Source organism: Antechinus flavipes, chromosome 3 (assembly GCF_016432865.1).
Source record: "Antechinus flavipes isolate AdamAnt ecotype Samford, QLD, Australia chromosome 3, AdamAnt_v2, whole genome shotgun sequence".
In the NCBI taxonomy this organism is placed as follows: domain Eukaryota; kingdom Metazoa; phylum Chordata; class Mammalia; order Dasyuromorphia; family Dasyuridae; genus Antechinus; species Antechinus flavipes.
In genome coordinates, this window is record NC_067400.1 from 67,917,510 (window position 1) to 67,989,598 (window position 72,089).

At 35.5% G+C, this 72,089-nt stretch overlaps 1 pseudogene; it reads right to left on the reverse strand.

Annotated features, from left to right (window-relative positions):
* Positions 1-19,512: 19,512 nt before the first annotated feature.
* LOC127557023 (40S ribosomal protein S6-like) lies at positions 19,513-34,844 on the reverse strand (annotated as a pseudogene).
* Between the last annotated feature and the right edge of the window lie 37,245 nt (positions 34,845-72,089).

Genomic DNA, 72,089 nt, shown 5'->3' on the forward strand with positions numbered 1-72,089 from the left:
ATAATACCTTATTATATTTGTATATAATATACATAATCAGGGCTAGCCCAGGTATGCCCGGTTCTCTTAAAATTGTGATGTCTTTGGTTCAGAGAGGTGATTTGTGTTATTGTTGCCGTTCAGTTGTTTTTGAGTCATGTCTGCCTCTTCCTGATATCATTTGGGGATCTTCTTAGCAAAGATATTGGAGTTTATCATTTCATTCTCCAGCATTTTACAGAGGCAAACAGTTTTAAGTGACTTTTTCAGGATCACACAGATAATAAGTTTCTGAAGCCAGACTTGAATTTAGGAAGATAATTTTTTTAAATTTTATAATAACTTTTTATTGACAGAACCCATGCCAGGGTAATTTTTTTTACAACATTATCCCTTGCAATCTCTTCTGTTCTGATTTTCCCCCTCCCTCCCTCCACCCCCTCCCCTAGATGGCAAGCAGTCCTATATATGTTAGATATGTTGCAGTATATCCTAGATACAATATATGTTTGCAGAACCGAACAGTTCTCTTGTTGCACAGGGAGAACTGGATTCAGAAGGTAGAAATAACCCGGGAAGAAAAACAAAAATGCAAATAGTTTACATTCATTTCCCAGTGTTCTTTCTTTGGGTGTAGCTGCTTCTGTCCATCATTTATCAATTGAAACTGAGTTAGGTCTCTTTGTCAAAGAAATCCACAGGAAGATAATTCTTCCTGACTCTTGGCCCAACACCCTATCTACTGTGCCATCAAGGTGGGAAAATCCCAATAATGAAAATTACCTTAAAACTGAGTTGTCTGCCTTAGGAAGTAATGGATTTCTCCTCCATGCAAATCCTTAGATGGAGACCTGATCTCAGAAATGTTGGGAAAAGGAATACAGGTTGGATGATGCGACCTCTGAGATCACTTTTCTATTTTGAAAATCTGTAATTCTGTAATCTAAACTGAAAACTATACTTCCTACAGAGTCATTGAACTGAGTATTTTGCTATTGCTCATACACAAGACTCCATATCCTTTCTCTATGCCTTTATACTAACTGTTGCCTCTTTTCTCATCTCCCTCTCTCAAAATTGCTTCAAATGCTACCTTCTACGCAAGGTCTTTTCCAATGCCCACTCTCACCCACTAGCTTTTGGTGACCTCTCATAACATCACTTTTTATCTATTTTTGTATATTCCTTATATGCATGTATTATCTCTGTCTGTAAATTATCTACACATATACATACACACATAAATACAAACATATATTTGTATATGTAACTACATATATACAATATACATATACATATATGTAACATACGTATATATGTAAGCTTCCTTGAGAGCAAGACTTTTGTGTTTGTGTTCTTAGTGTTTAATATGTTGCCTAACATATAATAAGTATTAATATAATATAATAATATAATATATATTATAATAATATAATAGCTCATGCTGCAATAGGGTAGTAAAAATTGCTCATTCTGCCCAATTAAGCTCATTGTGCATTCATTAAACACATATTTTGTACCAGGCATGGGGCTAGGCATTGTTCATGATGGAAGAGAGTAATCTCTTCCCAAACAACTCCCCAACCATAATGGCTGATCCCTGGACAAAAGAAGAAATCACCAGTTTAAAGCAAAAAAAAGAGAAGGGGAACATGGGAGCAGAAAAGTAAAGCAGTGGTTAAACAAATTAAATATATATGCCTGAAATGCATGAATGATGACTTCACCAGCCCAGGTGCACGCAGAGATTCCACTCCAGAGACAATATCAGCATATTCCTTCCACAGGTGTGTTTAGAGTGGAATTCTAAGGATGCTTAGTAATGCCTTCTGGGAGGCTTAGACTAGATGATGCTAGAAAAATCTAGTCCCAAACATCTTAAATTAAACCAGAAAATGATTTGAAGGAAGACAGAGTATGAAGATGAGATTTTTTTTAGTGACCCCAAATTTTACCTGAAGGTTAATTTGACAATCCCTTTTTATGATGATTTGTCAAACTCATGGAAATGGTAACAATTCTTCTTTTCCTCCTCTGGGATAATCAAAGAAGTCCATTTTGGGAGGAAAATGTTAAGATAAGAAGCAAATTGTCCAGTCAAGTCTATTTTCTCCTCAAGTAATTATTCTGTACTTCACACTCATTAATGTACCAAACACATCATTGTAGTCTTTTGTCGGAAAGGCAGAATTCAACGGGAAAACTTCTTTACAATTATAGCCATCCCAAAGTGTAATGAGTTGCTTCCCAACGTTATAAATTCTCCAAGCCTAAGAGGTGTCAAGCAGAGGCTAAATGGCCATTTGTCAGGGGTATGCCTGGTTAGGCAGAGATTATACTAGACGACCTTGAGATCCCTTCCAATGTGGTGTCTCTAAGTGGAAACAATTTGTGTTAATTTTGGAAAAGAAAGGGATAAAGTTCTTCACTCACCTGAATTCTAGAACTCTTCTCATTTGCTATTTTATGAACATTAAATTATAGAATTATAGATTTAGAGCTAGATAAGACTTTATAGGCAACTCCCTCATTTGTCAGATAGGGAAAGTAAGAGTTCCAAGAAGGACAAGTGACTTGCCTAAGATTACACAGAAAGCAAAAAATTTTACTTCAAACCATTGCTCTTCCCATTGAAGCTCCATATTTCAGTGACTCCCACAGAATGCAAAGACAGTGTGAGACAGGGATGGAGAGCATTTGCTCCTGGCATGTTCACTGGGAGTGTGTGAGATCTCCCCTAGTTTTAGAATACCAAATCCTGACTGTTCCAGACTCCTACCACTGGATTATCAGAATCTCTGGTTGGGCTCTTTTTGTTGTTGTTAAGTTGTTTTACTTAAACGTGACCCCATTTGGAGTTTTCTTGGCAAAGACACTACAGTGATTTGCTATTTCCTTCTCCAGTTCATTTCTCAGATAAGTTGGGTGGATTCAGGTGCCCTGAAACAGCCATGACAATTAAAGTCCCACTTCTCCCATAGTTTCCAGGCTGAACCTGGGGATAGAAATCAGCTGTCTGATTGCCTGGAATGCTCTCCACCATGCTTCCATTGATTAGTTCCTTCCATGGGACCTTCACTTTACAAATGGGCTCAGGCCAGCCAGGTTTCCTTCTCTTCCTAGTTGTGTTTCTGATTCTCAGGTCTTCACTATCATGATGCCTTCTTTCCTCTCTCTTCCTCTACTCTTTTCAGCTTTCTTTTTCCCCTATGAAGTTCCTTGAGGTCAAAGAGCCTTTCTGTTTGCTTTCATTTGTATCACCATTATTTAGCATAGTGAATGGCATGTAATAAGCACTTAATAAACACTTCTTGTCTATTGCCTGCCTGGTCTCTAAAGCTTTGGATCAGGGTCTGAGGCAGGATGCTGTGGGACAACGAAAAAAGTTTGATGTCTTCAACCTCTGTTAAATAGCACAGCAAATAAACCCCTGCCAGACACTGAGATAAATGTTTTACAAAAGTCTCATTTGATCTTAGCAAGACCCCTAGGAGGTAAAGTGCCATGTTCTCCATTTTACAACTGAGGCAAACAAGAGGTTTAAATGATTTGCCTGAAGTCACTCAGCTAGTAAGTATCTGAAGCCCTGAGCTCCTCAGCTAGTAAGTATCTAATGTCCTTAAGTAACACTAAGTATCTGAAGCTCTGAAGTCTTACAGCTACTAAGTATTTGAACTCAGATCTTTTTAACCTCAAAGCCAAATTTCTATCCATTGTATTTACTTAGTTGCTTCTAAGTGCCATACTCTCATGATAATTTGATTTCACTCTCCCTTTTTTATTTTTTCTTATAACATTATTTTGCCCTATCTTCAAATGCTATCTGTCCTATTTTTGTTTTTGTTTTTTTAAATAAGGCAAGTTGAAAAGAATTTTAAAAAGTCTACAAAACCCTCAATTGTGTAGTCAGGTCTGTGAATTATTGAATGAATTAAACAGAATCAGAAAAATAATCAAAAAAGAAAGCTACAGTTTTATTTTCATGAAATCAGTGAAGATCATAACTTACTTTACATGAAGATTACTTGAATGTGGGTTTGGGATATACATTTATAAGATCATAGGATTTAAAACTGGAAGCATTATTTTATAGAGGGCTGGCTTATTAACTAAAATCCCATTGCCTACAGAAAGTCTTTCCCAACTCTTAATTTTAGTGCCTTCTCTGTTTAAATTATTTCCTGTTTATCTTATATATAGCTTATGTGCACATTTTTGTTTGTATGTAGATCCCTCCCCAGTGACCCCCAATTAGATTGTGAACTCTTAGAGGGTGAAGATGTCTTATGTCTCTTTTTATATCCCCATAGTGACTGGCACATAGTAAGCATTTAATAAATGTTGGTTGATTGTTTGACATAGTAGGCAATTAAGAAATGTTTATTATCTGACTGACTGACAGAAGGTTTGGAAACTAAGATTCAAAGGGGTTGTGTTAAGCCCAAAGTCACAAAAATTAAAAAAAAAATAGCAGAGCCAACCTTCAAAGTTAAGTCTACTGTTTTAGGAGATTGGGAAGATGTGAGCACATTAGAACTTAGTGGTCTAGAACCTTCAAATTTTATTTGGTATTTCCAGAATTCACTTTTATCCTTTGGCCTATGGTAGTATTTATTTATTTATTCATATATTCGTTCATTTATTTATTTAATTTTATACAATAGCTTTTTATTTTTAAAATACATGCAAAGATAGTTTTCAATGTTCAATCTTGCAAAACTTTGTATTCCAAATTTTTCTCATTCCCTTCCTCTCTCCTTCCTCCCCTAGACAGCAAGTAATCCAATATATGTTAAACATGTACAATTATTCTATACATATTTCCACATCTATCATGCTACACAACAAAATTCAGATCAAAAAGGAAAAAAAAATGAGAAAGAAAACAAAAAGCAAGCAAACAGAAACAAAAAAGGTGGGGGAAAAAACTATGTTGTGATCCATATTCAGTCCCCATAATTCTCTTTTTGAATGTAGATAACTCTTTCCATCACATGTCTATTGGAAATGGCCTCACTGTTGAAACGAGCCATGCTCTATGATAGAATTTATAAATGTAGATGATATTAGATAAAGGAAGGCCCGTCTATAAGTGAGTAACATAAAGTATTTAACTCAGAGCACCACAATCAGTTAAAACTGACTTTATGGTTTCACAATTGCTTTAGTTTTGGGGGGATAGTAAACTGCCTATATCTTTACAGGCCTGTTAGGGACAGCTACTGCCCTGTAGCCAACTATTTATGTCGTCCCAGAAACATAGGCCCAACATCAATGTCAAGAAAATAAAACTTGGAAACAATATGTTTGACATATAGTAAATACAGCTGCATCCCACAAATGCCTATGACAGGGCCTATAGGTACAAAGGAATCCCCTCTTTACATTTTACACAAATAAATAATATGGGACTGGAAGCTTATCCATGACTAGCTCAACACAAAACACCTGTCTCAACACAATGGTGAATATATATTGCTCCATTTAAATTTATAATGACTGTACACAAATCCCTCGTCTCTCCTACTAGATTATAAACCTCTGGTTGGGAATTGTGTTCAAACCAATATTTGTACATGTTGAAATATTCCCAATGCATTCATTCATTCAGTGCCTAAGTATGATGATAATAAGAAAGAAGTCTGATGTAATCCAGTGAGAAGACTCATCTCCTTAGCAATTTCCTTTGTATTTACTGTCCATTGGAAGTTCTGGACTTTCATGATGAGGTATAACTTACTTTATCACCAAATCAATATCCACATGCCAAGGGAAGCAAAAATCAGGGGAATGAAAAATGTGTACATTTGTATAAGTCATATTAAAAGAGCTAGGTGATACAGTGGATAGAGCACTGACCCTGCAATCAGGAGATTCTGAGTTTGAATTTGATCTCAGATACTTGACACTTACTAGCTGTGTGACCTGGGCAAGTTACTTAACCCCAATTGCCTTACCAAAATAAAAAAAGAAAAAGAAAAAAAGGAAAAAAAAACCTCCTTCTTCATTGTGCCATCCAGTATACTGCAAAACAGGATGCTTTCCCCTTTAGTTACTCTCTCCACTCCCCACTCCCTACCCTCACATCACAGTTCTACAACTTGCATCCCAAACTTGCAAACCTAAAAGTAAAGCCTCAGTGGGTCAAAGCATCAAATTTAAGGTGAAGAGACAAGTATTATCCAGAGCCAGAAGAAATTTAGGTACATGCATAGGGAGTAATGCTCCTTCCTGCACATTTTTTGTTGCACATGAATTTTAATCATTTCCAATTCTTCATGACCCCAGTTAGGGTTTGACTGGAGTGGTTTGCCAATTACTTCTCTAACTCATTTTACAGATGAGGCAAACAAAGATTTTCCCGGGATCACATAGGTAGTAAGTGTCTGAGACTGGATTTGAATCCAAGGCTTCCTTATTCCAGTTCTGGAGTTCTATTCACTGAGCTACCTAGCTGCCCTCCTTCCTTCCAACAGTTTTTGTTTATTTATTTTTATATGTGTTGTATCTTTAAGAAAATTATTTTTTCTTCATATATATATATATATACATATAATTTCATATATAGTTGTTTGCATTTATGTTATATCCTAAAGACAGGGTAAGACTCTTGAGAGACTGTTTCATTTTTGTCTTTCTCAGTTGACTGAAGTAGAGAAGACTGAGCTGGTCCCATTAATATGTGATCATGACAAAGCTGGCTGCAATAATATGCGCATGAAAAGAAATCTTAGATTTCTGATTGTCTTGATTAGCGTTTCCCATTGTTATCAACTGCAAAAAAACAAAAACAGAAGTGTAACAACTCTATCCTTGAAGAGCTTACATTCCTTTGGGTATAACATGTACACACATGAGTGTATATAAAGCATATGCAAAGTAGTTTTAAGAGGGAAAAACAGTAATAACTGCGAAGATCTGAAGATCTTGAGTAATAGGGGATACCTGAACTTGGCTTTGAAGGAAACCAGGGATTCTATAAAATGACAATGATGAGGGAGATAATACCAGATATAAGGCACCAGAGGCAGAAGGTAGAATGTTGTGTATGGGAAATATATTCTTTTGATGCAGAAGAATATAATGGGATTAGCTATAAAGGAGGGACAGAAAAAAAGGAAAAGACCTAAGAGGATTAAAAGAAAATAGGATAAGATGAATGTGCAAGACAAATCATATACAGTTAGCAACACATAGGAAAGCACCTAGCAAACATATCTCTGCATGTAAAGAGAAAACAAAGATGACCTGTCTTCTTTCTTTGACAATATAATGTGACAAAATAATGTGTTGTATTTCCTAGGAGCAGAATGAGGTTCAAAACTAATTTTCACTTTGTGTTCACAGGACTACAGTAGCAAAGCTTCAGAAGCGAACAGCTTCCATTGTGGGCATCTTCCAATATCAGAGAGCAGCAGGGGAGTGAAGAGAAGCAATGGATAGTGGGAAGCAGTGAAGAAATCATGACATGGGATATTTATTATCAGAATGCACAATACAATTACTTCCAAGATGTGAGATATGCTTGGCAGAATTTGCAGGAAATTGGGCTCATGGATTATACATGTAGAGTGAGAAAGGACTTTACATGGGCATATTATTGTAACCAGCCTTGCCTTGTCACATATTACTGGGACCGGCTCAGTCTTCTCTACTTCAGACAACTGATAAAGACAAAAATAAAATAGTCCCTCAAAGGTCTTACATTGTTATTAGAACATAAATGCAGACAAAAATGTATGAAGTTATATGCAAAATAATATTTTTGAGGATGCATCATATATAAAGGTAAATAAACAAAACCTCCAGGATCATCCAGTACAATTGTCTTTTTTTACAGGTGAAGAAACTGAGACTCGGAGAGGTTATGTGATTTGACAAAGATTACAGTTACAAACATTAAAAATAACATTTGAACTCATGTCCTCTAACCATAAAACCAATGTTTTTTTTTTCTCCTGAACCTTCTAATCCTGTATTTTTGTGTGACAAAATGGGATAGTTCCCCATCCTAACTTAAAGGAGCTCAGATTAATGCAACTCTGCTTCATCAGAGATGCAGTATGATGTAGTACAAAATGCCTTAGAAAAGGAGTAAGAGGATATGGGTTCAAATTCCAACCACAGTGCTTATTTTCAGGGCTCTAGAATATTCTGGAGTTCTTTGGGAAAGAAAAAACAGCCATCCAGAATCTTTCTGGAGCCTCAAGATTATCCTGGATGTTCTGGAGAAAAGAACCTGGCCTGTGTGGGGTAAAGGAAGATGTATACAAACAGAAATGGAATATCTGTATGAAGTGTCTGGGAATCACGAGTTAATATAGTTTCCTGCCAATAGGGAATTCCATTGTGGGAGTTTAGACTGAATAGAGAAGGAATTTGGGCAGGATTTAGCAAGTGTGTATGAGGGAGTGAGTGGAGGCATGGAATTGAGTGATAAAAGAGGCAGAGTGGAGACCTTGCTACTCAGGTCTGAGTAAGGGCTATATACACACACACACATACACACATGTCATATATGTATGCACATATACATCACAGAACACAGCTATGTATATTATGTGTGCACATGTGTATGCACATGTGCCTACATGCATATGCATATATATACATATACATACATATATATATATATATATATACACACATATATATATATATATATATATATATATCACAAACACATCTAAAACTGCATGCTTTGTAGATAAATCATGGACAATCTCATGTTTACCCAGTTAGTTTGATTCACTTTTCAAGGGCCAATCAATGCTTTAGGTGACAGGTGATCTCATTTTCATTAGCAACTTAATATAAGGGTCCTTCCTTCCAGTATCAGACCCTTAGGTTACAACAAATTCTTTAGATCATAGATCTAGAGATAGAGGAAATCTTGAACATGAATCATTTTATCCAACCTTCTCACTTTTTCAGAGAAGGAAACTGAGGCAATAAGTGTGTGATTTACCTAAGATCGCAAAATGGCAGCCTAGCCAAGATTTGAACTCTACCCAGGGAATTCCTTCCACCATTCTGAACTGCCTTTGAGTATCAATCCTTTGTTCTAGTCAACCAACCTCCTCCCTGTAACATCAGGCTGACCTGACTTTGTCTTCATCTGCAAAATACCAGCACTAATATTTGTACTACCTCGAGCTCCACATGAAAAAAGCATTTTGTGAATTTTAGAACACTTTAGAAATGAGCTGTTACGATGTATTATCTTGCCTTTTTTTTATCTGGAGAAGCAAGATCCTTTTCTGGAAACCCCCTTGCTAGTTTCTCATTGAAAATGCTGTCCATGCACCTACCAGCAAAACTGGCCTTGCTCCAACTTAATTCAACAAACATTTATTTAACACCTGCTGTAAATAAGAAGGCATTTTGCATATAAACATAAAAGTCTCTGTCTTGAAAATCATCTAACTTAATCTTCTCATTTTACAGCAAGGGAAACGGAGGAACAGAGAGATTATTATTTACCAGCCTACCATTTATAATGTCCAAGCTCTGTAGTACAATACACTGTTAATCCTTGGAAGCTTGATTTCTTCCTAACACCTCTCTCTGGGCTTATGCTTGTCATAATTGCTTTTGAATTATTGTCTTGGGAATTTTGTCTATGCAGCTGTCTCTATTCCTGGTCATCAGCTCCTTTAGCAGGAGGTCTCCATATCGCCTGAGTTTTATTTCTCCTTTCCTTTTCCCTTTGTCCTTTTTTAATCTTTATTTCTTCGCAATTCTCCCTGGAGGACACATCATCCCATCTGGTCTAGTTCAGAAATACTGGCTCTGGGAGGATAAATTCACATTAGCATGATCCTGAATCCTCTCTCAGTAATTCTTACTGCCTTTTCTAACATTCAAACTATTAAAAATCTCATATTAACATTTTAATACAGAAATCTCACCCATGGATCTCCCCTCAGCTCCAAAATCATGTTTAGGGAATATTACTATAGTAAAATTTAAAAATCAAAGGTAAAATATCCAAGGTTTCTCCCCGGAAAACAAATGCCTTTTATTAAGGAAAAGAGGGAACTATAGAGATTATTGGACTAAAATTAATAGGTATTTGTCTGTGCCTTGTGGCAAGAAACCTTTTAATTCTACATTACAGAAATCTATTGACATGTAGCCAGACCTGATATAATACAGCCCAGTGGGGAAATATCACATTTCTGTGGATATAGCAATTGAGAAAACTTCAGGCTCACCATCCATAACATTTTCATTGCATAACAATTTTGGGAGATCACATCATGCCCTATATTTAGAAGGTATCCCATAGTAACCATGAGAAGTGGCTTTGCTCACAGAGCTGAGCATATAAAATTAATTTTGACTTATCAGAAGACTGGGAGAGGAAAGGTCAGCAAAAGGCAACATATCTCCTTTGCCTTATTAAGTTCAACACCCAGAAAGTCCCAGGAACCCCTGCAGAGCAAGAAACAGTGTTTTTCCATTACATGTCCATGGATCTAAATGATTCTTTGTTTTCTTTTCCTTTTTTACAAAGACTTGTAGACTCTCAGCAGGAAGCATGTCCCTCTCACATCCAGGAGAACAGGATTTAGTGGAGAGCATGCTTATGAGGATGTGGAGAGCTCAGACGTCATTTTATGTTCTGTCTTCCTGTGATTCCCAATGACCAAGAGTAGGCTAAATGCAGACTCTGGCTCACTTTCATTACATACACATATTTACACACACACACACACACACACACACACACATACACACATATATAATTACCTATACGATATATGTATACATATAGAGAGAGACACACAGAGAAAGGAGCAGACACACAGAAAGAGAGAGACAGAGGCACAGCCATACAGAAGAAATGAGATGAAATAGGTGAAATATCTGGTAAAGAATTCTTGGAAGATGATTTTTAAAGATTTTAAACCCTTTGAAGGAAAAAAAAATTGGACTAAGTACCATTGAGCCAGAGTCAGCAGCAGACAGAATTAGTCAGAGTACCTGTGAAGGCAAGATAAGCATTTTGACTGAATGTGATAATTTTACTTCATCAATCAACAAGTGTTTATTAACTTACTGTGTGCCAGAAACTATGCTAGGTGTTGGAGATACAAGAACAAGAAGGGAACCAAACCTAATTGCAATGAGCTTCTATTCTAAAATATGCTGGTTCCTGACTATTGAGCCATTAAGTGGAAGGACTGAAACATTATACAGACAGGGGAAACAGGGTCAAGTGGAGAAATAGACACCAGTAATCATAGGAGTCCTCATGCTCCTCCTCTCCATCTCTTGATCTGTCTCTGTATTTTTCTCCCATCTTTCTTCATATCATGTTGATGCAGATTCCCCCCCCCCCACACACACACACATACACACTCTGTCATGTTTATAGTGTCTTTGTTTTTCACAGAACAGATTTGTAAATCAACAAGCATTTATTAAGCAATTTCTAGTATTTGGCACTGTGCTAAAGCTAGCAATATAAATATATTCAGAAAGAAAGAACCTCCCTCTCCTCAAGGAGCTTATATTCTAAAGGAGGCAAGTTTGTTGGGAGGAGAGAGGAAAGTACCTAACACAAAAAAGCCAGAGGCAGGAATATAATCTGGAGAGGTATGAAGACATGTTTGGCTTTGGACACCTTCCTTAAAAAGAAAGTTGAGAGAGAGAGAGGGAAAGAGAGGAGGGAGGGAGGGAGAAGGAGGAAGGAAGTAGAGACAGAGATAAATAGATGGAAAGAGACAGAGAGAGAGGGAAGGAGACAGCGGGAGGAAGGAGAGAGGGAGAGAGAGAGGAGAGAGGGAGAGAGAGAGAGGGAGAGAGAGAGAGGGAGAGAGAGAGAGAGAGAGAGAGAGAGAGAGAGAGAGAGAGAAGGAAGGAAGGAAGGAAGGAAGGAAGGAAGGAAGGAAGGAAGGAAGGAAGGAAGGAAGGAAGGAAGGAAGGAGGAAAAAAGCTGGGAGAGAGATAGGGGAAGAGGGAAGGAGAGAAATGGACAGAAGTTAAGTCTACTGAAATTCAATTCAAATCAATAAACTTTTTTGAAAGAGCCTATTAAATTTCAAGCACTATTTAGGCACTAGGGATACAGAGACAACTCAAAACAGACTATGCCCTCAGGAAGTTTACATTCTACTAGAGAGATGTCATAGATACATATGTAAATAAATTGTGAATAATGAAAGTAATTTCAAAAAGTTAGGAATCAGTGAAAGGCCTTTGAAGCAGATGGCACCTGAGTTTTGTTCAGGAAGCCAGCAAGCAATTCTAAGAAGGAGTTGGGAGAGAGGGAATTCAATACATGGAGGAACCATGGGGACAAAGGCTTGGAGTCTAGAGATGGAATATCCAATATGGTAACAGTAAGCTCAGCAACATCTCTGTCAATAATAAGGCTTCATTTTCCAGCTAATTCCTGTAATATTCTTTTTTACTCATATGATCTGAGAGGTTTGTTTTGATATCCATGTTTATATTTTCTGAGGACTAAATCACAGGCAAATGCTTGAAGGGACTTCATTAATATTCATGGAAGCTCTACAACAAACTCAGTACTGGAAGTAGCCCAGTGAATTACCTTTTATTAGCAGTGTGGCCAGATGAAGAAAATGGGCAGCAAGCTTTGCATTTGCAGCTGGTCTCCCTGCATCTTTTCTAGGTGCCCTCTCTGAGTCCTTCCATTGTCAGATAGGACATTTGCTACAGGACCACTTGGAGAAGAAGTTTCCATCATAAACCTAATTAACATCTTCCAGAGATACCATTTGGCAGACTCATAAATCAGAGGCGTGTTAACAAGATTAATTCCTTTCCCTCTCCTTCATTTAACATGTTGATTTCCTTTTGATATCTGGAGCCAAAGAAACAAACAAATAAAAAATGTTGAGGAAAATAGTTAATGCCAAGCCTAAAATGTAGTTTATACATCCCAAGTCAGCAAGCCAGCTGTTCCAAGTACAAACCCAAAGCAAAATAAATAAACATTACAATACAAAACAAAACAAAACTTGGATTTTTTTAAGGAGAGGTAGTTTTGGAGTATTAAAAATCAGACCATCAGCTTCTCAATTACAGACACATGAGTCACTGTAGAGATATAAGAAAGTAGATTTAATTCACCTGAAAAATACCAAAATCTGTCTAGTTATGTGTGGTCCAGACTACAAAGTGACTAATTTAAGGGGCCCCCAAAGAATGGGAGGAAGTAATCATGTTTCCCATAAGGTCCTGTCCCAGATTATATGATCAGGGAGAATTTGAATTAAATCAGGGAATTTTAACTAATAATTCATGAACTTAAAAAAAATCTATTTTCAATTGTTTTCATTATAATTGGTTTTCTTTTTGGTCCTTTGTATTTTATTTCATGCATTAAAAAATGTGATTCTGAGAAGGACTCCACGGACTTCACCCAGCTGACTTCCAAAAGCTGCACACACACACACACACACACACACATACACACACTGTTACCACACACTGAGAGAGAGAGAGAGAGAGAGAGAGAGAAGAGAGAGAGAGAGAGACAGACAGAGACAGAGACAAGATTAAGAACCCCTGCCTCAAAGGATAAGGACCCTGTTTCCTTATCTTCTCCCTCCTTTTTTCTTAGTCAGAAAGGCCAAAGTAGCCACTTGGGCCAATCTTACCCAATGTGTGAGTTGCAAGCTGTATTCTACTAAGGTCAAATCTGGTCAGGGTGGAGTGATTATAGCACTGCTCCCAACTGATGAAACAACAGGAGCTTCAAAGCAGCTTGGCTCTGCTGGCTTTCTCAAATAAATCCACACCCACTAGAAAATGCTTCTTAAAACTATCCCCACTGATAAGAAAAAAAAAAAAGAAAGAAAAGAGGGATTGGGAGTGGGAATGAATAGTTAACAAGAATCTTTCACATGGGCCAAAAATGGCTCAAACCAGCATCCCCAAGGCTTGGAAGAAAGATGGACTTCGAGGCAAGCTGATGAGTGTCTTTTTATTAAGCTGTAGCCACAACAAGGCTGCTCTCTGTCAGCTGCCTTTTCACAGCCATCCTTCCAAGGCCTAATATTTCTAAGGACAGGAATCTCCCATTCTTTAAAGAAGATTTGATTTCAGGAAGATTTAACTACATCTGCCAAATAAACCATCCTGACAGGTCAGTTAAAACATAAAGCATTTAATTATATTCATTAGATAAGAACGGGTACCTGAAATTTGAAATTGAACTTTGAAAGAGCAATCATTACCCTGAAGTTGTTCACATTTAAGGCAGCATTTATTTTCACTGGGATTTATATTCACTGGGAATACATTTAAATTTAGTCAGGGAGACATTGTGCTAAGCAGTTGTTGGAGAGGAAAGGGATGGATGATGGGAAGAGCACAAGAAAGAAAGCCTTCCTTTCATAAGTAAATGCCAAGGAGAGACTGAAGAGAACAGTGTATGGTAACAAGGAAAAAACAGGGCTCAAATAAAGCATCAGCAGCTGCATATGCAAGACACAAAATATTTAATTTTCAACTACTTCACTTTGGGCGGTCACCAATCTTACATTCTTTCTGGACTGCTAAACTGAAGGTCTAATGGTGACCACTTGAATAGAGAATATAAAGTTTCTATAAGTATACATGTATAATATATGTAGCATATATGTATTTATTTATTCATTCAATAAGTATTTCTTAATAATTACAGTAGCAACATCTGTATAGTACTTTAGAGTTTGCAAAGCACTTTAAATATGTTATTTTAATTGATCTTCACAACAACCCTGGGGGGTTAAGTTCTTATTATTCTCATTCCACAGATGAGGAAATTAAGTCTCAGACTGAGTTGTCCAGAGTTATACAAATGTGAAAATATAAAACCTATATAAGGCTCATGAATACTCATTTTGGTTAGGTGGTGGAAGGTGGAAGGCATCAGTCCCTGGAGGAATCAAGATGGTCCTTGTATAAGAGGTGGCTAATAGGTATCATAGACATGATTATGGGGAAAGGATAGATGCCAAGCATGAGGGAAATCCTGTGCAAAGAGATGGGAGATGGGGAGATGGAAAGTCATGTTTGGAAGAAGAGCAAATAGCCCAAACTAGCTGGTTGGAAAGCACAATATATGAAGGCAAGTAATGGGCAGTGAACTTAGAAAGGGAAATTGCAACTAGATTCTGAAAAACTGTCAATGTCAGAGAGGAGGTTATATTTTTCTTTATCAACTCTCTTCCTCTCCTTTCTTCTCTTCAACTTCTCTCTGTCTCTCTGCTTATCTTTTACTCTCCTGTCTGTCTCTCTGTCTCCTTATCTCTCTCAGTCTCTGAATCTCTGTGTGTCTGTCTGTCTCTCTATCTGCCTCTGTCTTATCTAAATCTGTTTCTATCTCTATCTCTGTCTCTCTCCATGTATCTCTCTGTTTCTCTTTCTCTTACTTTCTTGTCTCTGTCTATCTATGTATCTGTCTCTGTATCTCTCTCTGTTTCTCCACTTATCTTTTATTCTCCTATCTTTCTATTTCTCTGTCTCTGTATCTATTTCTGTCTGTGTCTCTCTCTACTTATCGTTTATTCTCCTGTCTCTGTCTCTCCCCGTCTTTCTTTGTCTCTCTGTGTATCTGTGTCTGTGTCTGTGTCTCCCCCCCTTTTTTTCTCTCTGTCTCTCTCTCTCTGTGTTTCTCTCTCTCTCTTTCTCTCAGTCTCTATCTCTCTCTTTTTCTCTCTATCTCTCTCTGTGTTTGTGTTTCTGTTTCTGTCTATCTCTCCCTTCCCTTCTCTTTTTTCTGTCTCTCTGTCTCTGTCTCTGTCTCTGTCTCTCTCCACACACTTCTCTCTTACTCTCATGTCTCTGTCTCTGTTTCCTTATCTCTCTCTGTATCTCTCTCTTTTCCCTTTCCTTTATTTCCTTCCCTCTATTTCCCTCTTCTCTTTCCTTCTTCCTCTATTGCTCTTTTTTCCTCTTTTAAGCTCTCTGGTTTGGTTTTTTTCTGTCCCTGTCTTATTATCTGATGTTATTGTTGTTTGTCCTTCATTTTCAGAGGACTGATGGCATCATGGGATGATGTCTTGATGATGTCTTGACTACTGCATGAATTGGATTTAAATGAGCTGGAGCTACACAAAAAGATTAGCCTCACTCTCTCTTCCAAAGTCATCAAAGTCTAGTGGTAAGACAAAAGTCAAGAAGACTGGCAATGGCCCAGGATGTAGTGAATGATCCTGGCATCTTTGCTGTCTGACCCAGCTCCAACACTCTAACTTGTCTGCTTCAGCTGCTTCATTGTCTTTGGAACAAATTGTCTTCATTGGCCCTTTCTACTTGGGGAAGTCTTCACATGCTTGGGTCAAACACCCCTCCTAACTCACTGATAAGTTTAAGGATCATCATTACTCTTAGCCTGATTGCTGAGACAGTTTACTAGGGCATGGCCACTGCACATATTATAGCTTCTTGAAGCCACAAGTGAGAATTGAGTCCCAGATATCCATCTACCTAAGATGGATAAGCAGACCAGAAAGGGGCTTGGCAAACCCTTATAATGGAAGTACTAGTTCTCCTTGAAAACTCCATATACCTCATCTGATATGTAGATTCTATTAGATAAAGGTGTATTTATCTGTCCATCCATCCATCCATCTATCCTTCTATCTATCCTTCCTTTATTCTATCTATCTATCTATCTATCTATCTATCTATCTATCTATCCTTCCTCCCTTCCATCTATCCATCCATCCATCCATTCACTTATCTATCTATCTATCTATCTATCTATCTACAAATCTACCCCTATCTACCTACCTACCTACCTATCTACTTATCTATCTCTACCTTTTTTTCTCTCTATCTACCCTATGTCTATCTACCTGTCCAGGCCCATGATTTTATCAACGTTGAAAACTCTACTGAAGGAACCTCTTCCACTTATGCAGATCAAAATTGTCTAAACTTTGTAGCATTGCATGAGTAACTGGAACATTAAATGACTTTTCTAGAGCTGTTACAGAGCGAGAAATAGAAAGAGACACAGAGAGAGAGAGAGAGAGACAAAGAGAGACAGAGAGAGACAGAGAGACAGGGTGGGGAGGGCAATTTGATACAATATCATTGACTCCTGGGTTTGGAGTCAATAAAACCTAGGTTCAAATTATACCTCTAATATTTACTAGCTGTGTAACTCTAGGCACTCAACATTTTTTTTTTTTTTTTTTGCTGAGGCAATTGGGTCACACAGCCAGAAAGTATTAAATATCTGAAGCCAGATTTGAACTTGTGTCCTTCTGACTTCAGGACTGATATTCTATCCTCTATACCAACTTGATAACACTAGGCACTCAACATTAGCCCATCTCTGCTAACTCTCTAAACTTTATCTACTACTTATCTAGTCACGGAACAGTAGCAATTTGTATTGATGAAGGAAATTTTCCCACAGGGAATTTCCCATGTCACATTCTTCACACAAACAAACACACATGGGAGCACATCCATTTCATCTACAATGATATTTATTATTTACTGAAATATTTTTGTAGGTATTTTATAGGTGGTTACTTGCATATGGGTAAAATATATTTTTTAATCTACGTTGGTGGAATCTCAGTCATGTTGTTATCCCTGGCGAACTCTTTTGGTGCACAAAGCAGCACACCCCAACCCATTGTTGTTTTCAACAAATTCCAAGGCATGATAACCAGAGGCAGAGGCCAATTTCAGATTTCCACATGCAAAAGTTTTTCTTTGTCTTTGATCTGGAAGATAGACTTCAGCAAACATCTTAATGCATTTTTATAATTTTTTCTCATTTATTAGGAATGTTCTATATTGAGATGTAAGAAGAAAATAAAGGCAAAGAAAAATATGCTGAAAATGAAGTTCTTGGTCTTTTCTTCTTGGGACTTTGTTTTAACCAACCATTATCTACCAGACCTGTAGTCTTTGCTACTGCCCATTCCAGAACTATATTTGAAATTTTCAATGACTTGTCTGAAGAAAAGTATATGACATGATGGATACTTGATCTCCATGTATAAGTACCAATGCCCCTATTTTAGAAGTAATTTTCAGATCATTTGTTAAAATCAAGTATTAAGATCCCTAGCACTATGTTAAGTACAAAATGTGAGAGAGTATCAGTGAAAGAAAGAGAGAGCTAGAGAAAGTGGGGAGGGTAGCAGGCCTTAGTTTCATGATAAATATCCCAACTAGGACTTTCAAATAAAAGAGAAAATTATTGGGTTAATACATTCTTGAAAAACTATGATTAAGAATTAAGTCAGGGGCAGCTAGATGGCACAATGGATAGAGCACCAGCTCTGAAGTCAGGAGGACCTGAGTTCAAATCCAGCTTCAGATACTTAACACTTCGTAGCTGCGTGACCCTGGACAAGTCATTTAACTCCAATTGCCTCAGCAAAAAAAAAAAAAAAAAAAAGACAGTATTATTTTCCCACTTTCCTCCATACAGAACACAGTTTTCTTAGAGAATATTTGGATTTAAGAGAAAACCCAATGGAAGAGTATTCAAAGTAACTTACTAACTAAACTCTCAACTAATGGGATCATAGAGCTGGAAGGAACCATAAAGATCATCTAATTCATTCCCTTCATTTTATAGCTCATGAAAATGAGGCCTCTAGAAATAAAGTGATTTTTAACAAAGTTGCTCTGTCTCCTGAGACTTCCAATTCTGTTCATATTCCCTTTTACCATATTGCAATGTGAACAAGTCAGTATTTTAGTTCTTCCTCATTCTTCCCTTTAATGTTGTAATGAAAAAGAGAGAAAAACAGAGACAGAGACAGAGAGAGGAGAGACACTCAGAGAGACAGAAACAGAGACAGAGATACACAGTAAGAAAAATGGACAGGCTCAAAGATAAATTTAAATTTTTAAAAAACTGGAATTAAGGATAAGTAAAAATTGTAAAAGATCAGAGGTTTAGACTTGGCAGTTACCTCAGAGATTATCTAGTTTAGCCCTCTCACTCAGTGGCTATGTGATAACAAACAAGTCATGTAACCTCTTTGAGCCTCAGTTTCCCTAACTGTAAAAAAGGTAGTTGAACTTAATGATCTTTAAGGTCATTTCCAGCCCTAAATCTATGATCCTACATAGACATACAGGCAATCCATTGTTTTCTGCCACTTTTTTGCATGTGTGGTAAAAAGAGCTGATATTTTTGTATGCTTTTATATTTTTCCCTGCTTTAATTATTTTGTATTCCTCAAACCAAAACAACTGTTTTACCTCCCTTGTGAACCTCTTCTTTATATAGTTTGGTCTAAACCTGCTGCTTTCTCCAATATGTTCTCTTTGATATTATTTCTAGCTCTTCTTCAAGGATATCTAAGACTGTGAAGTTGTTTGCTACCAAAAAACCCAATCTTTTCCATCTAGTCTTTTCATTGTCTTTCTTCCAGTTTCAACTTTTAATGCTCTTAAAATGACACTTTGCATTTCAGTTTTTTGTCAAACCATCTTTAAACTTCTGCATTCTGCTGAAGCTTTCTTTAATAAGGATTTTTTTTCCCCACTTGACAAAAGTTATTTATTTCTAACACATTTTCAAAAATTTTATTTTTGACTGGACTCAGATTTCTAAGTGGAAGCTCTCAGGGAAGAAAATCAGTGTCTCTTAATGATCTATTCCTGTTATTTTTCTTTGGCCTCCTTCATTCTTTTGGCCAAAAGCTTGGTGTATTCAGCTGTTTGTTCCTTGTTCTTCTGGGTATGTTGCTTCTTCAAAGCAATACATCCATCTTGTGCTGCAAAACACGGGTAGTCATCAGACACCAAGTTTTAGGAACCTTGCTCCTGAGTTTCTTACCTCTTTCGTTGAGGTGTTTCCTCCCAACATACTGCCAGACTTCATCTTCTGTGGACAAGTTGAAAAGTTTGTGTATTTTGCTAGCTCTTTTGGGCCCCAAGTGATGAGGTACAGTTGCATTAGTCAGTCCTGGAATATCTTTCTCACTTTTCTTCACAATTAACCAAATTGAGGACATTTAGATTGGCATCCACAATATAGCCCCTAACAGATTTATGTTTTCTTCTAGGACAATAGGAAGAATGGTCCTTACTGAGCAACAATAGAACAGGTCTGTGAGCCAAAACACCTTTGATTTGTGGAGAAGCTTTATTTGTTATTCCCACCACTGACACAGTCCACATAACCCTTTCATTCTTCATCCAGAGTATCAGCAGAAATTTCGGTGACCATTCATTTCTCATAAAAAGTCTGTAGCTTTCTCCTATCATTGACTTTGTTGAGTTTCTGATAGCCAGTGACTGGGAAAGAATGTTGAGTTTCATTTTTGCATGGCCACCTGCTCCAGATCTGCCATGGGAAAGAACAATAAGGAAATTTTTAAGCTCACAATCTCTGCCATTCTTCTTTCTAAGATTTTACTAATGCTTGGCACATAATAAACTCTATATAAATATAAGCTATTATTACCATATACCAGTTTTGCTCTTGAATGTACTCTTTTTTAAATTTGAAAAATTATGAAATATTTAAGAATTGAGGCATTTTTAGTCAGTTAGCCTGTCAATAATTATTTAAGCATCTACTATGTATCAGGCATGGTACTAAGCATTAGGATATAAAGAAAGACAAATGACAGACCCTAGTTTCATGAAACTCACAATCTATTGAAGGAAGACCACATATAAAAGGAAATGGAAAATGAAGGGAAAGGAGAGAGGATTCTTCATATAAGGGCATGATGAAGTCCTGCAGCTGGGTGGGAAATGATGAAGTGAACTGTTCTGAGTACCCTCCTTAAATGGAATTCTTAGGTTTTCTCATTAGGAAGTGTTTACATTGATGAAACTTCTGTATGATATTATTATAAACAATATTAATGTTATTGTATCAAATTTGTCTGTCACTTTGACAGGCATTAATAACTTATTTATTCTTATTTCAAAAGTCCCTTTAATGGTTCAAACACTTTTTGCTGAAACAAAAATCTAATACTAATATTCTTCTGGTAATTTTGTATGGGTGTGAGATATAGAACATTACAATTTTCCAAAAAAATGGAAAATGAGTATTGCTCAGAGTTGACTGAAGGTTGTATGGTGGGTGGGTATAGGGTGAAACACATTAAAAACAGGAATTACAAAGGAGAAGGAAATTAAAGTATGTCAACAGACTAAATGAATAAAAGAACATGAGCTGGTCATGTAAAGAGAGTGAGGGATGATCAGTGGACAAACTGTGCTCTGTTAAGTATCCTCTCCATATCAAGAGACACAGAGAAAGGCACCAAGCAACTATGTTGAATATGGGGAACTGGTAGACAAATATCAACAATGCTTGCACAAGATAGACACTTGTGAATGGCTGTGGTTTGTCCTGTTGAAGGGAATTAATTAGACTCCAAACCCATTTGATAATCAAATATACCTAGTTGCATTTTCAATTCTTTTGAATTTTGATGATACTGATTTGAAAGTAATTATGAGAATTAGAAAATGTGAAAAGTAACAATGTACATACAGATTTGACTATATGACTGTAGTATGTTGATAATTGGCTGTGTCACATTGAATTCTTCTTATTTTGATAGCATTTTATTTTTCCAAACACATGCAAAGATAGTTTTCAACATTCACTTTTGTAAAACCTTGTGTTCCATTTTTTTTTTCTCCTTCTCCTTCCCCTACTCTCTCCCCAAGACAGCAAGCGATCTGATATAGGTTAAACATGTGCATTTCTTCTAAATGCATTTTCTTATTTGTCATTCTGTGCAAAAAAAAAGTCAGATCAAAAGGGAAAAAAGCACAAGAAGGAAAAAAAACCAATCAAACAAAAACAGCCAAAAAAAAAAAAAAAAACCACCTTTGATCCACATTCAGTCTCTATAGTACTTTCTTCTGATGTGGATGGCTCTCTCTATCACAAATATATTGGAATTGCCTTGAATCACTTTATTGTTGAAATATTAAGTCCATCACAATCCATCATCACATACTCTTCTTGTTACTGTGCACAAGTACTATGTCCTTAGTTCTGCTCATTTCACTTAGCATCAATTCAATCACACTGAATTCTTAATGATCTGGCTCTACCTCAAAGTTTTAGCAACTTTCAAGTAGCAGGTAGGGCACTATGAAATTGTTCTAGTGTATTCTTTGTGTAGTGAATAAGAGCTTTGATAGTTTTAAGAAAGGCAGCACATATAGTAGAATAATCCTGGAACTTGGACTTGGAAGAGAGCAAAGTTTGAATTCTACCTCCAAAATTTTTATTTATGTGACTATGGGAAAATGATTTAATCTCTCTGAGTTTTAGTTTCCTCATCTGTAAAATGAAGATGATAATAATAGCAATTACTGCAAAGGATTTTTACAAGGTTCAAATGAGATAATGTATGTAAAGCCCTTTGCAAATCTCCATCCCTATATTCCCAAGTGTTATATAAATGGCAGCTGTTATTTCTGTGTAGCTTCTGAAAATAACCCTTGAGTAGGTCATTTGAATTTCAGGCTAGGAAGCTGGAAGCATTGTTCAATTTAATTCAATTTCAGTAGGATAGACATTTCTTTTTTTTTTTTTTAGGATAGACGTTTCTTAAGTTATTTTGTGTTAGTCACTGAACAAGGTGCTAGAGATTGGGAAGAACAAACAATCAAATTTGGTTAGAGAATATTGTTTGAAAGGGAATGTCATGACAAAAATTAGAAGATTCTGGAGAGTCTTAACAAAATATTTGTGTATTTTATCTTTTAATTCTTAAGGAAAATGATGTGATTAAGCTTCTGCCTTCAGAAGATTTCTTTCTTTTGAAGGTTGGGTTGGAAATGGGAGAAGCAAGAAGCAGAGATAAAAGTTAGAAGACTATTGTAATTGTCAATACAAAAAGTGATGAATATATGGATTGGGTGGTGACAGAGGAGGTAAATAGAAAAAAAATATGAAAATAGAGTCAATTTGGCAACTAATTGGATGCAGAGTGAGGAATAGAGAAGATTATAAGCTTTAGTGTCCAGATAACAAAAAAATAATAGTACTAATAACAAAACTAGGGGGAGTCAAAAAAAAAGGATCAAGTTTTATGGAGAAGATAATGAGTTCAACTTGTGGCATATCAAGTTCTCTGAGACTGTTGGTAGTGCATTGAGATGGAGATATAAATTAAGGGGCTGTTTCCCCAGACTTTTGTTATCCAAAGCTCTAGTCTGTAAAGTTGAGAAACCCAAGTATTAATTTGTAAATACAAGTGAAATCATCCTCCGCTGCTTTTCAGAATATCCCAGTGGTCTACTACTCCCCAATTGAAGTACATATATAACTCATAGCTCACATGTCTTCAGTTTGTTGTAGTAATGTGCCATCTACCTGGAACTCTGTTATTTGGAAACTACCTATTTTTAACAGTTTAGAAACAGGAAATAAGCAAAAGTAGCCCCTGGGTAGCAACTAAAATAGGTGTTACAATCTATTCACATTACTCTCAAGAGAGCTCTTATTCTTATTCTATGGATGTTTATTGTATGTACTTTATACAATTCTAACATACTTTTATAATCATTTTCTATGTCCTCACTCAGAAACTATTGTCTCACTTTTTTAATATTGTTCTAACATACTTGCTATTTAGTTTCTAATTCCATAGCAAATTAGAAAAAGTAAATTAGACAGTGAGAGATTGATGTAGTCCTGACACATTGACAGAAATGAGTAATATAGTTGATTTTCTACAACACTTTTAATATTCACAAAGAACATCTCATCTGATTTATTCCACAGAGCATTTCTGTGAAGCAGATGTTACAGATCCTATTGTCTTTGTTTTATAGCTGAGGCATAGAAAATTAAGTAATTGACCTGTATCCACACAATTAATAACTATCAAAGGCAGGTTCTAAACACAAGACTCTCTTCTCTTTAATCCAAGGTTCTTTTTATCTCATTGTGTTGTCTTCAAAGCAGAAGCAGTTAACAACTGGACGGCAAGGGAGGACACAAATATTTTTCCTGCTTGGTTCTGAAAGGCAAAAACCAGGACTGGGTAGGTGGAAGCTTCAAGGAGGCGAGATCAGACTGAAGGTAAGGAAACTTCCTAACAACTATAAATATAAATCAAAAGTGAGATTGGCTATTTGGGCATATAATGAGTCATTCCTCCTTCCAATCCCCCAACTCCCTCCACACCATTGTATGTTTTCAAGCAGGGTTTGTTTGACTAACTACTTGTTGGATATAGAGAGGATTCGTCTTCATATGTAGATTAATCTAGATCCCAACTTCTTAAACTGTGGTTTGCAGCCCCACATGGGGTCTCACAATTGTGAATGTGAGGGTTGTGAAATTGTGATTTATTATCAGTAAATATTTGATTTGTGTATCTATTTTATATACCTATATACCTGGGATCATGTAAAAAAAATTCAGGCAAAAAGGGGTCAAAGTGGAAAAAGTTGAAGAAGCTAGATAACTGCTAAGGTCTGTTCCTGTCTTAAAACACTATGAGAGGGAATAGGTAGATGGCACAGTAAATAGAGCACCAGCCCTGAAGTCAGGATTACTTATATATAGTTCTATATATAGTCCTATATATATGACGGAGTTCAAATCCAACTTAGACACTTAACATTTCATAGCTGTGTAACCCCATACAAGTCACTTAACCTCAATTGTCTCATACTAATTTTTTTAAAAAGAGAAATGCTATAAGAGAGGCATAAAAACTTAAGAAGCACAATATCTTGGGACCTTTTGGTAAGAGGTGTAAAGATAAATAGTCTCAAAGAATATCACTGCACTGTATAATATGATAGGAAAGTCAAAAATCATCGTCTGATATTTTCTATTGAAGAGATCAAGATGGTACTTTTGAAAATGATTTAATCCAAAAAAATTAAAACAAAAGGAAAAAAAATAGTGCATTTAAAGAAGCAAATCTACAGCATTCTTGGAAACTTAGTTTTTCAGGTTGTTGCATTCCTTGATAATTTTAGATAGGCAAAATTTCTTGCTTTTTATGCATGGTAATAATAAACAACCTATTAAATAATACATTTCTGGGGTAAAAGAGAGAATTCACAATCCAATGTGCTTGACAAAACCAAGTGAATTATGTTCCAGGAGAACAAATTTCCATAAATATCCACAAGTGTGACAGGCTGACCTTGTACAGCACGTCTCTGAAAAATCTACTGTCAATATTCAGGGTTAGGTTCAGGAAGATGAAGAAAGCGACTTTATTAATATTGATTTAAACTTGACTTCCAAAATTTTTGAAATGTCTTTATTTTTCAAAATAATTTATTATTTTTTGTTTGCAACATTCTTTTCTAAGTTTCAAATTCTCTTTCTCTCCCAACTTTCCCTCACCCATTAGGAAGGTAAGCAAAGTAATATCATTTATACATGTGAAATCTTGTAAAACATTTCTTTATTAGCCATATCACAAAGAAACAACAAAATTAAAAGCCAAAAAAACCCAAACAAACAAACTTTAATTTGTACTCAGAGTTCAAGTCTCTCTTTGGAGATGGATAACATTTTTTCATAATGAGACCTTTTGAATTGTTTTGGATTACTGTATCAATCAGAATAGCCAGTTCTTTTACAATCAATCATTATTACAACACTGTTCTTACTATACACAATGATTTCCTTGTTCTTCTCACTTCATTTTGTATCAGTTCATATAATCTTGCTATATTTTTCTGAAACCACCTCCTTGTCATTTCTCATAACACAATAGTGCTCAATCACAATCATTTGTCACAACGTGTTTGCTCATTTCCCAATTAATGGGTATCTCCTCAATTTCCAACTATTTTCTACCACAAAAAGAGTTGTTATAAATATTTTGTAGATATAAATACTTTTTTTTATCTCTTTGGGGTACAGACCTGGTAGTGCTATTGCTGGATCAAAGAATATAGGCAGTTTTATAGCCTTTTGAATTTAGGTCCAAATTGTTCTCCAGAATGATTTAGCTCATAATTCCACTGACAGTTTATCAGTATACCTATTTTCTCTGACCCCCTCCAAAGTTTGTCACTTTTGATAAGGTGTTTTAATTGCATTTCTCTAATCAAAGTGGAATTATTATGTTACTATAATTTTGACGTTTTCTAAAAGCTGCCTATTCATAAATTTAACTTTTTTTTTTCAGTAGGAGAATAGATCTTATCTTTATAAATTTGACCCAATTCCCTATATTTTTGAGATAAAGACCTATTTTTTTCTTTGCTTTGTCTAAGATCATATTTACTACCCCTGCTTTTTTTATTTCAGCTGAAGGAAAATAGATTCTTCTCCAGACCTTTATAAAAATTGTGTATGGTTTTCAGTTTCATGTTTGTCTCTTTTAAATAACATATTGTTGGAGAGTAGTTTCTAAGCCATTCCATTCTTCTTCCATTTTATGGAATTTATGGAATTCCCAAGCCATTAATTTTCTTTTAGTGATTTTCTTGCATTACTCTAATTTCTTTTTCCAATTTTTATCTCTTTCTTTAAAAATGCTTCATAGAATCCCTATTGGGCTTGAGTCCAATTAGCATTTTTTTTGAGGATTTGGTTGTAGATATTTTCATATTCTCATTTAACTTTATGTGTCAGTCTTCCTTGCTACTGTAGTAACTTTTTATGGTGAAGTTGTTGCTATTATAATTTTGCTGTTTGCTCACTTTTCCAGCTTATTTCTTGACTTTGAACTTCATGTTTAAATTGGACTTTGCCCCCCTGAGAATTGGGGAGGCACTATCCCAAGTTTTAGACTTTTTAATTTTACTGTTTTCAGAGCTAGTTCTGGGGTCTGCAAGTTTTCTGTGCTTCAAAGGTGGCATGACTCCAGAAGATCTATGGTCATTGTCCTCCTGTTCTGAACTCTGGTCTTTACCCAGGAAAGACCCTTCTTTCCTTATAAACACAAGTGCTAGTGTTCCTCTCTGCCTTGGAAATGTAACCTTAGTCCCTGCTTCCTTGTGACTGATCCCAAACATTCCTCTCCATCCTGGAACTACAACCAGAAATGCTTATGAGCATAGAGTTTGCAATTAGCACCAGTTTTACTCAGTGCAGCAAAAGTACTTATACTTTCCTTATGACCAGTTATGTAATCTGGACAGCTCCCCCCCACATTTCAATGTCACAGACCTTGCTTGTCAATGACCTTGTTGTATCATATTAGAAAAACATCCCACCCTTTTGTTAGTTATGCTGCTTAAAAATTTGATGTGAGGAGTTATTTTAGAGTTGTTTAGAGGGGAATGGAATGGTTTGCTGCTTATGCTCTACTGTTTTTGCAAGGATCTAAAAAATCATTTAATCAGAAATAATAGGTAGCATTTATAAAGAGCTCCAAGCATCTACTTATGTTATCTTCTTTTATCCTTAGAGTAATCCAGTTATAAAATAGAAAAGAGCACTAGTAGTTGTGCTATAGGAGAGGAGGGCCCTTCTTAATTAATAACAAACATGCTCTATTTTAAAGATTATTTTCATTTTTACAGATCAGGAAACAGACTTGTAGAGACTGCCTAAGGTCACACAGATATTAAGAAATGTAATCTTCATTCAGACCCAAGTCTAATGACTTCAAATCCAGTTCTTTTTTTTTTTTTGTACCAGGCCTATATAATCTCTATTCTTTTTTAAATCTTTCTTTTCATTTCTTTTACACCATAGCATCAAGCAGTTGGGCATTATGTTGTTTAAATCGATATATGCACTCAGGCACATACAGAATATGTAAGATTTAGCTTCTAGGACTCTGAATTGAAAGAAACCCAAGACATCCATCTCACATTAGTCTACACATACTCATGGGTACTCATGGAACACTAAGCAAATCTGAAGCTTTATGTGCCCTTTAAAAGATAAAATCTTTAGAGAGAAGCTTGCCAGGGTCTCCATTAATTCTCTTGCAAATGGTTTGTGCATCATCAAATAACAATAATAAATATCTCCTAGTCACACTAAACTATCAGTTTGCAATTGATTCTGTGCATTACTCCACAATAAAGTATCCTGAATGACAATGTAGATTAATAGACAAAGACAATAGCAATAAATTTGAATCACATTTTCAATCTCCCAAAAGCCTCCAGGCCACAAAAGGGATCCAAGTACACACGGTTCAAGTACACACAGAAAGATTAAATACCAGGAATTTTTTTTTTTTGAGATATGGCCAGGTCTGAATAAAGCTTAAATTTCAGTAACAATACATACCTTATCCTGAAATATGATGTCAGGACAAAGTAACAGGTCCCTTTTTCACACTTTTGAATGAGTTTTTAAGGAAATCAAAGAAAAAAATAAGCCAGTCAACAATTCCAGAAACAGATATGCCAATTAAATTTTAAAGAGCAGAGAAAGTCCCTTTCCCTAAATGTACACTTTTTTCAGAGTAATTTAAATTGGGCTTTGGCACATGGTCAGCTGAATGATAGAGTAATTATAGCTGAAATATTTTTAGTATATTGGAACTCCTCTCAAAGAAATCAATCAAAGTTTTGGGAAAGCTCTGTAGAAGGGTTTTTTGAGTTTTTCCACGTCAAAGACTGGTTTAATATTAGTTTTAGTTCTAGGTCACTGCTGGTATAAAGAATTCCTGAGAGTAGTTAGGGTAAGATTACTGGAATATCCATCCACTCTGGAGAAAACATAGATGTGCAATGAAGTAAATAATCCTCCTATGCTAGGAAAAACTATAATATTCATGACATATTACAATCTTCTGGAGTCATCAGGCACCAAGATTCCAATTCTCTTCCCCTTCTCACCATCCTTTCTTGTTTGAGATTCATGGAAATATTCCCAGAAATGTCTACTGGGGGTCAAGGAAATGGGTTGTTTCTGCCTGCATCCTTCTTACATTTTCCTTCCTATGCCGGCTTTTAGGATTATCACAAATAGTCTGTATGACATTTCCAATTGGGTACACAAGAACTCAGGAGGTAGGTAGTCAATCATTTATCTCCCAGAAATCCAAATAAATTGAACTGAGGCAACTAAAAGAGCTGATGGTCTAGTAAACTATTCAGGAATATGTGGGAAAACTCTCCTTCATTACATGAGAAGGACTTGGGTTTTTGAAACTATGAATCTTGTTTAAATGTCTTGTAGGTTCTTAAATATGGGCCAAGCAAGTTCATTGGATAATAGAATCTGTAGAAAGCAGAGCTCATTTCTGAGGGAGATACTAAATGGAACCTGATCTCCAAAAATCATATCACATAGGTTGCACTCTAATCCAGACCCACAGTTTTAGGGTTGACTTGGAATTGCACCAGTCTTTGAAAGGAGGAGAAAAGGACATCAAATCCCTGTAATGTCTCTAATAATATTAACAAATACATCAGAGCCTTGTCCTGGGGCATTGGGAGATGAACAACTGTTAAATTGATTGGTAACTAACACCTACACCAACAAATGCATGTCTGAGATGGGAAGGACTCACTAGTAGCTATTGATTTAAATCAGTTGGGTTAATTAAATCTATTGTCTAGAGCAGAACATCTTAAATGTTTTCTACTTGGGATCCCTTTTCACCCTAGAAAATTTTATATGATTATAAGTATATAAAATCAGTATGCAAATCAAACATTTACTGATAATAACTCATAATTTTGTGACTTCCACATTCATTTATGTGATCATGACCCACAGTTTAAGAAGCTTTGTTCTAAAGAAAGAGGTTGCAAGTAATTCTTAGGAAAGAACCACCCCCCAAAATTGGCTTATCTACTTTCCAGTTCACTAGCCCAGAAACGGATCTTTTTCTAAAGAAGAATGAGGCAATGAAAAACCCTTGTTATTATCTCAACTGAGGAAAAATACCTTCTGCTACTGATCTCTGACTCCCTAGACCCATCTCCACCAGCCCTTCCTTTTTACTAAATTGAACTTGAAAGGAAGCCAACAACCTCATCTGGATTTGCAAAGGAAGAGTGAACTATGACATTCTAGACCAGCCAAGGATTGTTTGAATCTTGTTTGATCCTATATAGGGTGTTTAATGTTTATTCTCTCTTGGTTTCCCAGGGTTTCACTAACTCTAGCTTTCAAGACTGGCCAAACTGTAGTATCTACTTAGATGCCATTTTAGCCCTGACCTATAAACAGACTGGCACACATTTTTCTCCAATGCCCACACCTCCTTTTCAATAAATTAGAGGGATGCCAGTTGTACTGAGGGAGTTGAAGTTTCTGGAACATTGGATCATTTGAGGTGAGTTGCATAGAGATGTGTGTCTCAATAGATGACTTTTCCTGACTTGTCCTGTGATCACACTAACACATCAGGACTAAGGGATCAGGAAATATAAATTGTCACCATAGAAGGTTACAATTTTAGAAATTTGAGTCATTTCAGATCCCAGAACATTCTGCATCTTAACTCCAGATTTCATGCCAGTCTCCTCTTTGGAATATCTACTCCTGAGGCTGGTTTTCCACTCAGCTCAGGTCATTTAATTTGGTCCTTGTAAATTGTATTGATGCCCCCCCCCCCTTTTTAATATCATGATAATTTCCCAAGTCAAGTACTTAACACACTAACATTGAACCTTTCATTTTAACAAGTTAAAGAATTTAGTAAAGCAATTTAGCAACAAAGAGAACACATCTGAAGTCATTTGTAAAATTCCATATCCACAGTCCCTCACTTTTCCTGAGGACAGGAAACTATGTTTTGCATCATAGACTCACAGCTGGAAACAACTTCAAAGGGCATCAAGTATACTCCCTTCATTTTACAGATGAGGAAACTTCAGGAAGTTCAGGGAAATGATGTATGTACATTAACTGGAACAAAGTAAAATAATTGTTTTAAAATATAATAAACTAAATTTTTTGCATCTTAAAAAACAAACTTTTAACACGAATGGTCCCCTTTTTGCACCAGTCATTTGCTTTATATGATTTCTTATTGCACACATAAGATTTTAATATGTATTTTAATTTGGGAATCCTGCAATCAACTAGTCTTTCTAGGTATTCCTTCCATCCCTTTTAACAATTTCCTGGTTTTTGTAATCTGCTTTATACTTTTAATGTTATACATTTATAGTTTTATAATCTTTTTAGGTTTGTAAGTCTCAGTAAAATTCTTTGAACCTCCATCATCTCTTATTTGTGAGAATTGTTCCTAATTTAAACCCATGGACTTAGATAATTTAGATACATTTCTTTAAGCATCTGCTCTATTCCATTTGGAACCAGCATTATCCAGAATGGGTGTGTAATTAAAACAATCAGATCTTTACCATCGGTCTATGTCTCTTTGTGTCATATAGGCATGACTTAAAGTGGGCAAGTTAAGTTATTTGCTTGCCTGATTAAGAATAATAAAATCTTGATACTTTGTTCTTTGTCAGTTTTCATTTTCAATTTCTTACTTGAAATCAAACTGTTGCTGTACTTTTTGTGTGCCGTGCCATATAGTGGAAGTAAAATCATATGACTTACATTTCTAATCCATTGGCTTCAATCTCTTTGTCATGGATGAAATCACATTAAGGCACAAATGCATTTGCCAAACCAATTTTGTTTCCTGAACATGCTGACAGATAGTCAAACAATTGGTAAGTGGAGACCAATCAAAAAATTCTTCTCAGTTGTTACGAGAAGAAATAGCAGTCAGTTTGTATTCTGGTAAACTGTTCAGAAGAGACCCTCTTGAGCATAAATGGAATCTGCTTGAAATGAGTCTGCTGTTACTCAAGTAGTCTGAATACATCAGGAAAGAATGACTTTGGTTTAGGAATAGAGCTGTAGTGTGGTTGCAGATGTCACTATCAAAGTAAGAATTGCTTTAGTACCTTAGTAAAAAAAAAAATTATTATGCCAAATGTTTCAAAATGTCCCTTGTTGGTGGTGTTTCAGTTGAAAGAAGTTTCCTAGATATCAGCGGGTCAAGTTTCCAATGCTCCTTGGCTTTAATGTGATCTAAAAGAGTAATGAGCTAAAGAAAGCTAGAATTATGATACCTTCCACAAATCACTAGCCCTGACTTTGCTCATTTGGATTTTTGTAATCATTTATTTAGATGCTAGGATAAAAGTAAATGCTATGAGAAAAAAAATGTCATTTTGATAGTCAGCTGGTGTTCATTATCAAACTATGGTGGAAAAATCAGCTGGAAATGAGACCACTCATAGAAAACTCTAAACAAAGAGCTTCTTGGGTACTTGAAAGCTCCCTGGAACCCATCCCAGCCACACTGGATTTCCTTGTAATAATAATAATGATAATCATAATAGCTAACATACATGTCTTCTAGTACTCTCCAGCCACTAGGTTAAGTGCTTTACAAATATCTCAGTTGATCTTCACAACTGTGGGAGGTAGGTGCTATTATTATCCCATTTTATAGTTAAGGAAAGACAGGCAGACCAGTTTAAATGACTTGGTCCATGGTCACATTGCTAATAAGTGTCTAAAGCCATATTTGAACTAAGTCTTCCTCTCTCCAGACCTAGTACTCTATGCACTGCATCACTCTAATCTTCATGTCTCTTGGCTAGGTATGCTTCTTTCTCTTCACTTTTCATTTCCTTCCCACAATATAATGGAATGATTTCTTGGCAAAAGATAGTGATTTGGAAATTATGAGCACCATTAGTCTAGCCCTTTGGGGCAAATTCACACATGATTTTTTTTTCTAACATCAGAGGAAGGTTCCAGTTAAGATCTGAAATTTAGAACTTAAGATATACTTTGTGATTATTAAATGATTTAAATCAGATCATCCAGGTTATAAGCATCATAGATGGCTTTGAACCCAGATATTCTGATTCCAGAGCTAATTACTATATAATAATTTTCTATTATTCATGAGAATACTAATATATAAATCACAGGACTTGATTTTAGTTTTGATTCTGTCACTAAGGAGTTATGTGACTTTGCTCAAGTCAATTTATTTTTGAAGACCTCAGTTTTCCCATCTGATAAAATCATAGTGTTAGATTGGATAATCCCTAAATTCCATTTTATTGAGTTAAAGCAATAGCCATTAGTCTCACTGGCCACAAAGGGTACTTTCAATGTGAATAATATTAATAGCAGTTACCCAGTCCTGGATTTGGACTCTTTGGACAAATCAGTAAGCTTCTGTGGGACTCAATTTTCTCCTTTATAAAATGAGAAAAATGATATAGAGATCCTTTAAAGTCAGTTTCAGTTGTAAAGTTGAAGAATTCATGACAAGAGGCATTGTATAATTGGTTTATAATCTCAAAAACATCTTGGAGGACTTTGAAGCATCCCAAAGAGATAAGTAACACATGCCAGGTTAGATGGAAGCTGCACATTGGAAAAAAATAATACTAAGATTAACATGAAGAGAATTAAATTTGGCTGAGTGCTAAATGGGACAAAAGATTAAATATGAAAAAAGGCACAACTGTTATGCTAACAGAGAAGGAGAATAAGTAACTATGGACCAGCTGCCATAAAGATTTCTTTATGCCAAAGTGGCAAATATGTTAATTGCTGATTAAGCCAACACCTGGGAAGTTAAAGCTGGTTACAATCAAAAAGGGATGGCTCATGAGTAAAGGAAAGAGGAATAATGCTGTGTATTCTTGCCCAATATTATTGCCTTATGTTATCTGGTATCCAGCTGGGATTAACAAAGCTGACTAGGGTTTCATTTGACAAGCATTCAGCAAATATATATTAAGTACTTGACACTATTAAGTAACACTATCTAGTAGCTAGATAGCACAGCAATTAAAGGACATGATCTGGAGTCAGGAAGACTGAGTTCAAATGTTGATATTTCTCTCCAATCTATCTAATGGCTCCTTATTTGTTGCTTAAACATGTCTTCTCCTTCCTTAAAAAAAATCCTCATTGATCCTGTGATCTCTCCCAGTTAACATCCTATATCTCCCCTCCCTTCCTAGTTACTTTTTTGAGATGATCTTCTATTATTGGTCTCTCTACTTTCTCTTTTTTCATTCTTCCCAAATTCTCTGTTCTCTGGCTTCTGATTCTATTATTTGTCTGAAACTGCTCTCTTCAAAATTATTGAATTACCAAATCAAATAGCCTTGTCTCTCTCTTTTTAATTAAAGCTTTTTAATTTTCAAAAGATATGTATGGATAATTTTTCGACATTAACCCATATAAAACCTTGTGTTCCAATCCCCTTCCTCCTTTCTCCTCATACCCTCCCCAGATGGCAGTTAATCTAATATATGTTAAACATGGTTAAAAAATATGTTAAATCCAATATATGTATACATATTTATACAATTATCTTGCTGCACAAGAAAAGTCAAATCAAAAAGGAAAAAATGAGAAAAAAAATAAAATACTAGCAAATAACAACAAAAAGAGTGAAAATGCTATGTTGTGATCCACACTCAGTTCCCATAGTCCTCTCTCTGGGTGTAGATGGCTCTCTTCATTGTTAATTATCTCACTGTTAAAGAGAGCCACGTCCATCAGAATTGATGTAAATTATTGATAGTATATTATTGATGTTGCTGTGTACAATGATCTTCTGGTTCTGCTCATTTCACTTAGCATCAGTTCATGTAAATCTCTCCAGGCTTCTCTGAAGTCATCCTACTGGTCATTTCTTACAGAACAATAATATTCCATGACATTCATATGCCATAATTTATTCAGCCATTCTCCATTTGATAGGCATCCATTCAGTCTCCAATTTCTTACCACTACAAAAAGGGCTGCCGCAAACATTTTTGTACATGTACCCTTTCCCTCCTTCAAGATTTATTTGGGATATAATCCCAGTAGAAACACTTCTGTGTCAAATATACACAGTTTGATAACTTTTTGAGCATTGCTCCAAATTGCTCTCCAGAATGGTTGGATCACTTCATAATTCCACCAACAATGTATAGTGTCCCAATTTTCCTACATCCCCTCCAACATCCTCACTGAAGTTTCCTGTCATTTTAGCCAATCTGAGAAGTATGTGGTGGTACCTCAGAGTTGTCTTAATTTGCATTTCTCTGATCAATAGTAACTTAGAGCACCTTTATTCATGACTAGAAATAGTTTTGATTTCTTTATCTGAAAATTGTTTGTTCATATCCTTTGACCATTTATCAATTGGAGAATGGCTTGAATTCTTGTAAATTTAAGTCAATTCTCTCTATATTTAAGAAATGAAGCCTTTATTAGAACTTTTGAATGTAAAACATATTTCCCAGTTTATTGCTTCCCTTCAAATCTTGTCTGCATTAGTTTTGTTTGTACAAAACCTTTTAAATTTAATATAACCAAAATTATCTATTTTTTGTTTAATAATGATTTCTAGTTCTTCTTTGGCCACATGTCTAAATCATTTTGACCTTATTTTAGTATAGAGTGTTAGGTTGGGTCAATGTCTAGTTTCTGCCATACTAATTTCCAATTTTTCCCAGCAGTTTTTGTCAAATAGTGAGTTTTTATTCCACAAATGGCCTTTTCTCAATCCTCATCCTTCTTGACCTTTGGTGACACTGATCATCTTTTTTTCCTGATACTCTCTTCTCTCTAGACCTTCATGATACTTTGCTATTCTGGTTCTTCTCTTACATGTCTGAACACTCCTTCTCAGGCTTCTTTTTTATATTTAATATTTTTAATTTTCCCCAGTTACATGTAAAATAATGTTTTACATTTGTTTTTAACATTTTGAGTTCCAGATTCTCTCCCTTCCTCCCCATCCTCATCCCTTTAAAAAGGCACATGGGAAATTACACAAAACATTTCCATAAAAGTCATGTGAAAGAAAACATAAATCCCCTCCCCATAAAAAAACCCTCAAGAAAAATAAAGTTAAAAGAAGAGTATGCTTCAATTTGCATTCAGATATAATCAGTTGTTTTTTCTAGATACAAATAGCATTTTTCATCATTAAGTACATCAGAATAGTCATGGATCATTGTATTGTTGAGAATAGAAAATTCATTCACAGATGATCATCCCATAACATTGCTATTACTTTGTACATTTCACTCTGCTTGAGTTCATAGAAGACTTTTCATATTTTACTAAGAGCATTCTGCTCATCATTTCTCATAGAACAATAACATTCCATCATAATCACATACCTCAATTTATTCAGCCACTCCTCAATTGATGGGCATTCCTTAAATTTTTAATTCTTTGCCCTGCTTCTCAAGCTTCTTTGCTGAATTTTCATCCAGGTGCCATCCAGTAACTCTTTCCCAACATTCTAACTTGGGCTCTATTTTCTTCTCTTTTTATTCTATTTTGCTTGGTGATTTACCAGCTCGCATAGGTTCAGTTCTCATCTCCGTGCACATAATTCTCAAATCTCATCCTTAATCTCTCTCCTTGGGACAGCCACATGGTACGATGGATAGGGTGCCAGATCTGGAATCAGGAAGACGCATTTTCCTGAATTCAAATCAGGCCTCAGACCAAAGATCTAGGTGACCTTGGGCAAGTCACTTAACCCTATTTGCTTCCATTTCCTCATCTCTAAAATGAGCTAGATAAGTAAATGACAAACCATTTTTAGTATGTCTTATCAGGAAAACCCTAAATGGATCATGAAGAATCAGACACAACTGAAAACTATTGAACAACAAAAATTGCTCTCCTGAATATCAATATTTTATCACCTCTCTGATATTTCATACTGAATGTTCATAGACATATTAAAGTCATCATATTTAAAACACCATTAATTCTCTCTCACCCAAATTCTCCCATCTCCACAGTTTCTCTATTACTATCAGGAACATCACCAGCCTTCCAGTTTGAGCTTTTCCATCCAAGCTCAAAATCTAGCCTTCATTTTCAACTTCTAGTTCAGTCTCCTCATTGCCTAAATCTAGTTAGTCCCTAGCTTTTAATCTCTCTCCATTCCAATCCATTCTTCACAAGCTCGAGAATATTCTTTGTTGTTGTTGTTGTTGTTGTTGTGGCAATTGGGATTAAGTGATTTGCCCAGGGTCTCACAGCAAGGAAGTATAAAGTGTCTGAGGTCAGATTTAAATTCAGGACTTCCTGACTTTAGGGCTGGTGCTCTATCTACTGCACTACTTAGCTCCCCCAAGAATATTCTAAGAGGCTGTATCACTCCCCTGCTTAAAACCTTTTGATGTCTCCCAATTACCTCCAAGATGAAAAGGAAATTTCTCAGCCTGACATTCTACTTTGTTGTTATTAAGTCATTTTAGTCACGTCCAACTCTTCATCACTCCACTTGGGGTTTTTTTGGCAAAGATACTTGGCAAAGTCCTTTCCTCCTCCAACTTATTTTACAAATGATGAACTGAGGCAAAAAGCTTAAATGACTTGCCCAGGGTTGCACTACTAATATTTGAGGCTGAATTAGAATTCACAAGGATGAATCTTCCTGATTGATTTCAAGTCCAGTGCTCTATCCATTGCATCACCCAGCTGCCTACTCTATAAGCCTTTATTCATATTATTCTATTCTATACCAGCGAACCTGTACTGCAAGCTTTTCTCTGAATTCTACCTTTCATTTCCCAGCTCATACATGCATAGGAGCCATTAGCATGCCTGGAAAACATTCCTTTCTCACCTTTGTCAAAATTCCTTTCTTTCTCATATGCCATAACTTCTTTGATTGCAAGTATTTTTTTTTTTTCCTTTTCCACATCCCTTTGCTTTATGCTTATCTATGGATATGCTGATCCCTTTAGCAAAATGAAAGGTCTTCTAGAATAGAACTGGTTTTACTTCAACTTCCTACATAAGTAACCTATCACAGAATCTTCCTGGTACATCCTTCATAAATATTTATTGCATTGGTTTTTTGGAAAACAATCTACAAAATTGAGTTCTCTGTTTTGATTCCTTTATGGCTCCATGTTCTAAATGGTATGAGTTCTGTCCCAACTAGTCCATCTTGACTGATTCTCTTCCATATTTTCTTATGAATCCTCCACAGTGGATTTTTGATTGAAATAAACTATTTTAGTATGAACTCTCTCAGGGGTCCTCAAACTTTTTAAATAGGGGGCCAGTTCACTGTCCCTCGAACTGTTGGAGGGCCAGATTATAGTAAAAACAAAAACTTTGTTTTGTGGGCCTTTAAATAAAGAAACTTCATAGCCCTGGGTGAGGAGAATAATCGTCCTCAGCTGCCACATCTGGCCCACAGGCCGTAGTTTGAGGACTCCTGCTAGATCATTACATATACTTAGGTCCTGAAATATTACCCCTTCCCAGATAATCTAGTTTGGCAATTTTAATATTTGACACATACATGCTTCCCATGGATCAATTCTCTTTAGAATTCAATAGGTTTACAAAACTCAAGACACAAACAGGTTTATTTACTGGTTAGGGAAGAGACCTTATGTAAAATAAAAAACACTGCATAGGAAATAATGGTATCCTCCCATTTGCAATTCTGCTTCATGGATTGTAAAACTATACAGTCTTGCACACTACAGTTTTTCTCTGATTGGAGTGTCAGTGAAAGAATGTGTAATGTTTCAACCTTTTACAATAGTTATCCTTTCAACTTATACTTTGATTTCTATTTAGTGTTACTTTTATTACAGTTCTCTCTTTCAATCACTCTCAGGAGATATTGATGGTGCTTGATCCCTCCCTTATACCAAGTTTCCCTCCCTATTTTTCATTTCACTTTACAGAAGATGGTGGTTGTTCCCTCTCTAAGGGTACCAACTCTCTTCCAGGAACTTTGCCAGTCTGTGTCATCAATCAAAACAATAACTTTTTAAAATCTGCTCTTATACTGTCTTGTATGTTTATACTGCACCTGGCCTGACACATATGTGGTCTCCAAAGGGCTAAAGGAACAATTTCCCTTTGTACACTATGGTTTGGTCTCTTTCCCCAATCCTATGTGGGCTGGGATGGTGACATCAGAGTTTAACAATCTTTTCTCTTTGGTATCTAAACAATGTGTCCCCCACCTGTTTCAGAACTCCACTTGGGTGTAGAGGCTCAGAGACTCTTTACTCTCTCCAATTATCTGTCAGTACATTGCATTTCCCATAAAGCAGCTGGATAGCATTATTCATATTACTCATGACTTCGTCCTCAAATATCCAGGGAAAAGAGAGGCCATATACTATCTCATGACAGGGAGAGAAAAATCTTTTAGTTTTAGCTACACTAAGAAAGAAAAATAAAATCTCACACACCTTAAATATTCTGTCACATAAAATAATAGCTGCAGAAATAAAATTCCCATTCCCAGAAACTCTTTTCCTTCAGTTCTTTATAAATTTCTCTGTGCAATAAAATCTCTAAATTTCTTTGAACTGGCAAACAACAAGTGTTCATAAGTTAGTGTAAAACAAAGAAAATTGAGAAGAGAAAGGACATTAATAACTTAATGAGTTAGGAAGACTCCATGGTGGAAAATGATCTCAAGTTGAGTCTTAAAGGAAGTCAAAGAGGTGAACATGATGAGGGACATGAATGTTAGTGTGCCTTATGGATGTTGTAAGGAGATGTTATGAATGCTGGGAGCAGGGAGATGAAGGAAGGCAAGAGTAGGGAATGTCTGGCCCATGAGTCATATACAGCCCACAAATTTATTTATTAAGACAACCTCAAGTGATGATGAGTTCAAAGCTAGGTGCAATAACATTCCACTGTTTTATAAGATGATAATTTTTGTATAGCCCACAAATGATTTTTATAAATATTTAAATTTTGTTTGCAGAAAAATAGTTCCCCACTAAGTAGTTCAGAGAATGACTAATCGTCCATTTTGGCTGGATTGTAAAGTTCATGAAATAGAGAAAAGGTATAATAATGGATTGAACCCTAAATTCAGAAACAAGAAACCCTGGATTTGAATCCTTATTCAGAATGTTGTCTTAATTATAACAATAGCAGATACTGTCTTAGAATACCAAAGGTCTTATACAACGAAACTTAAAGCTTATTGCAAGACAGTAAATCAAATCAATTTTATGAAGAAGGCTGACAAAATTAAGAACAGGGAGAAGGATGGAAACAGATCAGGTCCCTACTGAGACCCTGGAATAGGACACCCTCTCCCAAATCAATAAAGTCTGGTGGGTTTATATAGGGTCCTTATGTAAGTTTTGGAGAACCAGGAATTGAAGAGCCTGGACATTAGGGCTAATGCTGATTCACATTAGTAAGGAGAAAGAAAGCTCATAGTAAATTGGTAGCTACTTGATAATTAAATGCCCCGCATTTGAGGAAAAGAAGTTTAGGGTCATTATTACTGGTTATTTTGACAGGGGAACTTGGTTTTGGCAGGAAGCTTTGAACTTCCCTTTGGTTTCTTCATTTGGTAGGCCTTTGGGTCATTGGAGATACTTACTAGCTATGTGACTCTAAGAAAGTTATGATCTCTCTTATTCTCTCTCCCTCCATCCCCACCTTCCCACCATTTTCTCTCTCTGTGTCTCTGTGTGTATGTCTCTCTCTCTCTCTTTCTCTTTTTCTTTCTGTGTCTCTTCTCTCTGTCTCTGTCACTTTTATTCTCCCTCTTTCTCTTTCCTCAATAGTATTTTAATTTTCCAAATATATGTAAAGATAGTTTGCAACATTCATTTTTGTAAGACCTCATGTCCCAAATTTATCTCTTTTCCTCCCTTACTTCTCCCTCTCTCCTTTCCCAGATACAAATAATCTGACATAGGTTATACATGTTCAATACTTTTAAACATATTTTCATATTTGTCATGTTGTGAAAGAAAAATCAGAACAAAGAGAGAAAGTAAAAGCAAACAAAGACAAAAATATTAGGCCTTGATCCAAAATTCAGTCTCTATAGTTCTCTTCCTGGATGCAGATGGAATTTTCCATCTCAAATTTATTGGAATTGTCTTGATTCATGACTCTGCTGAGAAGAGTGAAGTCCATCACAGTAGACCATCACATAATCCTGTTGTCACTAGCTATGATATCCTCCTAATTCTGATCATTTCACTCAACATCATTTCATGTAATTCTTTCCAATCTTTTCTGAAATCAGTCTGCTCATCATTTCTTATAGAACAATAATATTCCATTACACTCATACATCATAACTTATTCAGCTATTTCCCAATTGATGGGCATCCACTCAATTTTCAGTTCCTTGACACTACAAAAAGAATTGCTACAAAAATTTTTGCTCATGTGAGTCCTTTTCCCTCTTTTATGCACTCTTTCAGATATAGATGCATTGTAGAGACACTCCTAGATTAAAGGGCATATACAGTTTTGTAGCTCTTTGGACATAATGTGAACTTCATTCTTTTCCTTTAGGGGTTGAACTTGATGTCCTGAGAGGTCTCTCTCCAGCTTAAATCTTATCTTGAATGGTATGAAGTAAAACTTGAAAGGTATGCAGGAATCAGATTTTGGAGGTGCAAACTGAGAGAAGAGTTTCCTTTTTATCCTGAAGGCAATAGTTATTAGTACCTTTTCACCGATAGCAAATAAAAAATTCAAAGAAGCACACAAACTCTTCTGGATCAATCATAGATTTAAGGAATTAAAACTTTAGAGTCTGCCTTCCAGAGTCATAGAGCCCTAAGTCTCAAAAAATATAGCCTGCAAAGTTTTCTGGTAGGCATCCATATGTCACTTACTTGTAATAGCCTTCTAATCTTAAGACTGTGGGATCACAGATTCAGTGCTGGAAGAAACTCCATAAATCATCTGTTCTATTCCCTGCCCATGTTGAGAAGAGGATAATGAGACCCAAAGAATGGAAGTAACTTGCCCTTGTTTTCTTGGGTTTTATTATGGATTCTCACAAAAGAAAAATTACATCAGAAAAATCATTTTGTCAGCAATGTGACAATGGAATTTTATGAAAATTTCCCATGTTGAGAGGCGGCATGACACAGTGGATGGTGGGTCAATGATAAAGTCAGAAAGATTTGAGACAAGATCTGTTTCTGACATCTACTAGCTGTGTGAATCACCTAATCTTTTGGTATCCAGTGCCAACTCTCTAAGATTATAAGTTATAGAGGGCTTAATAACCTCCAGTGATGGAAGGAATATCCCTGCAATGATGAAGTTATAAGAAGGAAAATTATAAATTTCAAAGTATGAATGAGATTAAGAGTTAGTTTTGAGGGAATAGAAATTATGGTAAATCACAAAAAGAAAGAAGATCAGTAGATAAATTAAGAAGATATTGAAGAAACATTCCAAAATTGTGATGCAAAGGCTACCTTGGAGTTCAGTTGATTAAAAAAGTTGGGAAAGTTTCATTTTAGCTATTATTGTTTTTTTAATCAACATTAAACTCATTTGGGAAATTATAGTTTATTTGGAACTTTATTCTTCATATTAATGATGATTTAATGGGAAGTTTTATAGCAACCTCACTAAGAAAATAAAAACAAAAATAACAAATCAGTCTGTGGTTAGGGTAAGTTTAATGAAAGTCAAACACTTCCCAATAGAAAATGACTCAAAGAACTCAAATTGGCAAATGATTATTATTAGCTCATTGATGACTTTTGGCCATTTTCTGATTTCAAGAGGTTATCTGTGAAACTGCCTTTTTTTTTCCCATTAAACCATAAGAATTCACCACAATAGACATAGACAACAATCATCATTAAGAAGAAAAAAAAAAGGTAAAAATCTCCCCCTTGATTGCTTAACTATTCTTTTTTGACCAACTTTAAGTTAAATGGCTTTTAGCCAAATAACAGTGTGGACTGATGCATATAAATAGTTGTTTTTGCCCTAAGAAAGAGTAAAGGCAGGAAAAATTATGCAGCACAGATGTGTAAAAGTGATAAAAGACCAAATGTATAAGAAGAAAGGGGATCAATTTTGAATAAGGTAACAAAAACAGTGGCTTTGAAGTACCAATTGTCTTGATGCAAATTCAGTTTTTTAGAACATTCAATCCCTGGAACTGGTACCTCACCAAATGGAATTCTGGTTCCTCAATAGCCTGAAATTACTTTCTGAGCATAAATCGTTTGACTTCTAGAAAATGTTTTCATCTCTTCAGGTTGCAGCTGGAAAGACCAGTTTGCCAAGTTCTGGTAATATTGATTCTTTGCTGTCCCAAGATCAAGGAAAGAGAAAAAGGACCCATAAATACAAAAATAATCATAATAGCTGTTATGGTGACAAAGAAATGGAAACTGAGAGAATGCTTATTAATTGGGGAATGACTAGACAAGTTTTGGTAGAGGAATGTGATGGAATTATTTTTCTGTAAGAACTAATGAAGGTGATAATGTCAGAGAAACATAGGATGATGTATAAATTGATAGAGTGGGATGAATAAAACCAGAAGAACAATTTACAAAATAACAATAATATTGCAAAGACAAAGAGCTTCCAAAGACTTAAGAACTCTGATCAACATGATGACCAACCAATTCCAAAGGACTCCTTACTCAGAGTACAGATTGAGGCATATGTCTTTCTTAGTTTTGCTTGGAATATTTTCAAAGTGGGAATTTGTTTTGCTTCATTACATGTCTTAAACAGGATGTATTTTTTCTTACCTTTTTAGTAAAGGTAGATGAGGAAAAAGAGAAAGAAAGAAAATTTATACCAGAGCATATAATAAAATTGAATAAAAAGAAAAGAAAAGAAAGTGCTAACTACCATGTTGTTCTAAGCAGTTTGAAAGGGCCTGAGAAATAAAATGGAATGGAGCAGAATGTAAGCTTATTTTCTTTCTTTCTTTCTTTTTTTTTTTTTTTTTGCCTTATGTACTCAAGGGGGTTTCAGGAATGGAAATTTACACATTGTCATCCAAGTTCATCAAATTTGTAATGTTATTATTTTGGGAAACTGGAAAACATTGGAAATTACTTGGCATTCAGTGGAATTTTCCAGCTGTTTATTAAAGATATGAAAAATTATATAATAAAAAATGCATATAAAGTTGTTGGGATGTTTTTGTTTTTTTTATCCAATCTCTGATTTCATTATGTAAGGAGCTCCCCAGCACAGAAACTTTCTTTTCCAGACCAGCCACTGCCCTGAAACACAGTCTGGAAAATTGTCTGGGGGCCTCCCAAAATTAAGTGATTCTGTAGGACCACACAGACACTGAGATTTGAAAATCAATCAGATTATGTGACCTTCAAGCTTTTCTTTGTGGAAACCCTATTATGCTGGCTTCTGGTCATTGAGACATACACATACATACAGAACTAAAGGCTGCATTCTAGTTGGCTTTATTTTTAACTCTTTAAGATTGATGTCTAATAACTAAGTGCTCAGGCACAATAGTAAACTCCTGGTAAAGCTGTAATCTGGTCTAACTAGTCTGGATTTCACTTTGTATATGTGCAAAGAAATCACTGAAGTATTTATATTATTCAAAATCAGGCACCAATCCTACTCTTGGTTAGGGGATCAAAGACAGAAAAAAAATATGTTTATACACACGCACACGCACATACACATGTGTGTATATATACAAGCACATATACGTATGTATATTGTAATCTATACATGCATATATATAGTGTATGTATGAGCACATATACATGTATTTTAATCTATACTTACACATATATACATATATGTATGAGTATATATGTGTATGTATACCACAATGTTCACAAAAGCACAAAATGGGTGACCATTGATTAGAGAATGACCGAACAAACTAATATAGCAATATCTATGCATGCATATACTTATAGATAAAATGCATATATAGGCATATATATGTACATATTGATAAATAATATCCATATATTTATTATATATATATGTGAACATACATAAGTACATAATAAATATATACATACTTGTACAGCCAGGGATAGTATAGAACCAGTTCATACTGGCTTCCAAGAGTTGTTGTTAAATTTTCTGCCTGAGCATTTATACCCCAGAATCATCAGTACTTGACCTAACACTAAGTGATAGATATTTTAATAGTACAGATTAAATTTAAAAGTGCATCATGTAGTTTACCTCTCAGACCTGTGGAAGAGGAAGGAATTTATGACCAAAGAAAAACTAGAGATCACTATTGACCACAAAATAGAAAATTTTGGGAGCCAAGATGGCGGAGCAGGCACACACGGCTCTCTAAGCTCCTCTCATTCCCCTCATAACCAACTATTTAATGCAGCCTCAAAAATAACTCTTCACTACTTAAATTCATGAAGATAAGAAGCACTACAATTTACCAGCAGATCCGGAAGATCGCCAGGAAAGGTTTGTCCTGAGGGGCCAGGAACAGACTAGCACAGGCAGCCAGAGGCTAGTGTCCTGAAGAGACCAGGGACGAGGGTGATCTCTGTGGTTAGAGAAGTTATAGAGACAACTCTGCCATAGACTAACTGCTCTGCCTTGATTACAAAGCAGTAAAATGGCAGAGAAGTTAAAGCCTAAAACAGAGGGTCCTCTAAAAAAAACACCAGAACCTAACGAGATCTGGCTGTAACCCCTCAAACCCGGAAGTGACTCAGGCAGACTTTACCGCAGTCCTGAGGCCACATCCGGCAGTTCCGGGCTTTTGCGGGGGCAGTTACTAATCTGCACGCCAGGGGGGGCACAGCCTGGGCAGCCTCTGATCTACAGAGTGGGGGGCTCGGCCTGGGGCAATAGAACCTCCCCAGCTGATTGTGCTTCCCAGGCAGACACTTCCAGTCCCTGCAAATCCATTCACTGCTCAATTGCTAACACCCACTGCCCCAGGGCAGGATCTGGCTTGGGAAGGGAAACTCTCACTGCTCAGCGTCTAGCCCCAGGGCAGTCGTTATCACACACAGCCGGGGTTCTTTGAAGGGCACTTTCTCAGCCTGGCCCTGCAGGCCTGAGTTACTTTTGGGTGGGGAACTCTTTCCCAGAGCACTCCAGTATCTCGCTGCTTTTGTAGCCGGCTGGCAGGACAGCTACCTGTCCATATACCTTTCACTGCTCTGCAGAGGAAGCTGGTAACCTCCTGGCTCTGAAGGCAGACCTTACAGGCTTTAACAAAATGAGTAAAAAAATCAAAAGAACAATTGATAGTTTCTACAGAGAAAGAGAACAGCTTTTCAACCCTGAAGAGACTAATAGCAGACAGTCTCCAGACAATTGTAGGTCTCCAATACAAAAGGCTCTCCTAGAAGAGACTATTAAAAACCTTAAAAGAGAGCTAGAAGAGAAATGGGGAAAAGAAAGAGAAGCTATGCAAGAGAGTACAGAAAAGGCACATAACTCACTAAAAGAAAAATTTGATAAAGTGGAAAAAGAAAACAACTTCCTGAAATGTGAATTGGAAAAGGTAAAAAACTCCCAAGAAGTGCAGGGAAACAGAGTTTGCGAATTGGAAAAAGAAAATAATTCACTAAAAAAAAAAATAGTGAAATGGAAAAAAATTCCATAGAGCAAAACAACTCAATTGGACATATACAAAAAGAAGTAAAAAAAGGTAATGAAGAAAATAACTCACTAAAAATCAGAACTGAACAAATAGAAATGACTGATTCATTGAGACATCAAGAATCAGTCAAGCAAAACCAAAAAAATGAAAGATTGGGAAAAAAATGTCAAATATTTACTTGGAAAAACAACAGACCTGGAAAATAGATCTAGGAGAGATTACCTGAGGATCATCAGACTACCAGAAAATTATGATGAAACAAAGAGCCTAGATACTATTTTACAGGAAATCATCAAAGAGCACTGCCCAGAAGTAATAGAACCGGAAGGGAAAATAGGCGTTGAAAAAATTCATTGAACACCTTCTGAAAAAGACCCTAAAATAAAGACTCCGAGGAATATTGTGGCCAAACTTCAGAATTTTCAGATTAAAGAAAAAATTTTACAAGCAGCCAGGAAAAAACAGTTCAAATACCGAGATGCCACAATAAGGGTCACACAAGATCTGGCTGCCTCAACATTAAAGGATTGAAGGGCCGGGAATCCAGTTTCTGAAAGACAAAAGAACTTGGAATGCAGTCAAGAATAAACTACTCAGCTAAGCTGAGTATTTTTTTCCACGGAAGAAGATGGACATTTAATGAAATAGAGGAATTCCATCTGTTTCTAAGGAAAAAACCAGACTTAAACAAGAAATTTGATCTCCAACAACAGGAATCAAGAGAAGTAGAAAAAGGTAAAAGGAACTCTTGAGAACTGTATTTCTGTTGTGGATATACATAAAAACCATATGTATAATTTGATTTTACCGATATAATATAAAAAAAAGGGAAGTAGAAATGGAAAGGGGATAGTGTCAGAAAAAGGGAAGAGGGGAGATAAAAAGAGGGAAACTACATGTGACAGTGAGGCAAAGGAAACCTATCATATATGAGGGAACTTAGAGAGGGGGAGGAACATTGTGTGAATCCTACTCTCATCAGAGTTGGCTCAAAGAGGAAACAATTGACATATTTGTTTTACTGAGATTCTTCTCTCACTTCATTAAAAATTGGGAAAGGAAAAGAGGGAAGGAAAAAGCATAATAAGGGAAGGGTACAAGAAAGGGGAAGGGATTCAAAGGGAGGAGAGAGGGATACTAAAGAGGGAGAGCTGCGTGACGTTACTGGGACCAATAAGTTTAATACTAGGGAAGAAGGGAAGGAGGGCAAGAAAAAGAAAAGTATAATCTGGGGATATTAGGATGGCAGGAAATACAGAATTGGTTATTTTAACCGTAAATGTGAATGGGATGAACTCTCCCATAAAGAGAAGGCGGATAGCAGACTGGATCAAAAGTCAGAACCCTACAATCTGTTGTTTACAGGAAACACATTTAAAACAGGGAGATACATACAGAGTAAAGGTAAAAGGCTGGATTAGAATCTATTATGCTTCAGGTGAAGTCAAAAAAGCAGGGGTAGCCATCCTTATCTCAGATCAAGCAAAAGCAAAGATTGATCTAATTAAAAGAGATAAGGAAGGAAACTATATCTTGCTTAAGGGTACTATAGACAATGAAGCAATATCAGTATTAAACATATATGCACCAAGTGGTATAGAATCTAACTTCCTTAAAGAGAAGTTAAGAGAGTTGTGAGAAGAAATAAACAGCAAAACTATAATAGTGGGAGATCTCAACCTTGCACTCTCAGATTTAGATAAATCAAATCACAAAACAAATAAGAAAGAAATTAAAGAGGTAAATAGAATATTAGAAAAATTAGGTATGATAGATCTCTGGAGAAAAATGAATGGTGACAGAAAGGAGTATACTTTCTTCTCAGCAGTTCATGGAACCTACACAAAAATTATTAGCACATAAAGACCTCAAAATTAAATGCAGGAAGGCAGAAATAGTAAATGCTTTCTTTTCAGATCACAATGCAATAAAAGCTACATTCAACAAAAAGTTAGGTATTAATAGACCAAAAAGTAATTGGAAACTAAATAATCTCATCTTAAAGAATGATTGGGTGAAACAGCAAATTATAGACACAATTAATAATTTCACTCAAGATAATGACAATGGTGAGACATCATATCAAAATTTATGGGATGCAGTGCAAGTGGTAATAAGGGGAAATTTTATATCCTTAGAGGCTTACTTGAATAAAATAGAAAAAGAGAAGATCAATGCCTGCAACTTAAAAAGTTAGAAAAAAACCAAATTAAAAACCCCCAATCAATTACTAAACTTGAAATTCTAAAATTAAAAGGAGAAATTAATAATATAGAAAGTAAAAATATTATTGAACTAATAAATAAAACTAAGAGTTGGTTTTATGAAAAAAACCAATAAAATCGATAAACCTTTGGTAAATCTGATTAGAAAAAGGAGAGAGGGAAATCAAATTAGCAGTCTTAAAAATGAAAAAGGAGAACTTACCACTGATGAAGAGGAAATTAAAGAAATAATAAGGGGTTACTTTGCCCAACTTTATGCCAATAAATTTGATAACCTAAGCGAAATGGATGACTAAAAATCCAAAAATATAGGCTTCCCAGATTATCAGAGGAGGAAGTAAATTGTTTAAATAGTCCCATTACAGAAAAAGAATTAGAACAAGCTATTAAGCAACTCCCTAAAAAAAAATCCCCAGAACCAGATGGATTTATATGTGAATTCTACCAAACATTCAAAGAACAATTAGCCCCAGTGCTTTATAAGCTATTTGAAAAAATAGGGAATGAAGGAGTCCTACCAAATTCCTTTTATGACACAGACATGGTACTGATACCTAAACCAGGTAGGTTGAAAACAGAGAAAGAAAATTATAGACCAATCTCCTTAATTAATATTGATGCTAAAATTTTAAATAAGATATTAGCAAAAAGACTACAGAAAATCATCCCCAGGATAATACACCACGATCAAGTAGGATTTATACTAGGAATGCAGGGCTGGTTCAATATTAGGAAAACTATCAGTATAATTGGCCATATTAATAATCAAATTAACAAAAACCATATGATCATCTCAATAGATGCAGAAAAAGCATTTGACAAAATCCAACATCCATTCCTATTAAAAACTCTTGAGAGTATAGGAATAAACGGACTTTTCCTTAAAATAATCAGTAGCATCTATTTAAAACCAACAGTAAGCATCATATGTAATGGGGACAAACTACAACCATTCCAAAAAGATCAGGAGTGAAACAAGGTTGCCCACTATCACTGTTACTATTTAATATGGTATTAGAAATGCTAGCTTTGGCAATAAGAGTTGAGAAAGAGATTAAAGGAATAAGAATAGGCAATGAGGAAACCAAATTATCACTCTTTGCTGATGATATGATGGTATACTTAGAGAACCCCAGAGACTCTACTCAAAAGTTATTAGAAACAATCCACACCTTCAGCAAAGTTGCAGGGTATAAAATAAACCCACATAAGTCATCAGCATTCTTATATATCACTAACAAAACCCAACAGTTAGAGATACAAAAAGAAATTCCATTTAAAGTAACTCCTGATTATATAAAATATTTAGGAATCTATCTGCCAAGGGGAAATCAGAAACTTTATGAGAAAAACTACAAAACACTTTCCACACAAATTAAGTCTGATCTAACCAACTGGAAAAATATTAAATGCTCTTGGATTGGGTGAGCAAATATAATAAAGATGACAATACTACCTAAATTAATCTATTTATTTATCACTATACCAATCAGACTCCCAAAAAACTACTTTGATAAACTAGAAAAAATAACAACAAAGTTCATATGGAAAAACAAAAGGTCAAGAATTTCAAGGGAATTAATGAAAAAAAAATCAAATGAAAGTGGCCTAGCTGTACCAGATCTAAAATTATATTATAAAGCAGCAGTTACTAAAACCATCTGGTATTGGCTAAGAAATAGACTAGTTGATCAATGGAATAGGCTAGGTTCAAAGGACAAAACAGCCAATAACTTCAATAATATAGTGTCTGACAAACCCAAAGACCCCAGTTTCTGGGATAAGAATGCACTATTTGACAAAAATTGTTGGGAAAATTGGAAATTAGTATGGCAGAAACTAGGCATTGACCCACACTTAACACTGTACACCAAGATAAGGTCAAAATGGGTTCATGACCTAGGGATAAAGAATGAGATTATAAATAAATTGGAAGAGCATAGGATAGTTTATCTCTCAGACCTGTGGAAGAGGGAGGAATTTATGACCAAAGAAGAACTAGAGATCACTATTGACCACAAAATAGAAAATTTTGATTATTTCAAATTGAAAAGTTTTTGTACAAACAAAACAAATGCAGACAAGATTAGAAGGGAAATAATAAACTGGGAAAACATTTTTACAATCAAAGATTCTGATAAAGGCCTCATTTCCAAAATATATAGAGAATTGACTCTAATTTATAAGAAATCAAACCATTCTTCAATTGATAAATGGTCAAAGGATATGAACAGACAATTCTCAGACGAAGAAATTAAAACTGTTTATAGACATATGAAAATATGCTCCAAATCATTATTAATCAGAGAAATGCAAATTAAGACAACTCTGAGATACCACTATACACCTGTCAGATTGGCTAGAGTGACAAGGAAAGATAATGTGGAATGTTAGAGGGGATGTGGGAAAACAGGGACACTGATACATTGTTGGTGGAATTGTGAACACATCCAAGCCATTCTGGAGAGCAATTTGGAACTATGCTCAAAAAGTTATCAAACTGTGCATACCCTTTGATCCAGCAGTGTTTCTACTGGGCTTATACCCCAAAGAGATACTAAAGAAGGGAAAGGGACCTGTATTGCCAAAATGTTTGTGGCGGCCCTGTTTGTAGTGGCTAGAAGCTGGAAAATGAATGGATGCCCATCAATTGGAGAATGGTTGAGTAAATTGTGGTATATGCACATTATGGAATATTATTGTTCTGTAAGGAATAACCAGCAGGATGAATACAGAGAGGACTGGTGAGACTTACATGAACTGATGCTAAGTGAAATGAGCATAACCAGGAGATCATTATATACCTCAACAATGATACTGTTTGAGGATGTATTCTGATGGAAGTGGATCTCTTCGATAAAGAGAGCTAATTCAGTTTCAATTGATCAAAGATGGGCAGAAGCAGCTACACCCAAAGAAAGAACACTGGGAGATGAATATAAACTGCTTGCATTTTTGTTTTTCTTCCCAGATTATTTATACCTTCTGAATTCAATTCTCCCTGTGCAACAAGAAAATTGTTCGGTTCTGCACATGTATATTGTATCCAGGCTATACTGTAACCTATTCAACATGTAAAGGATTGCTTGCCATCTGGGGGAGGGGGTGGAGGGAGGGAGGGGAAAAATCGGAACAGAAGTGAATGCAAGGGATAATGTTGTAAAAAATTACTCTGGCATGAGTTCTATCAATAAAAAGTTATTTAAAAAAAGGATATATAAAAAATGTTGATTATATCAAATTGAAAAGTTTTTGTACAAACAAAACTAATGCAGACAAGATTAAAAGGGAAACAATAAACTGGGAAAACATTTTTACAAACAAAGGTTCTGATAAAGGCCTCATTTCCAAAATATATAGAGAATTGACTCTAATTTATAAGAAATCAAGCCATTTTCCAATTGATAAATGGTCAAAGGATATGAACAGAATTCTCAGATGAAGAAATTAAAACTATTTATAGACATATGAAAATATGCTCCAAATCATTATTAATCAGAGAAATGCAAATTAAGACAACTCTGAGATACCACTACACACCTGTCAGATTGGCTAGAATGATAGGAAAAGATAATGCGAAATATTGGAAGGGATGTGGGAAAACAGGGATACTGATACATTGTTGGTGGGATTATGAACACATCTAGCCATTCTGGAGAGCAATTTGGAACTATGCTCAAAAAGTTATCACACTGTGCATACCCTTTGATCCAGCAGTGTTTCTATTGGGCTTATACCCCAAAGAGATACTAAAGAAGGGAAAGGGACCTGTATGTGCCAAAATATTTATAGCAGCTCTGTTTATAGTGGTTAGAAGCTGGAAAATGAATGGATGCCCATCAATTGGAGAATGGCTGGGTAAATTGTGGCATATGCACATTATGGAATATTATTGTTCTGTAAGAAATGACCAGCAGGATGAATACAGAGAGGACTGGCGAGACTTACATGAACTGATGCTAAGTGAAATGAGCAGAACCAGGAGATCATTATACACTTCAACAACAATACTGTATGAGGATGTATTCTGATGGAAGTGAATTTCTTTGACAAAGAGATCTAACTCAGTTTCAATTGATCAAGGATGGACAGAAGCAGCTACACCCAAAGAAAGAACATTGGGAAATGAATATAAACTGCTTGCATTTTTGTTTTTCTTCCCAGGTTATTTATACCTTCTGAATCCAATTCTCCCTGTGCAACAAGAAAACTGTTCGATTCTGCACACATATATTGTATCTAGGATATACTGCACCTATTTAATATGTAAAGGACTGCTTGCCATCTGGGGGAGGGGGTGGAGGGAGGGAGGGGAAAAATTGGAACAGAAATGAGTGCAAGGGATAATGTTGTAAAAAAAATTACCCTGGCATGGGTTCTGTCAATAAAAAGTTATTTTAAAAATAAATAAATAAATAATTTTTTTTAAAAAAAAGTGCATCATGTATTTTGAGAGAGCCAGTTGTTAAATATTTACTATCATGCCCTATATATATATCCATATATATGTATATACATATACACTTATATAAAGATCTATGTATATACACATGTATATATGTATAATGAAATGTTATTGTTCATTAATAGTGACTACCAGGAATTCAGAAAAAAATACATATGTACTGATGCAGAGTAAATTCAGTAGATACAAAAGAACATTTTCAATTACATCAATGAAAAATTCACTAAAATATCTAAAGTCTGAGTAATCAAAAAACCAATAATGGCCCCAGGCCACAGAAAATTAAATATGCATCCTTCTCTGCAGAAAGGGCAGAGGGAGAGTATTGCATACATTGGCAGATATGGTTACTGTGTCAGGTATATTTGCTTAATTTAATTTTAAGGAAGGACTCAATTATGTTAGGAAAATGAGAGAAAACAAGAGCTACCAATAAAAGAGTGTGTGTGGTTTTGTTTTGTTTAATATTTTTTTAAATTTAAAAAAAATCAAAAAGAAGAATATAATGCATTTCAGAAAACAAATGCTTTCTTCTTTGAGGGAACTATTAGCCTGACACTGAGAATTTGTGCTTCTATATTTCCAAACATTATTCCTTACTTTTTGCCCCTAGGTTAAAAATATGACTTTGAAGATTTTTTTCAAAGAAAGAGGAAATTAACTCATGATCTTTTATGCATTCACCTTTTTATAAATTGCCCAGAAAAAAAAATCAACTTTCTTTCTGCTATGGCCTAAAGGATTTTTGAATTTGTACATTTTCCTGATTTGTCAGAAGGATTTTTAGCAGTTGTGGGCCATTTGTATTCTGAAATTATCAACAAGTATTTACTATTAAATCTTAGAGGATCTTGTCTAGGGACTATGAGAAATTACACTATTATCAAACACAATTTAGTTCATAAATGAAATCAGTTATAACAGAACATTATTCATTTGGGTCCAGAGTTACTTTCATCAGTAGCCCTCCACTACCACAAAGGAAGTTTTCTCTTCTGAAAGAAATTCATAGTCATGCTGTGGTATAATGTTCTTATTGGGAAATAATTGTGTAATTCACTTAGTTTAAGAAAGAGCAGTTTGACTTCCCCTATTCCTACCCAGCCATGAGCATATGAGGACTCTTGGGGACCAAGACTTTCTTATGCATAGCTATGACTGCAACATAGAAAGGAGCATGATTAGAGTATCCCAGGGGTACGGTGACATTCCATTTTATATATACATGTGCATATACATAAATCTCTATATAAGTGCATATATATACATATACACACATATATAACCAATTGCCAACTCTTTGTGACCTGGTCACATTGAAAGATTTCCTGAAAATATGAATGGTAAAATGGAAGCATTTCCTGAATATCCTTACAAGTAAATTTTCTCATTTCTAAGGCACTGAGCTGGTTTTTCTAATGAAGATAATCTGGAATGATAGATTGTACGTTTGATGAATAGAGAGGAATTATAATAAACTTATGGGTGTATTCTAAAGAAGGGAAATCCATGTGCTGAGGCACCAGAAATTAAGGTGAAATTCCAAATTTTGCATTTTGGTGATAGTTATTAAAGGATAGAGAGGATAGTTACCATACGAACCAAGTGATAAAAAGCTACCAAAAAATAGTAAATGAGAAAAATTATGAACTTCGTATTAGTAGAGGCCTTGGGGGTTACCTAATTCATCTTTTTACTCCAAAATCGGAATTTCTCTAGAGTATTATTGAGAGATCATAGTATCACAGGTTTAAAGAATTATCAATCTTCTGGTCTAATTCTTATTTCACACAAAAGGAAATTCACACAGAAAGATTAAGTGACTTGCCAAAAGGTATTTAGATAAATGATCCTTGAGTTTCTGCCTAGGTAGATCCAACAATGAGGGAGCTCACTACCTCTAATAATAGTGAACTCATGGACTGATTCTGTTCATAGGGACATTGATCTAGATCTCCATTTTGGGTGACTTCTTTTGAGTTCTATAGGGACTATGGTGGAGGGGTAGAGAAAAGCACCAATTGAGTTCAGAATCACAGAACTTTTATACTGTATAAAAATATTATTTTAGTTTTCTAAGCATCACATTCTTGTCTAATGACCAAATTGATTTAAAAAACCCGAATTACATCAATATTGATGTCACTATGTAAGTGGATTATATTACATACCCATTGTCCATTGTGATGTTTAGTGATGTGCTTCCAATATTCTCCCTATAACATAATATATTACAATTCACCCAATATGAAGGTTACCAATAGTTTATTTACAGCCAGAAAGATCATGGTGCTGGGTAATTTTCTACTTGCATAACATTTTATTGTAGATACAATGCTTTATTAAAAAAACCTCAAATATGTCCCCTGTTTCACCTACATACATAAATATTGCTTTTTTTGGTTTGAACATTGGTTTTTTGGTTGAAACATGTGTGGTCTGCAGAAGGCTGGTGTGAGAATTGGTTCACATAGGTGTGAAGCTTGGAGCGCTTACAGATATCCCATTTACATTCAACTGCTGAGTCTCTCATTTGCAGGTCACATTTAGAAGCAATAAATAAGCCAAAATCACTACCTAACAAGTATTTCAATTCAATTTTATTAGCATTTATAAAGTGCTTCATTTAACAGACAAGTTGACCAAAATGAATTTCTGAGACACTGGAGTCATCTTCATTGAAACTCTACTCCCCCAGGCCTGATTTGTCTGGGCTTCACTGAAATCAGCTCAGAGACCTACAATAGAAGGTGTAAGTAAAGTTAGTTCACCAGGAGATGGTAACAAAACTCCCAGAAGCATTACTGTCTCACCTCCTAATTTTCTTACTTTTGTCGATATCAGCACAATTTTCCTAGTCATATAAACTTGAAACTTCAGAATAATCTTAAGGCTGTTTTTTTCTCTCTCTTATTTAAAAAAAAATTGATTAGATGATTAGTTCATACTCAAAATTCTACTTTTACAGTATTACTTGGATTCATCCCATGAATATCACCTTAGTTCAGAGCTCTCACCTAGATTATTATAACAGCCACTCGCATACATTCTTCACACGGAGGCAAAAAATAATCTTGCCAAAAAACAGATCTTATTCCCTCTCCAATATATGTGTGTGAATTAATCTTTCCATTCTTATTTTGATCTGAAAAGACATCCCATATCACCCCTTTTCAGTAGTAAGAAATCCACAAGTATACTTTACACATATTTTTAGACTTTGAGTTGTATTTGTCAATTATGCTGATTCTTTAATCTCTTTTTTCTTTATTTTTTTTGTTTTAAAAATTATGTTTGTTATATGAGATGCCTCTCTGGGAGGAATAGGGGGGAAAGATACCAAGGGAAATTATGCTGAATTAAAACACAGAGAGACATATATACCAAAAAAAAAAAAAATCAATAAAATTTTATTTTAGGAGCAGAGTCAAGATAATGGAACAAAAGAGAGTAACTCACATAAACTCTCCCCAAACTCCCTCCAAACACCTTTAAATAATGCCATAAAGCAATTACTGGAGTAGAAGAACCCACAAAAGGATGGGGTGAAATAATTTTCCAGACAAAGACAACTTAGAAGGTCAATGGGAAAGGTCTGTCTTACCTAGGTGAGAGTGAAGCACAACGAGGGCAGGGCACCAGCAAAAACCCAGCCTTAGCAAACTAGGAGCATGTCTTGGGAGCCACTGAATCATCAATGGCAGCAGCAGTTTCCAGAGCTCTCAGCCCACAGATAATAAGTGAGTTGAACAAATTGGTCAGAAAGAGAATACAGGAGTCTTTTTGCTAGCATTGAGGCAGAACTGTTGCTTTACTCCTACTAGGACCTGGATCACACTCCTAGATGACAGTTCCAGGACAAGAAGAAGTACTAGTACATTAGAGCTTGTGATCAAAGTGGATTAGGGATTCTTGTCACAGTTCCAGACAGAAAAGAATGCTTGTTCACAGACCAGAGCACAGGTAAGGGTAGTAGGAAACATACTTCTTTTAGATCATACCATCTTGGTAAAACTGAAAACTTACAGGTCTCTAGAAGTATCTCTGAGGACAGCTGTACAAAATGCATAAAGCTGTACAAAATGCATAAAGCTTGGGACAGTGCACCTTCTATCCTAGAAGTAGATCTCTACTTTAACAAAGAGTAAAAGTCAAGGGATAGCCTGAGGAAATGAGCAAACCACAAGAAAAAAATTCTGACCATAGAAAGTATAGTGACAAGGAAGATCAAACCACGAATTCTGAAGAAGATAACAAAATCTTACATCCAAAGCTTCCAAGAAAAATATGAATTGGAGGGGGAGAGGGCAGTTAGTTGGCACACTGGATAGCACACCAGCCCTGAAGTCAGAAGGACCTGAGTTCAAAATCTGGTTTCAGACACTTGACACTTAACACTTCCTAGCTGTGTGACCCAGGGCAAGTCACTTAACCCCAATTATCTCAGCTATATATATGTTTGTGTGTGTGTGTGTGTGTGTGTGTGTGTGTGTGTATGTGTATATATATGTGTGTGTGTGTGTGTGTGTGTGTGTGTATGTATGTATATATGTGAATTGATCTCAGGCCATAGAGAGCTCAAAAGGATTTTAAAAATTAAGAGAGGTGGGAGGGGATGGGAAGAGAAATGATAATAATGCAAGGAAATAATGGAAAAGAGTCAGCAGCTTGGTAAAGGTAACACCAAAAATAATACTAAAGAAAATAACACCTTAAAAACAGAGTAGGCCAAATGGTGAAAGAAGTACAAAAAGTCAATTAAAGAATAGAAGAATGCCTTAAAAAGGAAAAATGGCCAAATGGAAAAAGAAGCACAAAAAAGTCACTGAAGAAAAAAATTTCTTAAAAGTTAGATCTGAGGGAAAGGAAACTAATGACTATGAGAAACGATGAAACAATAAAACAAAGCCTTCCCAAAATGGAAAAAAAATAAAAACAGTGTGAAATATCTCACTGGAAAATCAAATGACCTGGAAAATAGATACAGGAGAGAGAATTTTAAAATGTTTTTAGACTACCTGAAAGCCACAATAAAAAAAAAAAAAACACCCGGATAACATCTTTCAAGAAATTATCAAGGAAAATTGCTACAAATATTCTAGAACCAGAAGGTAAAATAAAAATTAAAAGATTCTACTAATCACCTCCTGAAGGACATTCCAAAATGAGAATTCCCAGGAATATTGTTTTTAAAATTACAGAATTTCCAGGTCAAGAAAAAATTATTGCTAACAGCCAGAAAGAAACAATTCAAGTATCGTGGTATCACAGTTAGAGTAACACAAGATTTAGCAGCTTCTACATTAAAGGATCAGAGGACTTGGAATATATTTTGGAAGGCAAAGGAGATAGAATTACAATGAAAAATCACCTCCTCAACAAAACTAAGTAAAATCCTTCGGTGGGGGAGGGAATGTTTATTTGATGAAATAGAGAACTTTCAAGCATTCTTGATGAAAAGAACTGAATAGAAAAATCTGATTTTCAATACAAGGCTCAAGAGCAGTATAAAAAAAGAAAAAGGAAAGGGAAATAACAAGGGACTTAATAAGGTTGTTTACATTCCTGCATGGGAAGATGATACTTGTAATTCATAAGAACATTCTCATTATTGGGGTAGTTTGAAGGAGTATATGTAGACAAAATGCACTGAGGTGAGTAGAATATGACATATCTAAAAAATAAAATAAAAAGAGGAATGTGCTGAGAAAAAAGAAGGGAAGAGGTAAACGGAGATAAATTGTCTCACATAAAAAAGTCAAGAAAAAGGTTTCACAGTAAAGGGGAAGGAAAAGTGAGGGAGAATGGCTGAACCTTACTCTCATGAGAATTGGCTCCAAGAGAGAATAATATACAGACTTATTGGATATATATAATTCTATTTTATTTTTCAGGAAAGTAGGGGAAAAGGATAAAAGAAGGGGTAAGACAGAATAGAAGGGAGAGCAGCTTGAAGGATATAGTAGTCAGAAACAAAACCTTTTTTGAGAAAAAGCAGGGTAAAAGAAGAGAAAGAATAAAATAAGCATTGATGTACTTGGACGTTTTATTGGAGATTATTTCATTGGGAAGAACAGGATTAAAACTCAGATCTTCCTGCCTCCAGTACCAACACTTACATCAATAAATGTCTCTTCCCTGTACTATTTAGCTGCCTCTAGATCATGAGTATAACTTCATGTGCTAAGAGCTCAGAATTCCTTAATTTAAAGGTATTATGTTTCACTCAAGATCAAGTCACAGTAGCATTTTCTTTCATTGTATGGTACATAAGACAAAGTGAAATGATGGTTAGATGAAGAGGGAAGTTAGAAGAATGGTCTGGAGAGAGAAAATATCTGGGGGAAAATTTTTCAGGGAAGACCAAAGAGAAATGAGGTGGACACAGGATTGTGGCTGTTGTTGCCAAGTGTAGCAAAAGGAAAAACCAACCTCAGCAGGGTGGGATTCTGTTTTCCTCAATGTAAAGGTCAGGAGCAAGACAATCTGCTCTCCCTGGAAAACCTGTGTCCAGAAGCCTCATTCACAGAAAGGCAGCATCTGTTTTGAGAAGCCACTTGAACCATAACTGTGTAAACATGTGGAAAAGTCTGGCATGGGTGTTCTGGCTCTCAAGGCAGCCAGAGGAAGCCTGCCAGGGTAAGGAGCAGAGCTGAGACCCCTGGGCATTCCAGGGAGAGGCTATTCAGGAACCTCAGAGAAGCAATACTGCCACTTCGGATGCTCTCTGATGTGTAGCATGTGGGCAGGAGAAAAGAAAGCCAGTCCAAGTCTGGAACTGATCTCATCAGTTCCCTGGCATGAGAGCAAAGGGCATTTAATTGCACCATGGTGCACTGCAAATGTTCATTTGGGGGAAGGATTTGAAAGTGCAGCTAAGCCTTCCTGGAGCAAAAATCTATCATGGGCTCCGACCAAAATGAAGGTTTAGCAGTACCAGCACTAAACCACATTGCCTCCACATGTCCTAAGAGGGTACATGAAGCCTAAAGTAAGCCACATGTTTGTAAATGTTTGATGCAAAGACCCATGGACCTGAGATGCCATGACCAATCATGACTTCAGAGAAATGACAGTGTTTCCCTTCTCTCTGTAGAGAGGTGGTGGACTATGGGTGCAAAATAAAAACAAAATGAAGCATACCTCCTCCAAAATGGCCAAAGCATTGATTTGTTTTGTTTAATCGTTCTTTTTTGATAAAAGAATGCTTTTACTGGGGAAAAGTAGATCTTTTAAAAGATCATCAATAAAGATAATTTTAAGCTTCTTATGCAGCCTTAGAGTAAAGTGATGACTCTTGCTTTCCTTTAAAAGATGAAATAAAATAAAACATTTACTCTAGACAGATTCCATATTATATACTTTAAATCTTTGGGAGCTGGAAATATAGCAGCCACTTATGGTCCTGACCCACTGCTGATCAACTCAGAAGCTTTAACCATCTCTCCTTTTCCCTACATGGGAAAGTTCAACAACCTTTAGGAGACCTAGTTTCCCTTTGCTCCTGGAAATTCACCGTATTGTTGTTGCACTTAGTGCAGACATCTAATTCATTTTAGTCTTTCAGCTCAGAACTCCTAAACTCAAGCAACCCACAGCCTCAGACTCCCCAGCAGGAGGGGGTCATAGACCAGCCCCATGTCACATAATGGGTATTCAAATGATGTTTATTTCAATTGATTTGAAACCTAAGGAAATTAGGGTTGCTACATCCTTCCTCTGTCTTTCCCCTTTTGGTTTAATTCAGACTGATACTTGAATTGCCTGAAAAGAAATGGAAAGCATTCAATATGTGATTATAAAAGCTATGCCCAGAGACTTAAGGGATTTGCATTTAATTTCTGAATCGCTATTACTGTAACTCTGTCGGTGATCTTGGACAACTCACTGAGCATCCCATGATTTAGCTTTTCCATTTTCTTGGTCAAACATTCCATTTAACTGGGTGTACAGAATTCTCAGGATAAGCAATTCATGGAAACATAGTTGATTTAAAAAAAAATAAAAAACAAACATACAAACAAAAACAATTCCAGAGACTCACTTCCAGCTCTTAGATACATCTTGGCTTTGTTATTACTCTTATGCCTAGCTTCAGTTCTCAATGGACAAAGTATCTTTTAGTTAAGTTCTTAATAAATATTACTTTGAATTTCTCTAATGTTTTAGCTGTTCTCATTTTCTTTGAATCCTTATACCATTCCCTTTAAAAGCATGATTTCAGTCTTCAATTTTACTTAAGATATGTCCAATCTTTGAGGAGGGAATATGTTTTCTTTCTGTCTTTATATTTCCAGCATCCAGCAAAGTACCTTGTACAGAGTAGGTAAATAACTACCTACTTTTTCTTTGTTGTGAACTTAATAACCTAAAAACATAAGTATTTCAATGCAATAATAGTAGCTAACATTCATAAGACATTTTAAGGATTATAAAGCACTTTGCATTTGTAATTTAATTGATTTTCACAACAGATCTGAGATATGGATGCAATTATCTCCATTTTATAGATAAGAAAAAATAAGGCAAATGGAAGCTAAGTATCTTCATTCACAAGGTAAAGTAGCTGGATTTGTACTCTGGTCTAGTACTCTTATTCAACCTGGCTGCTTACAATGTTTAAAAAAGAAAAAAAAAGTTTAAAAAACTATGAACTTATGCTACATTTGTTTATGGTTTGTTTTGTTTCATGGAGAGTGTGTGTATATGAATGCATTATACACATGCAAAACTTAATAATTGGTAGGATCTAAAAGTGTCATTGCTGTCAACAATATCTGCATTTAACAGGATTAAGATCCATAAGCTGAAGAAATAGACCTCTATTGATGGAATATCCACTGTTAGCTACTGAATTGGTCTCAAGAAAATGAAGTTTATCTATTCTTGGTCACCAATGTCAATTTGACATTTACTCTGTGAGGATTTTAGAAAATTTCTTATTTTCCCTCTGGAGCTTCTGGGACAAGTTCTACCCAATGAATCACATTAATTTTGAGAAGAACTAAATTATCTGTCTAATTTTCCAATTTTCATTTTTAAAAAGAGTACCCAGGGGATTTTTTTAACATGGGATCATCGTGTAGTTGTATGTTTGCTGAAATGAATAACAGGCCAAAAATGGACTCGCCATCAGCAATTAATCTGTTTGAACAGGAGCCTGAGAATGATAGATGTTACTTTACTTATTCCCAAGATTCCCTGACCACTTCTTTTCTTTTCCCAGAAATGAGACTGTTTTTTTAAATATTTTTTTAATTTTAAAAAACAGAATAAGAAAAAATGAAAATAGAAAAGAAATACAGAACAAAATAAAGCAAAATAAATGAGAACATTGTCATGTGCCCAGCAGAATATCAGGGAGGATTAAAAATATATAACAATAAATTGCCAGCTCAAGAAAGTATATATATTAATAGAAGAAATTATATTCATGAATGGCTATTTTTTCCTTTACTTTCCTGTAAATTGTTCTTTGGTTCTCTGATGCTCACAATATTTACTCTATTTTTCCCCCTTTCATCACCCCCACCACTCCCAAGCAAGGTACATTTAAGAAAAGATATATTTATGTATACATATATAGATGTATAAATACATACACACATTCACACCCACACTCACACCATATACACACATCTTTCCTATCTTTTCTGCCTCTTTAATTAAATTCAGCTCCACAGCTTGTCTTACTATTACTTATGATGCTATTTTCACCCAAAGATAGCTCCCTTGTTTTCTTTCACCTTTTGCTTCCCTATCCACCTACTCCTTTCCCCTTATTTATTTATATATTTTGGAGAGGGATATACCCTTCACGGTATACATGTTGTGTTACCTATTGAATCCATTTTTGATGGGAGTAGGTTTTCAGAACTATGAGTCCTTCTTTCCCCACCTCCCTATTGCCTTGATGTCTATTCTTTCTTTGAATCTAATTTGTATAACATGATTGTTATTTTCACCTTAACTCTAACAATCTTTCTCTTGAACAACCTTATTGTTGCTGTGAATCTTATATACATACACATAAAAAATAAATAATTTGTCCATGTTTAAACAGTTTGCCTATGTTAAATTTCTTAAAACTGATCTTTTATATTGGCTCTCATATGTAAAATTTTCTGTTAAGTTTGGGTTTGGTTGATAGGAAGTCCTGACAATCTGCAGGTTCATTGAATGTCTTTTTTTCTCATTCAGGATTATACAAATTTTGCTTCATATGATATTTTTGGCCACAGACCTAGTTTTTTTTTATCAATAGATATGTTTTCAGGACCTATTTTTTTTTATTGTAGTTGCTGATAAGTCTTGTACAATTCTAATTGCAGTTCTAGCATATTTGAATTGTTTTTTCCTTGTCTTTTGCAAATTTTTTTCTTCAATCTGAGGGTTTCTAAATTTGGCAATAATATTACTGTATGTTTTTCACATAGGATCTCTTTGAGATGCGTGTTTTTCCATTTCTACTTTCTCCTTATATTCTATCACTCCAGGACAATTTTCTTGGATTATTTCTTACATTATTGTGTCAAGGTTCTCTTTTTGGTCACAACTTTTTGGCAGTCTAATTATTCTTATATATTTTTTTCTTGATCTATTCTTTAGATCTATCATTTTTTATGTTTTTCACATTCTATTCTATTTTCTCATTCTTTAAAATCTATTTTTTTTTATTTCTTGGTCTCTCATAGCTTCACTGGCTTCTCCTTGTCCAATTCTAATTTTCTTTCTTTTTCTTTTTTCTGAGGCAATTGGGGTTAAGTGATTTGCCCAGGGTCACACAGCTAAGAATGTCAAGTGGCTGAAAAAAGATTTGAACTCAGGTCTTCCTGACTTCAGGGCTAATGCTCTATCCACTGCATCATCTAACTGCCCCCAATTCTAATTTTCAAAGCATTAGTTTCATCTTTGAAACTGTCAGTTTTTTTCTAATTGGTTAACTTTTTTTCTAAGCTTCTTGTTTTTCTTATATGACTTTAATTTTTTTCTTTATTTTTTTCTCAATGTCTCTCATTTGATTTTTTTTTTCACTGAGGCAATTGGGATTAAGTGACTTGCCTAGAGTCACACAGCCAGGAAGTATTAAGTGTCTGAGGACAGATTTGATCTTATTTGATTTTTTAATTCTTTTATGAGTTCTATAAATTCTCTCTGGGCAGGGAGCCATTTCACATTACTTTTGTGGGGTAGAAGCTTTTTTTTTAACCCCCTATGAAAGTCAATCCCAGTCTTCCCTGGTTCCCATACGTTTCAATGGTGGGGTTCTTTCTTCTTTGGCAGTTATTTTTTTTTAAATAAGAGGTAGTAATGTAAGCACTTCTAATCATGGGATGGGGCTATGGTGCCTCAAGCTTCCCTTCAGCTCTTACTCTGACCAGGAACCCCAAACCAAAAGCTCTACCCTCCTGCCAGTGCCCACAGCCAGCAGTGCCCCTGCCCTGCTGCTTCTGCACTCACTGGCACAGGTTCTTTCTCGTCCAGGGCCATATCTCAGCAGAACGGCTGGACCCTACATTCCCAGACAGTGGAAGTTCACTCAGTCTTCCGGAGCTCAACCCCCCTACTCCCCAAACAGTCGGGGAGGTGAAAGCCTCAAAGTTTCTTGCTGAGGCTTCAGTCACACCCAGCTAGCTCGAGGGGTCCCTGCTTGGTATTTCTGTGGAACTAACCCGGAGGTGTCTGCACTTCCAGCCCGGTGACTTTCTTCAAATTATTTTTAGGTTATATCTGAAAGACCCCAGTTCTGCCTAGAGTCTTCATGATTTTTCACGAATCCATGCTTGCCCTCAGGCACAAATTTATTCTATTTGTGGGGGAAATATGGAGAGCTTGAAATTTGCCATCTTCCCAGAATCCTCCCTGAATAGGACTATTTTTTTTCTTCAATCAAGCTTTTTTTTTAAAGTAATATTTCCACCCAAATCCCAAATAGGAAGTAAAAAAAAAGAAGGAAACCCTCTCCAATTCCAGTCAGAGTAAGAGAAATCAATATGTCTAATATCCATCTTAGGGACTTTTAATATCACTATATATAATGCCACTGCCATACTTGTGACATAATCATTAGTACTTACTGCACAGGTGAATGATATAGAATTAACCTATTTTTAAATATCCCATTAAACTTGTATCTAGATCTTGCCCACAGAAAAAGATTTCTAACTAGGAGTTCTGAATCTGGATTTTTTTTTTTTTTTGCTGAGGCAATTGGGGTTAAGTGACTTGCCCAAGGTCACACAGCCAGGAAGTGTTAAGTGTTTGAGACTCAGGTCCTCCTAATTTCAGGGCTGGTGCTCTATCCACTGTACCACCTAGCTTCCCCTTTTGTTTTGTTTTTAAAATATTTTAACAAATATATTTCAATATAAATGTCATCCTTTGTAATCCTATATATTTTGCTTTAATCATTTTAAAAGATTATTCTGAAAAGTAGTCCATCATAATACCAAAAATTTTTGAAAACAAGATATTGTCCTGCCAAAGACATTGTCATAGAGACTCAGGAGCAGCAAAACTCAAACTCACAAGCCTAAGGGAAGAGTCTGGGGAAAAAAGCAGATTTTCACATCATTAGTTCTCAGCCTTGCCCACCTTTTTCAAGAACTGGAACCAGACCTTCAAATTATAGAGAGAGAGCTTGGGGTATATGGGAGTCACCCTGAATGTAATAGTTGTGGTGACTCCACCATACTTTGTGACATATTCAAGTCAGCTGTGGCTCCTGGGTGGTCTCCTAGAATATTGCCACAGTATAATCGGCAGGTGACCTAGACATGGATAATTGTGGCCCAGCCCACATCAGAGAAACTAGGACCAGTAGCATATGGAAAAGGTCCCGTGGGCTAGGAGTACTATTACCTGAAATAACAAGGATGGAGACCGAGTTAACCCAATGGACACAATAGCTTCACAGCAGTGTCATACAGCTTGATTTTTTCCAATATTTATCCCAAACGACCTCTTCCACTACAATGTTGGCTGATCCTTTTCACCCTGAAGTCATTTCAAAGCATATGAGGTAAAGTATAATAAAAATGAGGTAGATTTGATCAAAATGGAGAAGAAGAGGACATAGTTAGTCAGCATCTGCCATGTGCCAGGCACTATGCTAAGTGCTAGGGATAAAAAAAAAAAAAAAAAAGCAAAAATCCTTTTCCCCTCAAGGAGTATTTTTGTATTCTGTTCCTGGGGATGCTCTTGAAAAGCAACCCAGGATCAACATTCTCACCATTTTCAATCTAAGCCATGTTAAAAAATCAACCTGAGGGAAATCTTTCCCTCTACTCAACTCTATGTATTCATCTTAGTGTTTTTGTTTTCACCATATCTTTTGTCTACACCCCTTCTTTCCATTCACAAGAACATCTCTCTGGTTTGGAGAGATCTTCCTCCACATCTTTCCTGAACTATAACCTATAATGATTTTCTTGCCTCAAGCATTCTTCCTACTACAATCCATCCTCTGTATAACTGTCAAAGTGATTTTCCTAAAGTATACATCTGACCACATCACATCCTCTTCTCAAAAAGCTGCAGGGGTTCTTTTAAGATCAGTATAAAGTCTTTTATTTGCAATCAAAAGCTCTTTACAACTTGGCTTCTTCCTATTTTTCCAGTTTGCTGCCCTCTATACACCCTAGTAATACCAGAATATATGTTTCCCCCAAATACTGGATCTCCTCTTTCTGCTGTCCACCATGCCTAGAATTTTTCCCTCCTCACATCCCTTCCTAGGTTTTTCTGGTTTTCTTCATATTCCAGTTCAAATCCCACTTTCTATAAGAAATCTTTAATAGCATTAGTCACATGAGTTCTCCCCTTTTATATGTATACTTATATGTATAGGTATGTTCCTATTTATTTGCATAAGTTAGATCCCAAGAAGACAGGTCCAGTTTCTGTGGCTTCATTTTTCTTTGTATCTCCATCTCAATTGATTAATAGATTGATTGATATAGGTTCCTAGAGAAATAGAGCAAGGTTGGGTTTGTTTGTTTTTTTTAATTCAAGATGGGTAATGGTAAAGGCTTAAGTATTATCATCAAGATTAGGCAGGCTCGACAATACTACCTAAACTAATCTATTTGTTTAGCGCTATATCAACCAAAAAACTATTTTAATGACCTAGAAAAAATAACAGCAAAATTCATATGGAAAAACAAAAGGTCAAGAATTTCAAGGGAATTAATGAAAAAAAATCAAATGAAGGTGGCTTAGCTGTACCAGATCTAAAATTATATTATAGAGCAGCAGTTACCAAAACCATTTGGTATTGGCTAAGGAATAGATTAGTTGATCAGTGGAATAGGTTAGGTTCAAAGGACAAAACAGTCAATAATTATAGCAACCTAGTGTTTGACAAACCCAAAGACCCCAGCTTTTGGGATAAGAACTTACTGTTTGACAAAAATTGCTAGGAAAATTGGAAGCTAGTATGGCAGAAACTAGGCATCGACCCACACTTAACACCGTACACCAACATAAGGTCAAAATGGGTTTATGACCTAGGCATAAAGAATGAGATTATAAATAAATTAGAGGAACACAGGATAATTTACCTCTCAGACCTGTGGAAGAAGAAGGAATTTATGACCAAAGAAGAACTAGAGATCATTACTAATCACAAAATAGAAAATTTTGATTATACCAAACTGAAAAGGTTTTGTACAAACAAAACTAATTCAGACAAGATTAGAAGGGAAGCAATAAACTGGAAAAATATTTTTACAATCAAAGGTTCTGATAAAGGACTCATTTCCAAAATATATAGAGAATTGATTCTAATTTATAAGAAATCAAGCCATTCTCCAATTGATAAATGGTCAAAGGATATGAACAGACAATTCTCAGACGAAGAAATTAAAACTATTTATAGACATATGAAAATATGCGCCAAATCATTATTAATCAGAGAAATGCAAATTAAGACAACTCTGAGATACCATTACACACCTGTCAGACTGGCTAGAATGACAGGGAAAAATAATGCAGAATGTTGGAGGGGATGTAGGAAAACAGAGTCACTAATACATTGTTGGTGGAATTGTGAATACATCCAATCATTCTGGAAAGCAATTTGGAACTATGCTCAAAAAGTTATCAAACAGTGCATACCCTTTGATCTAGCAGTGTTATTACTGGACTTATATCCCAAAGAGAGCATAAAGAAGGGAAAGGAATCTGTATGTGCACGAATGTTTGTGGCAGCCCTCTTTGTAGTGGCCAGAAACTGGAAACTGAGTAGATGCCCATCAATTGGAGAATGGCTGAATAAATTGTGGTATATGAATATTATGGAATATTATTGTTCGGTAAGAAATGACTAACAGGAGGATTTCAGAAAGGCCTGGAGAGACTTACATGAACTGATGCTGAGTGAAACGAGCAGGGCCAGGAGATCATTATATACTTCAACAACAATACTATATGATGACCAGTTCTGATGGACCTGGCCATCCTCAGCAATGAGATGAACCAAATTAGTTCCAATGGAGCAGTAATGAGCTGAACGAGCTATGCCCAGTGAAAGAACTCTGGAAAATGACTAAGAACCATTACATTGACTTCCCAATCCTTATATTTTTGCCTGTCTGCATTTTGGATTTCCTTCACAGGCTAATTGTACAATATTTCAGAGTCCGATTCTTTTTGTACAACAAAATAATGGTTTGGACATGTATACTTATTGTGTATCTAATTTATATTTTAATATATTTAACACTGGTCATCCTGCCATCTGAGAGAGGGGGTGGAGGAAAGGAGGGGAAAAATTGGAACAAGAAGTTTGGTAATTGTCAATGCTGTAAAGTTACCCATACATATAACCTGTAAATAAAAGACTATTAAAATAAAATAAAAAAAAAAAAAGAATTGCAAACCAGAGTGCTATAAAAAAGACTAAGATTGACAACTTAAATCCATTATTTTCTTGATTGTTCAAAACAAGTTGAAATCAAGGTAAACATTATTTTGATTGTTCTTCTATACTTTTCCAGGAAACATTGTCCAATTATGTTTTGATGAACCAAAAAAATAATAAAAAGCAGATTAAAATATCAAAAAAAGATTAGGTAGGCTCATCTATATTCTTGATATCCTAAAAATCGTTTTTTTTTTTTACATTTTGTGAATGCTTTATTCATTCATTCATTCATTCACTGCAGGCCTTTTTTGCCCTAAAAATTTTAAACAAATTGGGAAATAGTTTTGATTTCATGAGACCCAAAATAATAAAATAAAATTTGGCATTCATGAATTTTCCTATAAAAACCTCAAGGACAAAATGAGGATTTTTTTCCTATCAGTATGTGATGGATATTTAATCCATCTTTGGGGAGTCATTTGGCATTATTATTCTTAGGATATGAAAATATGGTATGTTACAGTCATAACATCAAAGAATGTTTAGAAACTTTTAGATCTCTTTTTTTAATGATGTTTCTTCAAGGATACACCAAATTAAACTTGTAGAGATTCATTTCAGAAGGGATGTATGTTACTAAAACATATATACTTCTTACTCTATGGTAGTATCTCCATGAACTTTTTTTTTTAACCCTTAGAAGAGGCATATAGAGAGATGGGCAGATTTCTCTGTCTTTTTGTCTCTCTTTTTGTCACAGTATCTCTTTTTGTCTTTATCTTTCTCTGTCCGTCTATCTCTGTCTCTGTCATTCTATATGTATTTGTCTGTCTGTGTTGCTCCATCTCTCTTTATATCTTTCTCTGTTTCTGTGTGTGTGTCTTTCTTTGTCTCTCTCCTTTTCTCTTTCTCTCTTTGTCTTTCTGTCTCTCGCTATATGTATATATACAGATATATACACACATATATATGTGTGTGTGTATGTGTGGGTGTTTTATTGACATGATATGTGTGGCTTTTGTGCATTTCAAACTTTGACAGATCATTCCCACTCAGTGAAAAGTCTCTTGTAACAAAATAAAAGAGTTCAATAAAACACACAGTGCTGAAAGTGCATGCAGCATATCACATCTAAAGTTTCCTACACTACTCTATTTTTTTTAAATTAACAAAAATATTTTTCTCTCCCTCTCACTCTGCCCCATTAAAAAGGAAAGAAAAATGAAGTCCTTATAACAGTTACATAAAGTTAAGCAAAAAACCTTCATTGATTATAAACAAACATATATGTATATGAATAGCACATCTCATCATTAGCCATCTAGAATCATTATATAAAATAGATCATAGATCTTACAACTTCTAAAATTTGTTTTTCTTCCTCTCCTAGTCTTCATTTCTAGTTTCTAAGTTTCAAAACAATGCACCATTGCTTTATCTTAGAACTTTTCTCTGCTCTTGGGATATCTCTTTTTAGCTTGAAATATCCCTCTGTGGATCTTACATTGAGCTCCCACTGGTGAGTTTCTTTTGGAGTCTTCATTTTCCTTCCTATTCTAGCCTCATAGCAAGCTTCTGGACTGCAGAGTCATGTCCTAAATCTTTTTGAAATTATCCATTTACTTATTTCTTATAGTACAAGAGTATTTCTTTACATTCACATGCCACAACTCATTCAGCCATTCCTCAGTTAATAGATATTCCCTTGCTTTCCAGTTTTTTGCCACCACAAATAGAGTATGTATTATATAGAAGCTTTAAAAAGCTTAAAAATTACATGAACACTTCTGGGACATCTTATATATTTATACATATATTCATAGATATGTGTGTATGTTCAAGAAAAGAGATAAAGATGGGAGTGATCCACATTGAAGTTCACAGATCTATCAAAGCATCCCTGCTTTCAGCTGTACATTTCCCAGGTAATGGAAAACACACACACACACACACACACACACACACACACACACACACACACAGATTATGTGTGTGTCTGTGTCTGAATCTCTGTGTGTATACATACATATATCTTCACACTGAGATCATTTCTCCAGCATTCTTTACTGGTGTGATAGAAAAAGATAAATTTCAGTTCCTTAGGTACATCACTGCTTACACACTGGGAAAACTATGAGGATTTCTCTGGACTCTGACCAAATATGTAGAACCAAACCAAGAGAAATTGAATATAAATTCCCTTCTTTAATAAAAATTAGAGAAAAAAATCTCATATTACAATAAAATACAATAGAGTTGTCCAAAAGTTGAATGAGCTGCTTCAGGAAATAATAAGTCCCCTGGCAATAAAAACCTAGAAAATGTTAGATGATCCTTTTGAGGATTTCTATGAGGAGAAAGCTTCTTCAGGTAGGAATTGGATTAGACAGCCTCTGATCTTTTTTGACTCTGAGATTTTCTGATCTCAGAACCTTTCTTTAACATGTACTAATTGCCAGTATTTCTATTTCAATTCAACAAGTATTTGTTAAATTTCCCCACAAAAGCTACCTGATTTTTCCAGGATGGTACAGAAAGGTATCAGTGCCAGGATTTGAAACCAGATCCTTGGATTCCAAAGTTAGCACTTGCCACTATGCCAAAATGACAGGGAAGTCAATTCAGTAAACATTTATCAAGTGCCTATTATGTGCGAAGCATCAGAAATGCCAAGAAAAACATATGGTAGTGCATGAGTGAGTCAAAAATTTTTCCACGACATTTTAAAAACTCCTAGTACTGCAGCAGTTTTTTTAAAACTTCATTTGCCTTTTTTTCCAAAAGCAAGATGATCATCGTTTCAAGATTAATGTGATTGCTGCCAGTCACATTCAACTTGGTTATAAGTTAAAATACCAGAAAATAATCCATTCCCTTAAAAATGCATCTTATTGATGCATTTTGCCCTCAGTTGAACATCTTTTCAACCTCTCCTTCCAAAATGAATGTTCCCTTGTGAGAAAGGAAAATAAACAAACATTTAAAAACACAAACAAAACCCCACAAAATATAAAAATCCTGACAGACACCATATCTGACAGTTTTCTGCCTTGGTAGTCATTTACCTCTCTACCATGACAGTGGAGATCAGTTTCATTATGTGTTCTCTTGGAACTTCATTGACTTTGCAATGCAGAATATGGCTTCTTTTAAGTAAGCTTTTCCTTTATGTGTTGTAGTCATTGAATATGCTGAATCACCCTGAATTTGGAGTAAGAGAATCTTGGTTTAAGTACTCGTCCTGACATTAACTCTGATTCTGTGCACATAACTTAACCTCTCAGCCTTGGTTTCCTCATCTGTAAATAAATAGGCTTAGACTAGATAAATTTTTA